This window comes from Pollicipes pollicipes, unplaced genomic scaffold, assembly GCF_011947565.3.
Source record: "Pollicipes pollicipes isolate AB1234 unplaced genomic scaffold, Ppol_2.1 Scaffold_2555;HRSCAF=2994_pilon_pilon_pilon, whole genome shotgun sequence".
In the NCBI taxonomy this organism is placed as follows: domain Eukaryota; kingdom Metazoa; phylum Arthropoda; class Thecostraca; order Pollicipedomorpha; family Pollicipedidae; genus Pollicipes; species Pollicipes pollicipes.
The window spans coordinates 497,053-569,141 of NW_023596136.1; the positions used below are offsets into that span (position 1 = coordinate 497,053).

The following is a 72,089-nucleotide window of genomic DNA, read 5'->3' on the forward strand; positions in this document are numbered from 1 at the left end:
GCCGTCTGGCTGGCGGCTCTGGCTGCGCGCCAGCCGCAGGGTAGCGGCGCGCCTCGCTCTCGGGCTCGGCCGAGCAGCGCGCGCCGGCCGGCTCGGCGCGCCGCCGCGGCTCGGAGGTGGGCAGCGGCGGCCGGCGGCCGCAGCCGGTGCCCGTCAGCCGCCAGCCGCTCTGGCTGGAGAGCGGCAGGTGCGCGCCGCGCTCCAGACTGCCGGCGCGGAAGGCGGCGCCGCGCGGCGTGTAGGACGAGTAGCTGGAGAGCGACATCCGCGACGAGACAGGCATGGCGGACCAGCAGCTGGTCAGGCGTGACAACGCGACGTCGCCGAGCTCACAGTTCATCCCGCAGCGCAGAGGTCAGCCTGAGAAGCAACCGACAGCCGTTTAGATGGCGCAGATCACGGTCAGATGCTGGCACTTGTCAGTCAGGTCACGCGGGTCGCACAGGGGTCATTTGGTCACAGCGGACACTGCCGGTTTCAGTAGCAACCACAGTATGAAGGAGACTGGGACAACCAGGCACGGGTGAAGATGATGTGGGAAACTGGTTTGGCAAAACTGGAGCAACGAGCATCTGTTTACCGTACAGTGGTAAAGCCTGCGCCGATACGAACACAGTTGAATGGGCGGCTACTGCGCCTGCCACGTGTGAATATTGCACACCCCGATGCCCCTGAGTCCGCGGGAACGTGCCAATCTTGAAGAGAACTGTCAGTGGGTGGTGGTGAAAGGTCACGTCGTTACGCCGCAGTTCAGCTGCGATGTCGCCGGGTCTGGCCGCGTTACCAGCCGGCTCGCGTGGCGCACGTTCAGTCACGTTCGACTGACCCCACCCCCATTCCCCCCCCCCCCCCTATCGGGAATTGTGCTTGCAGCGGATCGGGGTGGATGCAGGCCATAGTACAAGACGCTTCATTGAACAGCCCCTTTCTTACCCTTTTAAATGGCACCTAACCGTGGCCTATCCAGACGTTAGTGATCCCTGCCTACCTGCTGACTTTCAAGGACGCACCGGTCGTATCTGATCCACAGCATTAGTACCAGCTCGCCTGCGTGGCGGACATCGAACCGACCTCCGGCAAGCTCCAGCGCGATCATGGTTATAACGGGGGGGGGGGGGGGGGGCGGGGAGGCCCCCCGTAATGTCGCTAAAGCAGCTGAGTTCTCACGCCGTAAATGATCTTTAAAGGTTTATTCGTATCATGTCATCGTCTCATTCCAGGAGTAAGTAACGCTTTCCGTCGCCTACCACTCAGGCCAAACCTAGACAGCGTGCAGGACAGGGCCAGAGTTGTGCTGTCCCTGCCGCCACTGAGGTACCTGTAGGGAATGGATCGGTTTTTCTGATCCAATCTTCAGAACAAAGCTACGAAGGATACCCAGCCCCATTACCCCATTATCCCATTACATTACCCCCGAACAAAATGGCAAATTTGTGAGACCATCCCAAACTTATCTGATGAAAATATGTGAGGAGCACGGTTACGCCCACCTAATCCGGAATGCATTTTGAAGTTATGTGGTATATGTTGACATCATTTCCGGTCTGCTGGATGTCTGTGGAGTGCCTGGAACTTCTCATGGGCCCCTCACCGATCTGATGACCGACCTATCTTGATGTTTCTACGGTTGCGTGGGCGTCCAAACCGCCCTTTGGCCGTAACTGGGTCCACTCGACCCTGGGCTCGACCAATCGACCCGCTCGCGCCGCGAGGCATCAGTGCCATCTGAGCGGCGCGGCCGCGGAGCTTCTGCCCCTCACGGGCGATCGGCCGTTTACGGTGCCAGATCGCTCCGGAGTCCTTCGATTAACTCGAAGGCCGACGGTCTGAGAGCTCTCTCGTCGTCGGTCCCGTGGCGCTGTGACCGCGTCGAGGCCACTGGAGCACTGTCGGCTATTCCTTCTACCCACCCCCATTACACGCCGTGGTTAATATGACAGATCACCTGGCTATCCCATGTGACCGGCGGCCGCTGGCCGGGGCCCGGTCCTGCTCCAGTGCCGCCAGGGCAGGTCGCTCCGGCCGCCGGCTCCGGCAGCCGGCCCCCGCCCAGGGTCGCCGCCTCCGGCCGCGGCTATTTCGGCGCGGCGCCGTGGCCCTCCCCGCTCCCATCGGAAAACAAGCGTCGCGCGCCGCGCCCGCCGCCACTAGCCGGCAGCCGGCCGCTGGGGCCTGGGAGGCGTCCTCAGCGCGGCGACAGAACGAGCGCAAGCCGGTCCGGCTCCACCCCCCGGCCCGCACCCAGATCTGACGGCCGGCCACGGAACGGGACGGGACGAGACGGAACAGAACGGAGCGGAAACGACCCATTTGCAACTTCCCACCAGCCTGAACCAGGCGCGCCAGCCGGCGGCGACCGACCCGCCGCAGCCACCGCCCAGCGATCTCTCACATCCGCTCCGGACGTCGGCGACTGTTCAGCCCCGTCGGCGGCGGCGACGGTGACCAGTCACCGGCCGCCGCTCCCCTGCGCCGCCCACGGCGATCGGCGGACGGCGGGCTCCGAGCCCACTTGGCCGGCGGCCAGCGCCTAACGAACGAAGCTGGGGCGGCGACCGCACGGGCGCAGCCAGCCCACCATCTGAGGGCACTTCCCGGAAATGGTGAGAACTGTTTGGGCACATAGAAATACGATTTGTGTTCAGTTACGCGCATCGGGTTTTCACGAACCCGTTGACCTTTTTTCCTGTTTTGGCTTCGCCCTTGGCAACCGCCGCGCGGCCGGCGGTGCCGAGGTGGTCCAAGGTCAGGGGTGTGACTCAGAGCTCCGATCGGGTGACTGAGGCTGCTGCTGTCGACAGAAAGAAAGAGGAATAGGGAGATAGAGAAAGGAAGTGCAAGACGGAGAGAGGAGAGGGCTACCGGAAGGGGAAGAGGGAAACGAAAGGAAAGAGGGATGCTGATGAAGACAATGAGAGAGAAAATGGAAAACCACAGAGTGAAAGATGGAGACGGAGAAAGGAAGGAGCAAGGATGGTAAAAGCTGGCAGAAGAAAGGCTACACGACTGATAGAGAGAAAGACAGCATACCGAAAAATGAGGATTTAACGTCAAAATCGTAAGCAAAAGTTTGGGAAGAGAAGTCGACGATAATTGTGACAGTGAGGTCAATCTAACACGGAAAGAGTGATGGAGAGTACGGAGGCGTGCGAGACCAACAGCTGAATACGAGTGGTGAGTACGAGTGCGCCGCGCGGTCGGTCAGTATGCGGTCAATGTGTTGTGTGCCGGGCTGGGTTTTGCGCGGTCGTTCGGGCCAGCGCACCGATCGATGGCGGAGTGGGCCCCGTCGACCGGTCCCCCGGACCAGGGCACGAGCGGGCCGCGCCGCACGCACTCGGGTGACCCGCCTCCGTCCCGCCGAGCCCACCACACCGGCGTCTACACCGCCGCGAGCCGAACCCCCCCTCCTCCATACACACACCACCGATGCACGAGAGACACCGGCGGACTCGGTCCCCGGACCAGAGCACCGAGCGGCCGCGCCGCACGCACTCGGGTGACCCGCCTCCGTCCCGCCGAGCCGTCACACCGGCGTGTACACCCGCCGCGAGCCGAACCCCCCTCCTCCACACCACACACACCGATGCACGAGAGACACCGGCTGACCGGCGCCCGTCCCGCCGGAACGGGACGGGGCGCCGAGCCTCGACCGAGCGTCCTAATGGGATGACGCGTGGCCAGCCGCGGCGCCGCCTGCCAGGAGGCGGCGTGCTGGCCGGCCGCGGCGGCCCGTCAGGTCGCTAATCGACCGGCGACAGCGTCAGCCGGCTCAGCGCCGCGTCGGTGCCTCGACCTCCGACTAACGCCCGCCACACAGGCACACATGGCGCCTGTGACACGCGACGGCGCGTCCGTCGAAGGGCGGCGGTTGTCGCGGCCGGGCTTGGCTCCACATTCGGCTGGCCGTCCCGCGCCCGGCTGCGGTAGTCGGTTTTCGCGAGCGGTACAGACACGACTGGAGCCGACATACACTTTGTGACTGTTTGTGCGCTGTCACCACGTGAACAGCTGGCGAGGAAGACAATACAACCTGCATGGAACGGCAACATAACCTGTCACGCTTCGGCGTGTGCCGAGCCAGACGTGCGATCATTTACATTGCTACGTTACAAACCACGTTCCTTTGACTGAGCGGGGTACAACACACAAGCAACTCACAAGGGATCAGGTTCATCGCGGACGCGACGATCGTCTTGCTCCTTTCCATGCAAAGCTACAAGGTTGACGTTACTTTTTACATGGCTGGAGGCTCGCATCTAGCGCGAGGGATGTTTCAGGCACGCTGGGAGCCCGACACTGGTCTTATATCTACTGTTACGCCGAGCCATTACGAACGGCGTGAAGCAGCCCGTACCTTTAATCAAATAACACGTAATGGCCACGTATTTAAGTGAAGTGTCGGCTAATGGCAAAAGATTAATAACATTTCGATGCGTTCGTGCCACGTCCTCACACCGAAGATTTCTGTTATTTCATAACTTAGCGGCTACTTCTCATTCGTATGAGCATTTGTTCCCAGGCAGGGCGAGCAATGGAATCGCGTAAACTAAGCTCTCGTTTGAGGGCGGCCAGACGTTTGGTACACTTGGTCAGCCATTGGTGCTCTGTCACCCGTCTGGCTCCTACGATCGCTCACGCAGTATAGCCGTTTTCGGCCGCGATAGCACACCATGAACAGTGGTCTACTCCGCCCCACGCGCATCCATTACCTTTGCGATCAAGACGGCTCAGGTTGCAACGCGCTTTGCCCCTCGCGCTTATCCTTTGTCCCTCGCGCTTATCCTTTATCCCTTGTGCTTATCCTTTGTCCCTCGTGCTTATCCTTTCTGCAATCGACGTCTTGGACAAAATTTCCCTGAACTAGCGTAACTTGCGCAATGGCATGACGTCACAAGGAAGAATGCTTCGAATGGATCGCCCACCAAGATAATGAACGCCGCAGTGGAACGGATAACCTGCCAGGACGCAAGGAAGTTGCCTGGTAGTCGTTGCGTAAAGCCAGCCAATTACATACTTGCAAGGTTTGATGAGGCGACAGCACCGCGCTATGAAGTGCGTGGCGCTACAGCCAGCCAGTGGCCGAGCGGTCTCCAGCCAGACGGCTCATATTCCAGACCGTAAAGGCTCGACATAGACGGGGTCCCAGGCATGTGGGCCAAGAGCAACAAATAAAAGGTCACGGTTCCCAATAACACCGCCCGAGACGAGCTGACCCCGGGCGGCGCAGTCATCGCCGATGCATCTGACCGACGTCCAAAGCGTCGTTATGAGCCCGGGTTGATGATTATCGTCGCATGCAACTGTTGGGCGGTTGCAGTCGCAGTCTGTTACAATGGCCGTCGCTGTGGGACCAGCGCAGCCGTGCTATACAGAGCGGTTGAACCAGCCAGGGAGAATACTGAGTACTGCTCGCCGATGTAAAACACGGTTAAGTGGGGCGGCTGAAGGATGACTGTATCCAGGCGACGAACACAACTCATTGGCCAGAGATGATGGCAGAACACAGCCTATGACAAAAGTCGTCCGTTGACTAGACGCTATTTTTGCCTACACAATGGTTTTCACCATAAACCGCTCGCCAGGCGAGCCGGTTTGGCAATAACCAATTCTCACGATTTCAGGTACGTCTTGATTCCGAGCCTCCCCCCCGCGGGTTTGCCACCAGCTTCACATGAGGCTGCGAGTCGTGGCCCTGATCACGCAAACTGTCCAATAGCTGCTCAACAACACTGAACCCGCACGGTGACAGCTGTCATGGAGCAGCAATCACAGAAGCTGAGCAGATGTCTTTATGGACTGACAACTACTGGGCTGATAACTACCGGGACTCCTCATCCCACACAGCTGCCACGACAGGGGCAGACACCGTCTGCATCTTTGTTGTCCCTACATAAATTCAGACAAACGTTTGGATTCTCGTAGCCGACAACGTTGGATCCTCGTAGCCCTCAGTACCATTCAAAAAGGCACGCTCACTTCATTAGGACCGGCAGCTGCGCTCCGCAATCACCGCCCAAAGGTCCGTTCACCCTCCCGTTCCCTTACCACCCACCACACGCACCCCGGCTCTGGCTCTGGCTCTGGCTCTGGCTCTGGCTCCGGCTCCGGCTCCGGCTCCGGCTCCGGCTCCGGCTCCGGCTCCGGGTCTGGCCCTGCCGTAGTCGCCGCCTACCTGGTGTGTAACGGGACGCGCGTGGCCGCCAGTGGGTGCGGCGCCGCCTCCTCTCTGCACACCGCTCCGCCGTCGGCGCGAGTCCGCGGGGGCGACGGCCGGCGCGGCGTCGGCGGCGCGCGCCGCCGACGCCGACGTCACGCGGGCAGGAATGTGGGCCGTGACGTCACGCGCCGCGGCAGACCGCCGTGGCCGGCGCAGAGCGACACGATCGAGCTCATCGACGGAGACCATCGGCAGGGGACCATCGGGGGGAATCACTCAAGAGCACTATTGGGGAGGACCTTCCACGCGGTCTGCCGGGCCGGGGCCGGTCGCCGGAGACGGCAGACAGGGCGTAGACGGGGTGGAAAATCGATGGCGGTCGGGGAGCGACGAAGGCCGAGCGGGGTCGATGTTAGACGATCGGCAAACGGCGAGCGCAGATGGTGGGCAGCCCGTGTTGGTGGGCACCGCCGGAGGAGCCGCCGCCCGTGGGGGACGGCCAGGCCCAGTCGCCGAGCTGTCAGCCAGCGCAGCAGAGTACCGGCTCTCTCGCGGGGAGCGGCGGCCGTGCTCGGAGTAGTCTACATACACACCGTCCGAATCGACCACATCGATCTGTGGTAAATGCTAAGACGCATGCAAATTGTCCGTTTATCAGGGTTTCAATACCGAGCGTTTGCAAAAGTGAAAGAATTTACAGTAGCGTGGACAAACAAAGTAATACTGTCGCGCTTTGGAGCACACACACACACACACACACATATATATATATATATATATATATATATATATATATATGCGCGGAATCACACAACTAAAGGCAGAGCATACCCAAGCATACGACCTAGCGATTTTGAAACGAACGTCTCACGCCCGTGTTCCTGCAATGAATGGGGAGCTCGTGGCACAGGCGAGCCCGGCGCAGAGCAGGCCTGGCACAGGCATTATCCTTCCAAAGCTTGCCAGCACGGGTTTGCACACCGTTTGTTTTGCGTTATAAATTTAGCCACATGATTCATCTCGTCGACTGCCAGCCGGATCATCCGTTAGCTAAGTGTAGGTTGCTGCGACGTGTAAGACAGCTTGAAGCTGGTCTCCACTCGAGAGGGGGGGCCAGACAGCGGGGATTATGTCCCCCCCCCCCTACTTTCAGTCAAAGCCTGCTGAGCGGTCTTCGTTCTGCTGTGTAACCCCACACAGTTTCTGAGGTCAAATTTGCTCCTCCCCTGTCGAAAACACTCAATTTCTGCGGGCCAATGGCCATTCAGGCATTCACCAGTTGCGAGTCGCCCTCGCCCTTCCCTTAAACGCGATAATAAGGCACTCATGACCGATAATGACCGACAACTTTATGAACAGAGAGCGACCAATGTTCGAACCGGCGCCGCTCTTCCCGTGCTTCGAACATGCTGCTCTAGTATAGCAAATGGTGGCTTTATGCATTTTTAGCACTTGAAACAAATTTCACTCGGCACATCAGCGCAAGTCAGTCTCGCCAACTTGTTTCCAGCGAAGCCTCCTGAACTTTGACCATGACGTCACCTGTCCACCAGCCGAGCGCGCGTTTATGAGCAGTCTACCGAGACGCTCTGGACGTGAAGTCCACGGACCCCGCGGCGTGGGCACATCCCTGTTTACAGATTCATGAAAAACGAGCGTCTGGCAGGCAGCCGGTGGCCCAGTCCGCCGGGCGACGCCGCCAGCGTCAGAAATAGCCGGCGGCGGGGGCCGGGCGGGGTCAAGGCCAAGTCTGCAGGGCACGACCCGGCCCGGGCCGGAGGACAGCCGGGTGGTGGACGGCCGGTGGGGAGGGCCGGAGCGCGCGCCCCGTGTAACCGTTACGTCGCGGTGTTGCGCCAGCGTAAGGCCAGTTCACGAGTTGTCTTCGCGCAGTAGGTCGTGGAGCAACGACCACGTGATGTGGTCATCTGGTCGATCAGGTTTTGTTTTGGACGGGCAGTGGTGCCTGGCCGGGTGCGCGCCCGGCGCCCACCCACGCTGGGTACGTACGGGCATACTAATGCGGGACCGGAATCCCCACCAGCGGCAATGATGTGTCGATGAAGCAAGGACAGCAGTTGTAACAACGACATTGCTGCACCTTACCCGGCGATTCCATTCTCCATTTCCACTAAGGCTCTGGATTCGGGCTTCACTGAATCTGATGCGCACCACGCGACCGCCTGTAAAGCGAGACGAACGCAGGAGTCATGACACCTGGTCGATAGGACATGACCAGAGGTCCCGGTACAGCTGGAAACGGAGTGGTGACCGGCCGGCTGGCGGCCGCCGGTCTGCGGGAGGCCTGCCGCGCCGTGTCGCCGTCACGTCGGCCGGTGTCAGCTGCCAGCCCGGCTCCACCATCCAGATCCGGACTGCGCAGGCTGGCTGCCCGAGCAAGATGAGCCTCCGCGGCGCAGCCCAGGCCTGCCGAGGCGGCCAAATGAGGGGGCGGGTGGTGAGGGGGTGGACGGCCGGGCAGCTTGCGCCAGCAGCGGAGCTGCGCGATGGCGATGCATGCCAATGATCAGCGCCGCAAGTAGTAGCAGCCGCTCTGCGTGTGTCGAACCTGACGCCGACACACGTGCTGTAGCGTTCTGTATCCCCGTATCTGTCAGAATTTAGTTGAGGTATGCATCAGCAGGCCAAACGCTTGCAAACAGGAGTGCATGGCCCAGGGGCGGCTGTGGTACGGTATTATGCGGCCGTAAAACTCTCCGCTGTCCTGTCTGGCGAAAGTGCGGAGGCAAAATCGCCCGTTGAATTGAGACAACTTAAGTGGGGGGCCCAGAGTAAACAAAGCGGCTACGCTTGGCAGTTATTTTTGAACCCAGCTCATCCATGCAAAACTATTCGGAATAACAGTGATATAAAAATGGACTTCACTCGTGGCGGCTACCTGTTAAGGGGCACGGGATACGTGGCATTGGGTGAGGGCCCTCTTTTACAACTACCCAGCTCTAAGAAAATGGTCACTGACTTCTCGAGTTTGCATCGAAAAAACGAAGCGTGAATGCTGATAAAAACCATGTTCGGTATCCCCCCTGCCCCGTCACCATAGCTGGCATGACCATTCAAGGCCCACATGCCGTTGGTCCTAAAGAAACCTTTCCTCATACTCTTCATGCGTATTTTTCTCCAATTCGAGGGCTAGGCGTTGTCCTTATACTCCAGCGCACTCTTGCTCCCTGCATTTTCAATCAGTTTAAGAGTTGAAATGACACGCATCGGAAGGTAGGTAAGTGGCTGGGTTCCACCCTTTCCCGACCAAATTTATTCGCTAAGCCAATATTATTATTCACGAACACATAGCAATATTTGGATACAAATGGCTTAGAAACCGATTACTTATAAGGAAACGCATTAGGTAGTTTCTCACAGCTGACTCGCAAACTCACAAACCGACATTCAAAGCTGGTATCCGTAAAAGCGTAAAGAAAGAGAAAAAAGGAACATAATACGTACCGCGTTTGGTATTACCTACCAACAGAACCTAAGAGTTCAGCAATACGACAAGGCGCAGCATTTCTTAAATCACTAAACAACAATGCCTTTGACACCGAACTCAAATAATAAACAAATTGGGTAGACAATAATAGCGCAAGCAAAAGTGCAACATATCACATGTTCAAAAGAACCGCAGTCATGACGTCATTGGTCTACTTAAATTGGCCGCTATTCCAGTATATCGCAGCGTGAACACAAGTGGTTTGGATTAAGATGGCATATTGACAGTACATCCAGTGACCCTAGCCAGGACTCCGCCCAGGAGGGAGCCAAATCGAGTTCTGGGGTCTTTTCAGCCAAGTGGCTGTCCTCGTTCGTAAAGGAGCGCTTGCATTTGGATTTAGGGAAGTCTTTGAAGCTCGGTCGGGCCACAACTGTGATGCCTTGTGGGTTCGTTTTTTAATGTTTTGACGCTTTGGAAACAAGTCCCAAACTGAAAAAAAATATTGGGCCGTCGGTCCTAGGGGCCTCATCACATCGGGGGGCGGGGGGGGGGGCGTGGCCCTCACGCCCCCACACCTGGCCATGAATACGCTTTGAAATGTCGATTTTTCTCCATACAGCCATTGCTTTCTTGATAAGCTAGCTTAGCCAGTACCTACTTCCTCGCAAACTGAAGGTCGGTTATTATCAAACAGCTCCCAACTTTTTGAGAGCTTAGGCTGGCGCACTTGTGGGATAATTTGAGCATTGCCATGTTTCATGTCTTTTTTTGGTAGTGAAATACGATTGAAAATAAAGTGCGCAGAGGGACCAGATGATAGACATGTGTTATGGTGATTCACTGTTAAAATGCACCAAACGTCGCGAGTCGGATAGTCGTAACAAGACAGACATTTGTTTTGCAGCTGTGACAATAGCAGTGCAGTTTATTGCGATTGTTCTTAGAAGCGACCAAACGTTGTGTCCTGACGGCGCGTTGCCGGTGCCCTGATCCACCCGAATGAACAAGACGACAGGAGTGTCAATTTCTGCGAATTAGTGGGGGGGGGGGGGGGGGGGAGGGCGAACTAAAAGCCCCGACAATCTACCCTCCCCCTTTCTCACCAGGCTTAGCCCATTTGATTTAATTAAACGCAAGATATGTTTTTAATCTCTGTTCAATTTATAGAAGTCTCTAATTCAAGCAGCATAGAAGTCATACATGGTTGGATCCAGGGAGCAAGCACTAGACGCACGCGTCTTTTCTGATCGGCACGTAAACTCGCCCTTTTAGAGGCCTCCTTAGGGCTCCGATGGTGCTCTTCTTTGCCGGCCATGGGAGGTGGCACGCATTTTGGTTGTGAGAGACGGAGACGGACTTAGCCATGAAGGACTTACGCGATTCCCGTGTTCCAGAGATTTCACTTGAATCTCACAAGCCATCGAGTGTCTTTCGTGATGGGAGTGGTACGAGACACCACTGCGCAGAAAGTTCAAGGATAAAAGTCTTTGTGGTACGGTCATCTTTTAACCAATATTTTGTGGTATTCCAGTCAAAAACGCTGGCGGGCCAAGCCAACATTGGGGGCCCAACTCAACATGGAGGGGGGGGGGGGCAGGGCTCCCACAAACGAACACATATCGACATCCGTGCCTGACAACGATCATCGTGGACTTATCGCTTCTATTACTTACGATTGCTTCTTTCAGTTCGTAAAAGCCTTGCGATTTTGCGTCGTTTCCGAGACCAAAGCATTCGCCGCAGCTAACATACCGCAGCATGCACCCCAGCATTCCCCATCGCCTCCCCGTCCACAGGAAAACTCGCAGTGTCAATTGCCGAGTGGGATCGGCTTACCGTTCCCGTCAGCCATTATCCACACTTCAGACCGCACAAATCTGCGAGTAGCATTACGACGCGGCATGGAGATAGCCGATACATAAAGGCGTACGGATTAAAAACTTTCTCGGAGGAGTCATCGTTACTTGGAGAGAATCGGTACATACTACTAATTTATGCTTAGAGGGCAGATTAAAAATCAATGTACCTTTGGTTATTCAATAAGGGGCATGTGCACATACAAATATACAAGGCCATTGGTTCGCATGGTTGAATTATTATGTCCAGAGCAGGTGTCACGGGTTGTTTGGAGCCGGTGGTTACCCAGTGAGGTCATTCTGGTTCCGGTTCAGCCGTCGAAGTAACAACGATGAGGTTCGCTTAAGCAATTTCCTTGCATGATGAGCCCAAAGCGTGACGCTGCACTCTGAATAAATTGATGGTAGTGGGACATACACTTCCTTATGGTACGGGACCTATACTCGGACCGAATGTAGGACCGCCAGTCGCCATGCACCCTTAGTGATTCGTGCCGACCACGTTTCACTGTACCTATGGCGTGATAATGTGTTGAGTGCTAGATTAACTAAGGCGTCTGCTGACAAAGGAGAGCAATATGCTATTTCTGTGCCATCTAGCGACAGAAATCGAGCAAAATATGACTGTAGCGATAGTTATTGGCAGGAATCATAATTAACCAACTGCACGTCGCGATCGCTGGATGTTGTGAACATTGGAAGCTATGGCGTTAGACGAGGCAAACTTGGATGCCATGAACTCCGCCAATGGGCACCGAAGGTGTTCTTATTCATTAGGTGGTCTACGCCCCATTCTAAACCCGTCACAGAGCTGCAAAGTCACATAAGTTTGAAGTTTGAAGTCCTTCATTCGTATAATCATCCTTCACGGCCGATCTTTTGGAATAATGCGTATCATTGATACGTGGAACGCACAGTTAAGTGGATGAAATCCGGGAAGAAATCAGCTTTTGGATTCTGGTTAGTTCAATCAATCGGCTGAGACCCCCAACCGATCTTTAACAGTGATACTCCTGCCCACGGGTTTCATGCACATTTCTTCGACAAGATCTACGGAGAATAAAATAGAATTGTTCCCAGACGGAGCTGCTGTGCGGGCCGGTGGGCTGGCGGCAATGCGTTGGCTGGTCCGGCGCTGCACGGTCTCGGCTGGGCTGGCGTGATTGGACTGCTCCTGCCAGTCGTAACTCATCACCCACGCCATCATGGGGTGAGAGTGGGCTGCCGCTGATTTTCGCGTGGGGTTTGGAACGAGGCGAATGGGGTGCGATGGGTGGAATATCGTGCACGGAATCGGAAGACCGCCGCTCAAATCCCACTCAGTGCGTGAATTTTTCAACGACACCTACAAGTCCGGCCAGAAAAAGCATTTTTCGTCGCAATAGCAAATACATAAGTGATGAAAAATTTAAAAACTTTAACTGAAGGCGTCATGCCCCAGTCCAGATTGTTTGGGATGTGGCTAGCGCAGACCGCGGTGGCCCACCGCCCGCCGCCCAGCTACCGCCCGCGGTGGCTGAAAACGTCATCGGCTAGGGATCACCACCCTGATCACCCACCCGCTCCTCCTGCACAGTCAAACACAGCCCAGGTATCAGCACACGTGATCATTCGCTGAAGCCGAGAACACAGATAGCGAGTCGGGGTACGTTACTGGTTTCGTAAACGATTCCATCAACAATTCGTTGCTTACTGTGCTCCCTTTTGCTCTCCCTTGCAGTATCGTTTCAGATGTTATATTACTGTACAAAACAAGACGTAACGAAATAAGACAATAAGAAACAAGACGCAATGTACGCAGACTTCAAATGCATCTGCGCATTTCGTTCCTCTTATCTCTAACAAACACAATCAAACCTCGGCCCCATCGGCAAGCTATCTACAGATGTCGCCTTGAACACTAAAAAAATTAACAAAGATGTCGCCTCAATCGCCGCACCGCGCAACGCGCTAACAACTGCCTCATCCGAAAACCTGACGCCCAAAGCGTCTTTGCACGGAGTCAGCACGCGCTTTGACGAGCTCCCTGTAGAGTAGACCGAACGCCTTGGAGCAGGAGACGCTGGGAGCCGAGCGTGCAGGGGCCGACGCACGCCACCGGCGAGATGCCAGCGTTGAGCGAGTCCAGAAGCAGCACGCAGAGCGCACAGCCGCCGATCGCGCCACCGCACGACGAGAACTCGGGCAGTACGGTGAGCGACAAGTCACTCGGTTTAAGGCCTGCTGGCGGCGGCAGGGTGTGGGGCCACAGTCAGGCGTCGCCTGGCCCAGCTGCCGCCGGCTGAAGGGAATGGGCCGGCGGCGCTCGCGGGCGGCGGCCTCCGCTCGGCCGGACGCGGCTCCAGCGCACGTGGGCGGTGCGGCGGCGTCGGTGGCCGCCAGCCGGCCGCCACTCGCAGCTCTCCCCGCCATGGGCGATGCTGCAGGCGAAGCACGGCGCCGCCCCGGCAGCGGGCCTCGAGATGCAGCGGGCCGGCCCCCTGCAGCGCGACCATAGCCGGCATCGAGTCCTGTCGATAGGCGCGGCGCAGCGGGGCGCCACTCAGTGGGTCCCGGCCGCTCAGCTCGGCCCGCCAGGCGGCGCAGCGCTCGCCGCCGGCCGCCAGCCGCTGCCGCAGCCGGCTGCGCAGCACCAGCTGCATGGCCGGCGGGCGCAGCGCCGGGGCGGCACGGCTGCCGGCGCGCGGCCAGCAGCCAGCGCGAGGCGCGCAGCACCTGCACCAGCTGGCTCTGGCTCGACGGCTGGGGGCGGTGCCCAGCGCAGCAACCGACACAGAGTGCCGGTCGACCATCCCGGCACGTGCCCGAGGGTCCAACCCAGGCGTCGGCGCCGCCGCCCGCGCCTTTTTCCGAGCTGGTGATGTCACTCGTGAAGTGTTGATGTGGCTTTTCTGCAGCATCTGAGGTAGGTTCGACCGTCGATTCCAGCGAATTGGTGACGACCTCGGCGCTCATGACGGACTCCCGTGAATTATTGACGTGTGGCTCTGATTCGACTCGAGTGGTGATAATCTGCAGTTGGTGGGTGTGCGACACCCCGTGGGCCTTTACCAGAGCCCCATCAATACCTGCTCCATGGCAGGAGCGTACCAGAACACCTTCTTCGCGAGCCCCGCTCTCTTGTCGCCGATAGCTTTCACGAGCAGATCTGCGGTCTGAGCGAGGACGGCGACCTCGCCTTCGGCGGGCCCCGTGAGGACGAACAGCCGGGCCAAGTCTGCACCTGTCCTGAGGACGAGCGTCTCCCGGCGCTGCGTCAGTTTTTCTTCCTTCATCACCCGCTCCAGCAGCTGCGCGTCCGGGCAGAAGAGCTGCTCCTGCAGAAGCACCAGTCGGCGTACCCCGAGAGAGTCGAGATACCGCAACGCCGCGCGGTGCTGGTCGGCCAGCGCTGGTCTGGCGGCGGGGCAGCGGAGCTGTGCGGGCTGGATCGCCTCGGGGCCGGTGACCGGTGGGCTGTTTACGACATCACCTGTCGGCATCGACGTGCTGTCACAGGCCAGCTCCTTCATTACCTGTTGACACTGGCAACCTGTCACAGGCCAGCTCCTACATCACCCGTTGACGCTGGCAACCTGTCACCGGACAGCTCCTACATCACCCGTTGACACTAGCAACCTGCCACAGGCCAGCTCCTACATCACCCGTTGACGCTGGCAACCTGCCACAGGCCAGCTCCTACATCACCCGTTGACACTGGCAAACTGCCACAGGCCAGCTCCTACATCACCCGTTGACGCTGGCAACCTGTCACAGGCCAGCTCCTACATCACCCGTTGACACTGGCAAACTGCCACAGGCCAGCTCCTACATCACCCGTTGACGCTGGCAACCTGCCACAGGCCAGCTCCTACATCACCCGTTGACACTGGCAAACTGCCACAGGCCAGCTCCTACATCACCCGTTGACGCTGGCAACCTGTCACCGGACAGCTCCTACATCACCCGTTGACACTAGCAACCTGCCACAGGCTAGCTCCTACATCACCCGTTGACGCTGGCAACCTGTCACAGGCCAGCTCCTACATCACCCGTTGACACTGGCAACCTGTCACAGGCCAGCTCCTACATCACCCGTTGACACTGGCAACCTGTCACAGGCCAGCTCCTACATCACCCGTTGACACTGGCAACCTGTCACAGGCCAGCTCCTACATCACCCGTTGACGCTGGCAAACTGCCACAGGACAGCTCCTACATCACCCGTTGACGCTGGCAAACTGCCACAGGACAGCTCCTACATCACCCGTTGACGCTGGCAAACTGCCACAGGCCAGCTCCTACATCACCCGTTGACGCTGGCAAACTGCCACAGGACAGCTCCTACATCACCCGTTGACGCTGGCAACCTGCCACAGGACAGCTCCTACATCACCCGTTGACACTGGCAAACTGCCACAGGCCAGCTCCTACATCACCCGTTGACGCTGGCAACCTGCCACAGGACAGCTCCTACATCACCCGTTGACACTGGCAACCTGTCACAGGCCAGCTCCTACATCATCCGTTGACACTAGCAACCTGTCACAGAACAGCTCCTACATCACCTGTTGACACTGGTAGCCTGTCACACGACAGCTCCTACACTGCCTGTCGACACTGGCAACCTGTCACAGAACAACTCTTGCATCACCTGTCGACGCTGGCGAGCCGTCACAGAGCCATTGCATGACATTTACAGGATAGTTCGACATCGCCATCAGCACGATCTCACTTTCATGGGAAAATTTCAGCATCGCCTGGCAATGCTTTCACGGGACAATTTCAGCATCACCTGGCAATGCTTTGCCGGAAGGCATCTCGGACATACCCTGATAACGTTCACTCACAGGGCAACACGATGCTATCTGTCAACATCGATCCACATTACAAGACGGTTTCGACGTCGCTGCTCGGCACTGATACACTGTCACACGGCAGCGCCGACAGGAGCGGTCGCCGCTGGCGCCGTGGCAGCAGGGATGCTCCTGCCGTGAGCAGTGGTCCGACCTGACCTCAGGTCGCGCGCCGCACCTCCAAAGTCATGACATCAGCACAAGAAAGTCAAAGACGCACCAGTGATCGAAATTCTGACATCACGTGAGTTGTTAACTGCATTTGCGAGAAATATTATTCACGTCATAAGACGGTGGTAATAGCCTTATTCCTCGGAGAAAACCTGGAGAATGGAGAAAAAGATACGTTGATATTTCGGCAACATGCAGTTATTGAAACGAATAGCAGAATTGAATTCACTCCTAAGTTCTGACGCTTTGAAAGACAAGAGCTGTCCCAGCCGCTCTCGCAGAACAGCATATGTACACTGCTTGTCGTGAAGGTAGGAAGCCTGCAAAATGCAATTTTTACTAGTCGGAAGCCCCACCATGCTGTCTTCAAGTTCAGCTAGTTCCTATGTTACCTCCAAGCAACAGCAGCACCTGAACTGCGGTGGACCAATGCTAAAACAGTTGTGTGCAGCTGCGGGTTGCAGGAGCCGGGCGCTTCTGTGCTGGCGTAACGCTTCAGACTGGCTGCGAGGTCGGCCTACCTGCCGCTGGTGGGCTGTTGGATCCAGCCGATGCCGTCGACGCAGCCAGAAGGGCGAGGCTCACAGCAGTCCACATCGTCGCCAGCATAGCCGACATCACCGGCATCGTCAGGTCCGATCCTAGAGCGGAAGGACACGCCATAAACAACGACCTTTTGTTCATAATGAATTGCTTGGATCAGCCATGAGTGGGGCAGTGATTACAACATGCAATGCAAGTATGCAGCGCTGTCTCATGTGAGTGAACTGTGTAGCTGTAGCGTACATATGACATCGCTTTCAGCAGTGTTCACGCATAGTTAACTGACTTCTGGCTGCTGAAGTCGGACTGCGAGCAAATTGACGTCAGCAGGAACTGCACGACGTGATAACCGTCTGGGCCCTGCCGAGGGGCAAAACACCAAATTGAGGCTCGCTATCTGATGTTGCGAACAGTTAAGGATTAAGTCCTGGGTTCTTCGACCACCTCGACAAGCCCCCAGAAGTCCTAGCAGTCCTCACCCAAGCGGTGCTTGATTGTATTGCAGCGCTGTAAGGCAGCAAACCGCGACTGCACGTCATGATGCTTACCCATACCCTAAGTCGTACACTAAAAGTTATAGGACCATAGGAACATCAGTCACAGCAAGGAATGTGTAGATGTCTCGAGGCACTCGGTTGCTTCATGAAGCGCCGCAGTACTCGTTGATGGGAGTCCAAGGTTCAGTCTGAGCTTCAGAGCATGCGTCATTCTGTTCAGGTTCCGATGAACAGTGATCAAAAAGCTTCTGATTTAGCGAATATTATCGGTAACAACAACAGATACTTTTGCGAGGCAATTGGCAACAAAATTGCGAAAATATAGACGAATTCCAACTGACCAGGCCATATTACACCGGACTTGTCCGGCTAGACAAGAGTCAAGGCTTAGTATTGCTCTCTTCTTGATAACGCTTGCAGCGTGAACACGTGTAGAGCACATGTCGAGACGTTGACGTTTCGCTGTATGAGCAAGTTGAGCCACGAGATACTGCCAAGCACAGTAGCTTTAATCAGGATACTTTTAAGCAGGTGACAGTAATGTACTACAAGCTATACTTCACCAGTGCTGGCGTCACAGATCAGTGGTGACTCAGCGCTTTTCCAATGCCCTCAAATCAGTGTTTTCATAAATTGCTCAGCCAATATTCAATTCACATACTAAACAGTATAAAATACCAAACAACTCGATTTATTACTAGTCGCAAGAACCGTGGCTGGACTCAGAATCTCGCGACGAATGCGATCAATTTGCTACGCAGCGTTTTAAAGTGTCGTGCCTTTTGAGACAGATGAATTTCAATGCTTGCCACGCGGTACTGAATTGGGTTCAGTGCAGGGGCGGATCCAGGATTTCGTCAAGAGGGGCACGCAACATTGTGGGACGCCTAGAATTTGGGTACCTCCAAAAATATCCTTACATTCCAGCCACTAAATTTTAAAACAGGAAGTATATGTATATATATATATATATATATATATATATATATATATATATATATATATATATATATAGTAAATACGGGAGCCCATCTTGCCGTGTGCAACCCTGTAAAGCTAGGCGTGGTACGTATGCACATACATGGAGCTCACTCGTTTTTTCTGGGGCATGTTAGATCCTGTAAATTTGAGACTGAGCGTTTCGAAAAAAGAGGTAAAATAAACAAGCTGGCTGCTAATTACCATCACAACCAAGTACGGACTTGATTCCTAGCTTATTTACGGTTAGCCAGCTGGATGATGCAATATATAAAGGAGTACAAAATTTCGTAGCATTCAAAATATGTAAAGAGCATGACGCGCAAGTACATTAAGCGTCACAGACAAAACAATTATGAGGACATCAGAGCAAGCGAAGAGAACCCAGGACCAACATAGTGCGCCCCTTAACGATCGGTAGTGCGCCGGCAGGCTGACATACAAGATCTGTGCCATAGCACAGGAGCCTCTGAGCAATGGCTTAATACCCAAGACCATGAATGTATACCCCTGTGCGATTTAGAGTGACTGGGCAGGTTAACAGAAATAACCCTGATAGGAATGAAGAGTCCTCCGCAAAGGAGATCAAAGGAAAAGAGCCCCTAATCAAAGTTGAGGGCCCCTAAACATCGACTGTCTCGGTGCCTTGCTTTATATGAACTCCAGCAACAGCACAAGGCCCTCCGAGCATGTGGAACGAACCCAAGACTACTATGAAGGGCCCCTGAGCAACTGTGTGTAGCCTGACATATGGAACCTTGGAAAAAAGGGTATAGAGCCTGTCGGGCGAATGCGAAGAATCCGTGGAGGAAAACCTGATCGATCAAGAGTGCCCAGTCGTCGAAGCAGACTGTGTCCCAACAGCGGCGTTGGGCCCTACGAGAAAGTGCAAAGAGATCAAGGGCAACGTGGAGGGCTCCTTAACGATCAGATTGGCCCGGCATGTGAACATAGAGGGCCCGGCAGCAGCGTAAGGCCTCTGGACAGCATAATGAGCCCCAAAATGTATCCCAATCAACACCTTCTCAATCCGCGAGGAATTAACTTTGTCTGCTCATAAACTCTTTGCTTTCTTTTGCGACCGTTCATAGCCGTCTGTAGGCCCACAGAGGTTTTTTTTTAAACTGCGTCAGTTTCGCCGGTTATGAACCCGTTCAGAGCCTATGGGTCCCCTCGGCATGGTCCATGGGGGCATGGTCACGTTCCCCTCCCCCCCCCCCGTTCCCTCTCCGTATCCGCCACCGGCCCGAGCAGCTTAATGGGTGGGGCCCGCCAAAAACATAGGGCCATCATCCAAATAAGAAGTACCCAAGACACAACCTGAAGGCCCCCGGAATGATCGAGCGATCCAGAGGAGGTTGACATATAGGGCTCTTGTCAACAGCGTATGGCACTTTATTCAGGTAGGAAGCACTCAACACTCAATGTAAAGGGAGCCCAAACGCTCAAATGTACCCGAGGAGGTTATCAGATAGGCCCCTGACAAGAGCAAAGGGCCCCTATCCAAATAAGAAGCACCCAATGTCCAGTGCGGAGGGCCCCCTAAAGATGAAGTTGACACTAGCAGACAATCAGATGGCCGCCGACAGGAAGGTAGGGCCTTACATTGAAGCATCCAATGTGCAGGGCCCTAAACAGTCCAGTGGGACCGCGTAGGTTAGCAGATAGGGCCATGATCAGTGTGTAGGGCCCTCCACGCAAATAAAAAGTACACAAGACCGAATTTGGAGGGCCTCGAACGGCCGAGTGTACCCGAACAGGTTAACAGATAGGCCCCCGACAAGAGCGCAGGGTTCTAAACAAGTGACAGAGTATTGGAAGCGCCCTCGACCAATGTAGAGGACCCATGAGCATATCGCGAGTGTGTCGTTAGGTTAAACGATACCTACGCAAAGAGCCCCTAAGCACCCGAGAATACCCCGGGAGGTTAATATACGAGGGCTCGGCTATAGCGTACAGAGCCTTCCTGGCAAATAGAAAGAATCCGTGGAAGGCTCCTGACTGATGAGCGCCCCGCCACACAAGCAGTAAGGGCTCAGCAGCAGCGCACGTCCCCCCGAGCAAATTCAAAGAAATCAGGGGCAACGTAGAATGCTCCGTAACGATCGGAATGGCCCTGCAAGTGGGCATATAGGTCCCTCGGAAACGGCGTAATCAGGCTTATCAAATAACAACTTATCAATCACTGAATAATTTTTTGTCTACTCGTGGGTCCTTCACCTTCGCTTGCGACTGTTCTTGGTTGTTTTAAAGTCCAAAGACGTCCAAGTTTGTTGCGTTTTGTGTTTTAAAAAAGAAATGCACCTGTTTGGCCGGCTTTGGGCCTCTTCGGAGCCTGCGGGCCCCTCCGGGGTCCAAGGTGCAGCCACGGCCCCGTGCCCCCCCCCCTCCCTTCTGGATCCGCTCCTGGTTCAGGACAAGGCTGTAAACTGCTGTTGGTTGCTTTCATGTCGTAAGAAGCTGACTGGCTAGAGGAATGTAACTAATCGTTAGTTTTTGTAAAGCAGAAACATAAAAAACCATGCCGATCTGGGAGGATTGTTTGTAGCTGCTTGAGCTGCAGTTTTAGAGGTCAACGAAGGACGTTGGAGTGACGCGTGTCAAGGATTCATCTGGGGATTTCTGCCGAGAGGAGCAGCGAGCGGCTTTGAGGTAAGAGGCCGAGTATCGCTGGTGTGGGCCTCACACTGCCGGCTGTATCTCAGACATAGCGTATTGATCGGTGGGCAGGCGTGGTCTTCTTCTCAAAGGTAAGGTGAAAGGTGCCCGAAGAATATCGATGAAGGTGCTAGAGATGTTTAAAAATGGTGTTTGCATTAGGGGATACCAATATTGCATGGATTTCGCTCAAAGTTATCCGGATCACGTCAGGATGTGCGAGTTCTACGCCGGTAATGCTAATGCGAAAATAATGAGGGTTGCCAACGCTTCCAGCTGATTTTGCGGTGGCGTCACACAACCAACAGTTATATTGTATCAGGTGCTTGTATAACTTTGTTGTAGGGAAATGTAGGGCTACAGGGGTGCAACTTTGCAAAACACGGAGTGATGAGGGAGGGGGTGAGTGCAGGAAGAAAACCTGGTGGAACCTGCCTCAGAAATGATATTAAATAAAAGTTTTCTCACCAGATTCCACGCACTTTCTTTTCGGAGTTGAGAGCCGGGGTGTGGTTTCTAAAAAGTAGGCTTGGGGATGAGGCCTAGAAATTATGAATAATGCAAAATAATGAATAAAGATGAGAGCTATAAATAGAAAACTACCCCCCTATTTATGAGTCACAATACCACCCTAACTGAAAAGAAAACTGCACGCCTCAGGGCTAGCTGTGTTTAGTTTGCCTTAATCTGATAATTATGTTGGTTTGGTCTCGATCATTATTCAGTGTTTGATGGCCAACAAGTGATATATGTGAAAATGTGCAAATAAACTCCCGAAACGGAAATGTTTGATGGTTATGCCGCATTCAATTCCAATTGGCTTTGTCTGTGTGGTGCATCGCATTTAGAGTTGTACTGCAGCGGCTTCTGAAAGATTTGGCTCCAGGTGACAATTAAGATGGTTCCAAAGTTGGTCGGTGACAGAAAAGGCACCTTTTCACCCCTGCCGATGAGTACCGATGTTCGAATATTCGTACTCGTGTACTCATATACTCGGCGATTACTCGTATCAGAGGGAACATGGTACAGCACAACTACCTGTGCCCAGGCTAGCCGCCCAGCCTCTCACAATATCATGCACAGCCGTGCACGAGACGAATGTGTATCTCAAGCCCTGCATTTCAATTAGGAGAAACCTCGCTGAGATATAAAGGCAGATATTGTCAGCAGAGCAGCTCAAGACGCATCTGATGCGTGCCTGAACGCTAGAAAGTTATTAAACACGAACGTATTTCCACGCCGGGAGCGGTTCAGTTCAGCCTGGTTAGCGATCCATCAAGATAATTGGCCACGGACCGAAGATCTACCGGCACATGCTGGGATAACCGACAAGGCACATGCTAGGATAGCCGACGAGGCTTCATCCACTGTGTCCGGCGTCGTTCATGGGCTTGATGGAGCTGGCACGGCATGTGTTCGACCAGAAATAGCAAATGTAAGCCTCACCTGGGGAGCCGGGCACGGCCTGGCGAGATTTTTTTCTTCTGTTGACGGTGGGGCTTGACTGGACCAGACAAGTCTGTAGTATAAGTCAATTTAGGTGAGCGCTGCTCATCGAAATAAACCAATGCTACAGACACAAGCAAGCAAACAATACCGGGATGGGGATCTCTTTAAACGCTTACGCTTACCAAGGTAACTTATACAACTTGTTGTCCTCCAAATGTGTCAGGTCTAGAACGAACTCCTGATATCTCTGTCGACGCTTTAGTATTGGCTGAGTATTGTTCGCCCCCCCCCCCCCCCCCTCATAGTTCCATTTAACAAAACTGAGCTCAAAATGTGCGCATGAGCTTGCGGAGTATCAGTGCAGCCACGCATACCTGTACTGAAAGTGCGCACGTCTGCTATCTTACCGCCAGCCTGGTCCACAGCTCATAGTTTTACCAAGTTTTGACACTTGAATGTATTGATACAATTTGAATGAAAATTTGAAAATTTGAGTGAACGCCGGTTGGTAACACTAAATAGGCATTTTTGGGGCTTGTATGCCTGCCGTAGACTTATGTCCGGTAACGTAACGCACCAGTGGCCTGATTGTTATCCCACAACAGACTGCTGGCAAACTGTGGCACCGGCAGAAGTGCGGGACATGGAGCAAGTGACACCCCGCAGCGACCTCAGTTGGGAACAGATGAGCATCACCATCCAGTCGTCAGCAGCCGTCAGACTGCCTTTGCCATACATAGATGAGTGAATATGTCCGACAAGAGATACATTTACACACTTTGGAGAGACTACAAATACATGTGGTGGGCCATGTGCCAAGATGTGGAAGCACTTAATAAATCGTACATACATGTATGCATATCAATAAATCAATAAGCATTTATATGTATGTATCCCTATATATATATATATATATATATATATATATATATATATATATATATTGACACACACACACACACACACACACACACACACACACACACACACACACACACACACACACACACACATATATATATATATATATATATATATATATATATATATATATATATATATATATATATATATATATACCAATATACGCGATCGTAGACTGTATAAAATTCAAAATTATTTGGCCGGTTTGATCTGACCAAACCAAACGTAACCTGAACTCACCTTAGTTTAATATAAGTTTAATCAAAGATGACGTGCGGCCAAATTCCTGTGCGGGCAAATGAGAGCTGTTGTAAAACACCTCTTGCAGGGCTCTTGTATTCGAGTTCTCCTTTTTAGCTGTGTTTATGATCTGCCGCTCCATGGATCACATCAATGAAGTTAAGCGCGCTGTTACGCGGCAAATTAAAAACATAAGTATGAATACCGTTTGAGTCTGTCTGATCGGACACTTGGCTCCGGCCACGCGAGGGTCAGGTCAAGTTGGGCCACAGATGACGGGCTCGCGGAGCGTGGACAGGGAAGACCTTACAGAGGGGCATCAGCGTCGTATAACCACCACATAAAAAAATGCAAGATTGTCTTTCACGAGTCATCAAAGCCCACGGACCGGGCCAGAAAAGAAACCATGCTCGTTGGGACAATTTCTGAACTACTTGGATATGCTTATATCACAACATTTTGTGCATTTCACGCAGTGGAATATTGAAAAATCGTTGTAAGCATGTAAAACCATAGTACAGTTTTCATGCATTTTGTGCATTTCACGCAGTGGAATATTGAAAAATCGTTGTAAGCATGCAAAGCCATAGTACAGTTTTCATGCTGAAAACGACGCAATACACTAGAAGGCATTGGTTTCAAGAAGATATCAAGCAGCCATTGGAATAAATCATTAGCATTCTTGAGGTTACCAGCAGCGCTCATGGCCACCAGTGGCTCTAGGCCAGGAACACTGCTGGAAGCTTCGAGCATTTTTCGGAGCACATCTCAACGCGGTGACTCAGCTCCGAGCAGTCGGCATGAGCATCTGCCTGCGGTCGCCCCCACTGTCGCAGCGGCGTCTGCGGGTGCCCGGACAATCGTGTCCCACGTCCGTTACTGGTGCTGGCCGGGGACGACAGCGGCTCGCTTTGTAGGGCAATGTGGTGTCGTGAGCCGGAGGCGTGGCCGGCAGCGGCGCTGCGCACGAGAGCTGGCTGATGTAGGTGCGCACCGTCGGTCACGCAGGCCACGCAGAACGTGCCGCGTTCTTAGGTGGCGGAGGAAATATCATGTCTTGAGGTGAAAGCAATGCCGACATGACAACGAGAAATTGCTTTCCGGTGTTATCTTGGTTCGCCGGGTGCCAAACGTGGCTAAAGTAGCCTTTGCCTAAGAAAGGCTAAATGTTTGTGAAAATTTCAACTTATGGTTTAAATAACCGAATTTAGTTTAAAGAGACCAATCAAGAGACATAAAAAACGCAAAATGGTCGGAAATGAGCATATGGGGCATTATACCTCTAAGAGGTCATGGATTGGGTCACAGTGCATGGCCTCTATATGGGCCGGAAAAGAAGCAACAGATAGTGTCAACGCTGTAACATGGCATGCAATTCAGATGCGCGAAGCTTGAGAACTTGACTACACAAGGGATTTTTTCCCCCGACAAGGATGAAAGTACCAAGAAGAACTGCCGTTTAGCCACGCCAACATGCAGGGCCTGTCTGCTGGCTGATTGTAATGCTCAGTGCGTACACCGTTGGCGTCCATTCAAACACTTTTTCTTTACATTTCAAAGCGTTGGTGGATATGAGCTGCTACAGTGTTTGACAGCAGAAGGATCTACGTATGCGTGTTGATAACAGATGGAGGCGATTTGCAGTTACGGAGGGCCTGATGTGCCGTGGGATGTTCGTGGAGCTCATGCCCAGGTCCGGGGAGTGTGTCTCGGGTCAGGCAGCAGGCGTTTAGTGTTCGGTGTGTCCCAGGTTAGGCAGCAAGCGCTCAGTGTTCAGTGTTCCCGAGTTAGGCAGCAGACGCTCAGTGTCAGTGTGTTCCAGGTCAGGCAGCAGACGCTCGGTATCAGTGTGTTCCAGGTCAGGCAGCAGACGCTCAGTATCAGTGTGTTCCAGGTCGGCAGCAGACGCTCAGTATCGATGTGTTCTGGATCAGGCAGCAGACGCTCAGCGTCAGTGTGTTCCAGGTCAGACAGCAGGCGTTCAGTGTCAGTGTGTTCCGGGTCAGGCAGCAGTCACTCAGTGTCAATGTGTTCCGGGTCAGGCAGCAGACGCTTAGTATCAGTGTGTCCCGGGTCAGGCAGCAGTCGCTCAGTGTCAGTGTGTTCCGGGCTAGTCAGCAGGCGTTCAGTGTTCTGTGTTCCGGGCCAGGCGGAGGGCGCTCGGCCCGCAACTCTTGATCGAGGGACAGCAGGCGTCCGCAACAGGTGGAAGCAGTCTGGGGCACTAAACACGCCGGGAAAGCTCATCGGGTCTTCCATGGGAGAGGACGGATACCATAAGGTCAGTCTGAGCGCTGAGCCGACATCAGCCCCGCTCAGGGCCCGGCCGGCGAGTCTGGCCGGGCTGCGGCTGGGAGAGGATGAATACCATAAGGTCAGTCTGGGCGACATCAGCCCCGCTCAGGGCCCGGCCGGCGAGCCCGGCCGGGCCGCGGCTGGGAGAGGACGGATACCATGAGATCAGTCCGAACGTTGAGCCGACATCAGCCCCACTCAGGGTCCGCCGGCGAGCCTGGCCGGGCCGCGGCTGGGAGAGGCGGACAACAGGCCGTCTGGTGCGGCCGCGGCGGCGCCCCCGAGACGAGTGGGACCCGCTGCCGCCGCCGCCGCCACCGCAGCTTGCCGCGGCGGCGGCGGCGACGCGTTTGTGGCCGGCCGCCGCCGCGCCGGCCCCGGGAGACTCGGGGTGGGATGTGGCGACCGTGCCGAGCCGACGCGGGCGCCCCCGGGGCACGGCAGGGTCACAGCCCGGGAGAACACCCTTGCGGACTGCGCGATACACGGTACACGGGCAGTGGTTGGTCGGCCACTCGCCTCCCATGGTTACAATTAATTGCAAGTGAGTCTCGAAGCGGTTCGCAAACTTCTTGCAGAGGTGTGGAAGAATTGCATTTGAACGGGCGACCCGACCGGACCTGCGCAACACTGTTAGTAGTCCTACAACTCTGTAAACCATAGGCATATGGCGATGGCATTCTGACTTCAAGGAAGCCTGGTCTTTTAAATCCGTATAATCGCAGTCAGGCTGCCTCATTCCGCATTGTGTTGCACACGAAAGTTTTCCGTGCAGCATTGAAGAACAAATCCGTCCATTGATGGTAATCGCAATGAACTGCTGTTTTTCATGTATCAGCACGTCGGGTGAGATCGTTGCGTGTGGCATTACTTTAAAAACGTCACTGATTGGCCGTAAACGCTGCTGCTAATTACGCGCGAGGCCGCAGCCGACCGAGTTTGAACGCCAAGACGTCAGCCATGTTGTGTTTCAACGGTCAGGCTCGGCCCGGCCCGTTAAATCACGCTTTTGGTGGCCTCATGTCTTTTAAGTCACTGTTCGTACCGCCATGGTGTTTTCTGCGACCAGTGGCACAATTGTTGGCATGTTGTGCCGCAAAAGTGTAGCCGGGGGAGAGGTTTTGAGGCCATCCCCACCCGCCCGCACCCTCTGGAGGTGGTGGGGCTCGATGGGGCGCAGGGCCCGGCGCTTTTTGGCACGTTAAGGCTCCCACTTGGCTTTAAATACATCAAAAACGGACCTTCGACGTACCGAAATGGGATACCGAGCCTATAAAGGCGTCTGAATACAAAACAGGACTTCTACAGCGACCATGTGTGGCCCTTTGGCTGCCCTCCATCCCGATTTACCCCTCCGCCTCCCCCGGACGAAATCTTGACCTTGCCGCTTGACTTGACTTTGCATTTCCAACGCTCTGCAAGGCTGTAGCGTCATCACTATTTAATATCCCCATACGATGATCATGGGAACTATGCAATTCTAGAACCGTGGCAAAGGCGAAAGACGCGATTTGGGAGCAGTCCCAGAGCTCTGCAACCATTAGTCGTGACGACATAAGACTAACACGAGAGGAGAAAAAAGCGGGTAATCGTGCTGGCAAACGTGAGGGCAGATGGCACAGGCTTCCCTGGACAATCGTGCCTAAGCCATGGATCCAGCCTTTTTGGCGTTACTAAGGATTTGTGTCAGAGATCGGCAAGGGGGTATGGAGGCTTTGGCAAAAAGGTGTGGGACAAGGCTGAAAAAACTCTGAAAACCTTGTTTAATGCCCCTGCAGAACGCTAAAAAATTTGCAATGGGTAAAACACATGGCATGTTACTCATCTACTTAATTTGGCGTGTCGACCTCTAAGTCCTGTTGTCAACATTCATTTACACTCATATCGATAAATGTATTTAATGTGTTAAGGTTGGGGTATGAGGCTCAAGGTCACCACGCTCATGCACCCCTGAATCTCGGCGGCCAGAGCAGACAGGGACGTGAGTCCGCTGTGCAGTGTAGGCCAAGTATCATCCACATTTATCAAGCGATCTTGACACTGTCCGACCCACAGGTGCGCCGTATCGGTGCGGCAGTAATATGGCGGAACGGGCAGAAACACTCATGCTAAATGGGCTGAAATGGTGATCCTTTCTTTTACTCCTAGGACATCTTACATCAAGAAAGAGTGCGCAATGTAATTCATCTAATCTCGAGGCTGGCGCAGCCCTCACTAAGTGCCATGAACACTTAAAATAATCATGTACGTACCTGCGGCACAAAAGGCGCTCAAGATGTTGCGGCACGAGCGTGCAGGTAACAGCAGCTTACGTCAGCTGAGAAGAGGGAGTAAGGTGAAGGCCAGAGGCATACCGGGGAAGCGGACCCATTTGGGGCTGGATTGGATCAGGAAGGTTTGACATAAATCAGTACAATGCGTTTTTCGGCAACTAGACCGGGAAAAATGCATACCTGACGTGATCTAAGCCTTGGAAAAGACGAAGAACGTGCTTCTTTGATTGTGGTCAACACATTCCACCCTTCAGTCACGTTTCTATCGGAAAAGATCTGATTAAAGTATGTGGTATATTAACCCTCGCCCTGATTCACCTGATGGTTCGTTTTCCATAACACGTACTGATTAGGCGGGGGGGGGGGGGGGTCGATGCGACTCCCTGCCACTTCCAAGTCAAGAAAGACAAGGCTTGTGTATCTTTGAAAAGCGGATAAGTAGCGATTCTGAAACGTCAGACCAGCCAATGAAAACCAAATATTAGCGAATTGTTTTTTAGTGTCAATGATCAACAGACAAGCGTAATAAGAACGCTAGAACAAGTGCAGAGAAAGTTTCTTAAATACACCTAGGCCAAAGCCTTTAACAACACTGACATCTAAGATAATTCACAGGCCTCATGCACCAACATATACATACATATATATGCATGTATATAAATATATACACTCAGATATGCACACGCACATCTGTCGTTTCTTCCTTTTCACGACTTGCTTACGTATATGGGTGCATTTCAGGGGTACCGTAGACGAAATGGGTCCTCCTCACGGGGTAGGGGCCTCGTGGGTCATGTCATTGTTAAGGGGAGCGGCACGGAGAGGCAATGTACAGGCAATGTGTTTTAACAACATCTTTATGATGTATAGCTCTGTTAATGTAGCAATGCCGGTGCGACGCGGTAGATCGCCGTGCAGTGTTTGTGTTTTTTTTTCTCGAAAAACGCAGATGCCGTGGACCCATAAAAGAAACTACAAACACAAGAACATCTTTTTTGATGTCAAAACGCCCGCAATAGGTGCTTTACAAGCTTTGTTAAAATTTTGGTGTGTTTACACGACATGCCAGAGAGGTATCAGAAAACCTCAGGGAAGGCGAGGGTCGCATCGATCCCCCTCCCAATCCTGTCAGCGCGCTGGCTAACTTCCAGACGCGTCTTCACAAATTACATGGTACAACGGAGCCCTGCAACATGCATTCCTTTTGCATTCACATGCTTTGCATTCGCTTGTTCTGAGTTGCCATACCGTGACGAATTGTTTTTACCAGTCTGCCTGCAGCTTCGTTCGTCACTCGCACTTTGTGTTTTCAATGCAAAGGAGGTCAGCTCACGTCACTCCTTAACATCTCATCTAAAGAAGCCTGACTTTACCGTCGGACACACCTAACACTGCAGAACATTATGTGAAGGCAATGCCCATTCTCCCGAGTATGCCTAACTGTCAACAGTTGGACAAGGAAAGGCAAATCGACATATTTTTGTTTAATTTTTACGTCTATCGTGCAACTGGCACAGCGCCTTAAAGCCGTCAAACAATGAATATTCTGCTCGTCTGTTGTCGACACTGATGACATCAATGCTCAGCAGACCGACGATATCCGGAGATTATGGAACGCCTATGGTGAGAGTTTTGCTCCCGCTACAAACACTGGCGGAATCGATTTTCCCACCCTGACCCGGAAGCGTTGGACACAAGCCGCAATTGACTCGTGCTGAATGCTATGGCCGAGTGGTGCAGGGCTGTCGACTGGCGGCCGTCTGTCCGGCATGACAGCACCCGGACACCGCGGTATTGAGCCCTAACACGTGCTCGGTGGCCCGTTGAACATGACAAGCTTGGGCGGAAGAGGATTCAGCTTAGCCGCACCGGCATAAAAAGGAGCTGGCTGGAGATAGCCCATGCTGCGGTGGTTAACGCGCCTGCATCAACCACTGCACGTCTGGGAAGCCGGAGGTGCGGGGTCAATTCCCCGCGGTGTCCGCCATTCCTGCCAGGGTGAGAGGCAGGTGACGCCATATGGTCTCAGCAGCTGAGTGCGTCGTAAGGCCCCAATGACGACGACGAAGCTAGAGATACAAAATTAATATAATTGTTAGGACTATATGTGAACGCATTTGTGTGGAATTCTATTCCTGGGCTGTGGCCTTGGTACCACACAGGGTCGAACAAGGTCAAACTTAAAATAGGTATCAGAGGTGCCCTCATACCTTCTCATGCAACCAGCTTTAACCAAGCTGTACCTCCAGGCAAACGGCCAGTCAAGCGCATTTAAGATCACTGACCTTGCCTGACTCTTGAAAGGCTAAAATGACCAAAGTATCTGGAGAAAATTTTAGCACTTAGGTTTGAAACCAGCGTCAAGAACTACCAAGGTGGCGAATTCTTCAAAGCAATATATCCATCGAGGCCATTGTAGACCGGTGACCATCCCTGACCCTCATGAATTCAACGTAAGAAATATATAATTAATTGTCTTTGTAAGAAAGAAGCAGCATGAATTACTTAATCTGCAACGTAAAAATACTAAAGTTTATACTGTTCATTATGTACGTTTCAGTGCTTGTGATTACGAGTAATCAAAGTGAGCTTATGTGCGTGTGATTACGTGTAATCACACACACACGTGATCATAACCACAGTTTGAAATGTTAAGTGTTGACAAGATAGTCTATGTTCGCTCTACAACGTCATTTAAACGTTACATCCTGGTATATATAAGTCGATAGCCCAGTATAAAACTGTGAACTCATAAAATCACAGTTCTGGCATGTCACACACGCAGCCATGCGACGAGCGACTCATCACCTTAACTGCTTCCGGCCAGCATAATTTGCGCTTGCAAAAGAACAAACGTCAGGTATATGCACAACTTACGGACAACTTACGCCTAGTCCCCCTGCCCTAAGCAGGCTGAGCACGCTTCAGGGCGCCTGTGTGCGCCGCCGGCTGTCTCACCGGTGCGGGTCGCGGAGCGGGCCGCCGGGTCACCACGTGCCGGGGCAGAGCTGGCTCCACTGGCCCAGTCAGCGCGGCGCGCGCCGCCTTGTCCGGCGCCGGCGGTGCCGCGCTCGCCGGCGGCGGGTGCGGACGCCTCGCCACGCCCGCCGGCGCTGCACCGCTGGCCCACAAACGGCCACGCCTCAGCCGACGGCCGCGGGAACGGCAGCGCTGCACACGGCGCGGCGCTGCACCCGGCGCGGCGCTGCACCCGGCGCGGCGCTGCACCCGGCGCGGCGCTGCACCCGGCGCTGCACACGGCGCGGCGCTGCACACCGGCCGCGGCGCTGCCACCCGGCGCGGCGCTGCACCCGCGCGGCGCTTGCCGGCGCGGTGCTGCCGGCGCGACGCTGCACCCGGCGCGGGCGCTGCACCCGGCGCGGCGCTGCACCCGGCGCGACGCTGCACCCCGGCGCGGCGCTGCACCCGGCGCGGCGCTGCCGGCGCGGCGCTGCACACGGCGCGGCGCTGCACACGGCGCGGCGCTGCCGGCGCGGCGCTGCCGGCGCGGCGCTGCCGGCGCGACGCTGCACCCGGCGCGGCGCTGCACACGGCGTGGCGCTGCACCCGGCGCGGCGCTGCCGGCGCGACGCTGCACCCGGCGCGGTGCTGCACCCAGCGCGGCGCTGCCGGCGCGACGCTGGCGTCGGCCTGGGCCCCGGCTCGGGGCCGGTTCGCAGCTCTGCCGGATGATGCGGCGCGGACGGAACCGCCGGCCGCGTGGTAACAGCGGTGCGGGGTGGGGCTCGGTACATGGTGAAAGGGCGGTGGAGGCATGTACCGTCGCACAATAACACTGGAACACAAGGGGGCTGGGACACCGCGGGCTGAGGGAATGGCGCCACGGGACCGCCGACCGCGCGGCTGCGAGGCAGGCGGTGAGACTGGGTATACTGCAGGCTGAGCTGATGACGACACGGGACCAGGATCAGTCATGAGGCAGCGCAAGGGCCGCTGGCTTGCTGGACGTGAAATCTGCTTGTCAGCGAAGCGCCGGGCACTCGGCTGAGGGAGGCATGGGTGTGGCTGTGCTTTTAAGCTAGGCTTGCTAGTTCTCATTCCGATCACTTTAACGAGGGGATGTTGTCATTTGCCAATTCCATGGCGCGTGCGGTAGGGATGAGCAATAGCGTCAACATAGTTATCGGCCAGGGACGACGTCCGTGCGACAGCATCTTACGGTAAAAGGCTTCGCTATCCCGCACATTTGTCCGTAAGCGACAGCGATCAAGACATCGTTATCCGCCGCGAATGCCCGCAACGAATGGTTAATATCAAAAAGATGCAAGCGCAGTCGGACAGCCCAGATTACGACCAATGTATCGGTCGTTTCCGCGCCACCCTACCTTGTATAGTATGACAGTCACTTGCAGTGCGGTTTCATAACATGGTCCCCGAAACACATCTCAACTGTGGTGATGTCTCCGCGATTTAGGAAGTCACTCAGCTGACCCAAACCGCACAGAGTGCGGATGCAGGACAACAAAGAACGCGCTGGTGCCTACGGAAGCACTTATTGTTCTAAAGCTTGGAATTGCCCTGGCGAGAGCATTTCGTATCACTTCGGACATTGACGGTTCAAAGTCATCATCGCAGCTGGAAAGTAACCTACTGACCTGAAACCGAAAAACTGGGTGTACTTAAAAGGTTAAGACGCAATGATCAGAACACTGGCTTTGTCCCGATACTCGACATGTCTTAGTTGAAACAGCGAGTAGAGAGCGGCTGTCCTACCCCTCCTCCCCATCTGGCGAGGATGTAAAAATGCCCTCTTGGGGAAAGGCTAAAGTGAGAGGATGTGAGGGGAGCGTTGAGAAGTAAAACGTTGCCGCTCTCTTCCTGCTTGGTTTCAAATCTCTCGTTAATGTAAGCATGGCGAAGCAAACTGCGCTATCAGCGAATAGCGAATGAAACATTCAGCAAAAATTATGGCCGTAGACTTTCCAAATAATTATGACAGTGAACTTCAGTGGATCGTGTGGATCACATCACAGTGAAGTCACTACAGGTATTTCATGCTATAAGACTGACTGATGGGATTCAAGGGCAATGCCGTAGTGTTCGTTTATTGGACAACATGGGACTATTACCGGATAGGCTCAAGGACATGGGTTGTCTCGGCGTTTGGAAAATCAACACTAGTCGTAAAATTGAACCAAAACTGCATCTAAATCTGCATGCAATCAGGATATATGCATTTTGCACCAGTAATTTGTCCAGCCTATTCGGAAGTTGTGTGGTGATGAGATAGATGAAGCATACATATGCATGCATGTGTGCAGGTGGATGCAGTGCAGCGAGGTGAATATATGTGGCTGGGATGCAACCGCAACGCATGCGGACGCAGCAAAACGCTCAACACCAGGGAGGGAATGCATGCTTGCGTGGAACCTTACTTCACCTGACTCGCCTTCGGACTTGGATCTCCATCCGGTGTAGATTGTAAGCTATGTTGACATTAATCACGCGTCGTGTTGTGCGACGTATGAGCCGCGAATAGCGCCGTTTGATAGGGACCTTTGCATGCATGTTTTATAAAAATTTGGCAGGTACAACGGCTGTCATGTGATGCCTGCTACTTGGTCGAAGGCACTGGATGGATGCGCGAGTGGTTATGCAAGATACATACATGTATGCAATGTCGAGAGAAGGACGATGATCCGCTTGACCAGACCGTTCAAACCGACTAGTGGTGATTTCTGTAGGGGGATGCTTTGTTCATCATTTGTGACGTTTTGCTGTTGATAGTTCGGAGCAGCCTGTCCGAACAGCCCGACCGACACTTCACCTGTCCAGGGCGCAGCACGCTCACCGAGCAGCCCGACCGACACCTGACCTGTCCGGGGCGCAGCGCGCTCACCGAGCAACCCGAGCGACACCTCACCTGTCCAGGGCGCAGCGCGCTCACCGAGCAGCCACGGTTCGCAGCACCCCACGCTCCTGGCTTTCCCACGCTCCCATCCAGCAGTAAATGCTGCCAACACACGACTGTGCGGCTCGGCTGCACCCCGCTGTGGGCAGATTCCGCCGGCCCCTTCACGTGGGTCCGGCGGGCGGCAGGTCGACGGCGTCCGTGGAAATGAGCGACGCCCTGCCGGGCCGGGACGGGGAGGCAGACCGCCCCTCTCCCCGTGGCGTCCCCCACTGTACGGTATGCGAGTTGGTCACAACACTTGGCGCGGGAGGTAATGCAGATGCTCCCGTCCGGAAAACATTCACCGCCGGCCGTGCCTAGTGATGTGGATTTTTGATGTCATAATGCACAATCCTATATCCCAATTCAGATATGTGTGGTCGATTTGAGCACTATCGTGCTATGTAGCAAGGGCGGAGCACCCCCTGTCGGCAAGCAAGCGGGACAAGGGCGTGTTTTTGTCACCAAAAAACTGGATAGGCCCTTTACCCAAACCAAAGGCACTGTAACTACTCGTAAATTACCAAACTTCAGAGCAAGCGGGCCACCGTCACTGAGCGAGCGAGGAATCCATCAGGTTCAGAAGACCCATTCTAAATTAAAAGGCCCGGTTTCTGGATCATGGAACCACCTTTATTCGTAAGATAGCCCTTGCTCTAGATCAGGAGACCCCTTTGCTAGTTCGGGAGGTCCCCGTCACGAACTAGTAGGGCCGTTTTGGGTTAGAGCGCACCATCTTTTTCAGGAGGCCCTATTCTGGAACAGGAGGTCCCTTTCATGCATCAGATGGCCGCAGTTCCGTATCATGATCACCTGTTTTGGAATAGCGATGCCCCTGGGCTTGATTTGGAGTCTTTCTTTGTGCGTTGGAAGCATTCTGCTCTGGATTATGAGGCCCTATACGTACCAGGATGCTCTTTTCTTAAATAGGTGGCCCTGTTTTAGGACAGTGAAGTCCTTTACTGGACACCCAGAAGGTCCCCATTCTTAACTCTAAAATTGTGGACATCACTTGGATATAATGCTTTAAACGGTTTGGCAAAAGGTCACATGCTCTCCGTGCCGCTCCCCGTAACAATGGCATGACCCACGAGGCCCCTACCCCGTGAGGAGGACCCATTTTGTCCACGGTACCCCTGAAATGCACCCATATACGTAAACAAGTCGTGAAAAGGAAGAAACGACAGATGTGCGTGTGCATATCTACGTGTATATATATGTATATATATATATATGCATATACATGTATGTATATGTTGGTGCATGAGGTCAGTGAATAATCTTAGATGTCAGTGTTGTTAAAGGCTTTGGCGTAGGTGTATCTAAGAAGCTTTTTCTGCTCTTGCTCTAGCGTTCTTATTACGCTTGTCTGTTGATAATTGACACTAAAAAACAATTCGCTAATATTTGGTTTTCATTGGCTGGTCTGACGTTTCAGAATCGTTACTTATCCGCTTTTCAAAGATACACATATACAACGTGCAAGCGATTGTAGCCACGGTTCCTGCATCTACGGTATAACCAAACTCAGTTCAATCACCAAATTGTACAGACGTTTTGTTGGTCGACTTTTTTGGGGCCACAAAAATTCAAGCGGCAAAACACGTGCCGAATTGTAAGATATGTCATCTACTGATGATATCATTCGTCCCTAAATCAGATGAAGGGTGACTGAGGGGTTCGTTTGTTTGTCCAGTTCCAGTGGCCATGTTTTGATCGTGACAGCATCAAGAACAGAGAGCTTTTTTTTGTTTGATGATGGTGTTATGATACCGGTGCTCTTGGTGAGGTCCCCTCGGGCGATGTTTCGGCCGTGTTCTTTTATCACGTGCTCTTTTGGAGCACCGTCAACCAAGCATATCGTCAACCGCCTTGGAAGTGTGGTGGTACTGACACAAACGTAGTTTGATCACTTTAGAAGTATGCAGTCTCTTGTCACAACGAAACTGGTAAAGTACGTTGGTTCGTTCCAAGGGGTCAGATTTGGCCGTGAAGCTGTTTCTCGTGATGAGTTAAGTAGCCCTTCTGTTTTTGTACCCGGCAGTGAGCGTCATCCTGCTGTCTGGCTGACTGGCTTGACGTTGTCAGATAATATTTCCTTCAGTGTACGCTCTTCTGTCTTGTCACTATCGGACTTTTGATTCTGACAGAACAGTTTGATTTCATTTGGTTGATGTTTGATGGCGCCAGTTTTTATCTGGCGTAAAGCTGCTGGTATATATCGTGGCATAAAGCTGCTGGTCTCATGGTCGATGACACTGTTAGAGTAGCCATTATATACACGGACGTGTTAGATGCGCCGCTGTTCACTGTGTAGTTGCATCCAATTAGACCAGAGCTTGCAGATTCTTCGGAGTTATGACCACACTACGCTGATCTTGTACAGGTCCGGGCACTCGCTTGTGGCACTAAAGCATTGTCCAGCATCTGTTGGCTTTACGCATCTCTCCGTCCCGCTCTTTACGTGCGATGTGCCGACGAAATTGTCGTACAGTCGGCGACAAAAGCCAACTGACCAAACGAAAAAATGTAATGGAACGAGCTTCAGTTCTCCGATTCACCTACAAACTAAGCGACACTAACAGCATTCCATTTTTAGACATGAACATCACTGCCGATCAACGACGATTCGTGACGACAGTGCACAAAAAGCCAATTAATGCTGGATGATACCTCAGCTTTACAAGCAAGCGTCCCGACCGGTACAACATCAGTGAAGTGTGCTCCTAAACGGACTTGAAGCCCTGCTCTGACCGGACGCAACTACACAGTCAACTGCAGCGCATCAAATAAGTTCCTATGATCAATACGCTAACGCGCCATCGGCAATGAGATTAACAGCTTTATGTCACGATATCAGGCGAAAACTGACGCCGTCAAAAGTCAAACAAAGCAAATCTAACTGTTCTATCAGAATTAAATGTCTCATGGCTGTAAGGCAGACGAGTGTATCCTGAAGAAAAAAGTGTTTGATATTTAAATGTATATATCTATATATATATATATATATATATATATATATATATATATATGTATATATATATATGTATATATATATATGCATAATTCAGTGTTGTTGAAATTATTGGCGTAGGTGTATTTCATAAGCCTTTTCTGTACTTGCTCTGGTTTTCTTATTACGGTTGACTGTTCTCGCTGATGTTTCATATCCATTGTTTGCCCTGACGTTTCGTAATCACTACTTTCCATTTTCAAAGGCATGCACATGCAACATACAACTGACAAATATATAATTACATGGTACAGTTAGGTCAAACCAGTTGGCTATATCAATTAGCCATAATCAAGTTCAGTTGATCGTCAAGTTGTAGAGCTTTGTCACGTGGTTGACAGTTTTGGGAGGATAAGAATTCAAGTTGCAATACACGTGCTAAAAAGTAAGATATACCACATATACTGATGGTAATAATCATTTCTCAATAAGCTTAAGGTTGGCTGAGGAGTTGTTTGGTTTGTTCAGTTTCGGTCACGATATTTTGATCGTGACAGCCTCCAAGAACATAAAGCTTCCTCCTGTTTGATGATGTTATTAGGCTGGTGTTTCTTGGTGAGGTCGTCCCGGGTGATGTTTTTTTTTTTCCCATCCCATGAAGTGTTCTGCAGCGCCGACCGCCAATATATGTATATATATATATATATATATATATATATATATATATATATATATATATATTTATATATATATATATGTGTATGTATATATATATATGTATATATATATATGTCTATATATATATATTACTGTCGCTGAACAGTTATGCAAGTTTGTCGGCTTGAATCCCTAGCTCCGCCCCGTAGATGACAGCTATAGCGCTTTCCACAAATAATCAGATGCCCGTTTGTTATGCCCAGTTTTGAGCGATGCCTCCTTGCGCCCATGCTGCCCATAGCCGTGGCGCCGAGCACACGGAAGGTATCACAAGCATGTTTTGGGGTCTGTTTTTGTCTGGGCAACACGCAGCGGCGATTCTGACGGACACGTCGCTGTGGTTCCCTTTCACGAACTAAGCGGCAGTCCTGCCAACGCTGTGACGCTTGCACATTGTTCGAGCAAAAAGGAAAACATCGTGCTTGCATGCAAATGTGCCTTAAGTATTCACGCTGAGCATGTTCTTGTACGCTGAATATCTCACCTGCCCACGCGTCAGTCGCTGCAACGACTTAAGAATCAATGGCATGTTATTGAGTCAGTTTTGTACAGCTTGAGAACTACGACGTAACTGGTGTAGTGTTTATGGCCTTGTCCAATTATGGTATGCTTGCATGCTGCATGCGTTCAGGCAGGTGTTGAGAATATACTATTCTTATTTGGCTTTAGTCTTAATGTATTGATATCCCTCAGATTTAGACTCGGCAGAGCGTAATGAAAAATGTCAACAGCTATCATTAATTGTCAATACATTTTGCGAATGTGGAGGCAAACAGAAAATAAATGGGAAAAGAAAAGAGTAGCTGCATGGGAAAAATAACGGCGGAGCAACCGACAGTAATTTCAGCAAATCGATGGCTGTTTGAATGCATGCATGTTAGAGGCAGTGCTTTTTGCTTTTTTCCTGAATAAGCGCGGATAACGCAGTTTTTCTTCCGATGTGGCATATTATGATGCCTGATTCTATTGATCGCAGCTGTTAACGCATATCTTTCCATTTTGGTAAGGCGTCTGAAAATGTGTTACATTAAGGGAGTCTTCCCAGCTTCCAAGCCACTATATCCATTTTGAGAACGCGACTCCGTATGGGGTTTATTGATTATGTTGTCAAAGCGCCCTATATCCCAAACTGCCAACCAAAGACACTTCTCTGGTTGGCAGAATACTTAATATATCTTTGCAAGACGCCGTGTCTATTTCAGATATTCGTATCTTTTGTCTTGGAATTTAGAGCCGAGCCCTGATCTAAGTCCCGTTGTATGTCGCCGCCTGTCTGTCACTCGTCAGGTGCCCGTTGGGAAAAGAAAACATGGTCTTATAAACGAGCATTCGCTAACGACAGGTAGCAAAAACATCAGGCTTTTACACTTTTTCATTATCAAGGCCATATTTTATGCAATCATATTTTCTTCTCTCATAGTTATATAGTTTATGGTGCTCATTTCGAATTTATTGATAGCAGACACCGCGTCCCACATCTTCCATGAACTTCTCAGAGATCATGATGTCATTGACTTAAAATGACCCAGGTCAGCATTTTGTTTTAAGGAACATACTGCCTGGCGCACTCTTTGTCGCTTATTCAAATGCAAAACTCAGAGCAGTCGTACATAAGTCCGGTCCCCATGGCCTTCAAGAGGTCAATCAAGGTCACTGACCTTAGATGAGCATGTGATCTTTTGCTTAGAAACAGCTATTTAGGTTCTGAGAGCACTTTGGAGACCAGCCTGGAATTTGACCCCGTTTGACCTTATTCGACCCAATTGTCATGACCCAGGATCATTAAAGTTTGACCTAAGTGAGTTCACATGCAGGCCAACACACCCTGTAAATCTGATGTCTCCACCTCTCTCAGTTCTCGAGATCTTAGGGCGGGGGGGGGGGGTCAAACTGACCATCACCTGAGCGAAGAGCATCCAGCTGGCCACTCGTGCGCCTGTTTTATAGGCGCGGCCAACTGTGGGGTCAAGTTGACCGCCTTGAAATTTTTGAAGCAATAGTTTCCAAACAGTGCGGTGTAGCCGAGCGAAACTTTGCATGGCTGTAGGAAACTGGGTATCAGATATTTTGGAATGTATAGTTGAATTTACCCTGTAACTTCACTGACCTAACGCAGGTCAGAGTCGGGCCATGGCTGTCAACGAAGGCAATTTCTGGGGATTCGTTCAATTCGATGCGACCACGGAGTGTTGGACGACGCGGTGCATCTCTGAGATAATCTCGCGGGCAATAACACAGTTGAATTTCGGACTACAGTCTATTCCGCCGTCGTAGGGTCAGGTATGAATGTCAGACTGAGGTATAGACCAAGTTGATTTTTTGTTTACTTTTTCGGATTGTATGGGCTAGTTTCTGGGGCTCATTTCGCATTTATTAATAACAGAGACCGCAACAGACGTTTTCCATGGGCTTCTCAAAGGTCAGAACAGGTCCCTGACCTTCAATGGCACAGGCCATGATTTTGACTTCTTCTTGCTTACAATAGGTACTTAGGTTCAAGATGGGATTATGAGGAGGCCCGGGGTATTATGGGCACTTAGGTTGAGTTTGACCTTTTTTGACCTTATTTGACTCAGAGGTCATGAGCTAGGAAACTCATATTCTGATACAAGTGACTTCACATACAGACAAACCCACTTTGTGAATTTGGCGCCTCTAGATCTTTTAGTTTTTGATATCTCAGCAGATCAAATTGACCCCAAACGAAGTATATGAACGCTTTCCTATATCCGGACCGGATTGCTAAAACATGTAAGCGTGGCATCCTCCGCAATGCAGTCGCTACTTAAATGGTCGGATATTTCTAAAGGATGGATGCAATTTGATATTGCAATGCTGCAATCAAGTCATCGGCACACCGCTATTTCGACACTGCAGGCGTGGCATCAGAAAGTGCAGTGCGTAGGGGTCGAATAATTAAATTTTCCTTCGAACATGCCGGCTTTTCTGTGTGAGTTTCTTTATGTTTTCTATGTTTTTCTCATCACAACTTTTGTGGTAAGCCGGATCAAACCTTAAGGCCAGGGGCAACATTTGGTGTACAGCGACAAGGTCCCCTTAAGCAGATACAAAGCTCCACAGTTTTTTGATGCCATGTTCGAAGCAGGAAATGGGCGTCCTTCTGTTAGCTAACCGAACGAACGTGCTAAAGATTTCCCCGGAGATCACGCTTCCGCGACATTGTATCTGCCGACGTTCAGTTGCACCTGTCCACGTCGCATCAACTATTTCAACGTCACCCACCAGCATAGGAATCTCTCCCGTAAAGCAGACTGGTGAGAGCTTTAGAAACCGGTGAAACCAGGACTGATCCGTCTTCCACATGGCCAGTTGCATTGGAATTGCGCTCATTGTGGTGCCCAAAAACCTAATCGCTCTATATCTGAATTCCAAATAATTATTCCACCCGGCGCCCATTTTGGGTCAAGTCCCAACAGATGCGTATACAAGTAATCTCCAGCGAGCCAGAATGTTGTTCCGGAGAAGAAAGAGAAAATCGGACATCTTTAGTACGCGACATGCCAATGCTGGTTGGTTGGCTGTCGGGCAACGCGTCACAAGAGGAGCGTGCCAGGCGTGTGCACGTGCCGCGAGAGCTGAGGCGGCCAGCCCAGCCGAGGCTGGCCGCTCCTCCCACCGACCAGATCTAGGCCCTGATCCTTCGGGCGGCGGCGATCAAGCCCCACACAAATAAAGAAGATCGGCTGCGCCCTGCAGGCTGCCGTGACCGAATCAATGCACTTTCGAGCCGGCCCAGAGCGCGTGACCGACAGTCCGGATCAGTGGCCGCAGGCTGAGGCCGCCTGGCGCGCCGATATTGAGGAACAGACATCACCAGACCGTGCTGCGCGGACGGGCTGTGGCTGTCGGCCTCAGCCGACGTATGCGGTCAGACGAGGCGTCACATCGTTCCGGGTCTGATTAAGAGCAGCTCCCTGTTGGAGTAGTTTGCTGAGGCACTACAGCAGTCCTGCGGAGTTCCGGGTCTGATCAGAGCAGCTCCCTGTTAGAGCAGTTTGCTGAGACGCTGCAGCAGTCCTGCGGAGTTCCAGGTCTGATCAGAGCAACTCCTTGTTGAAGTGTTTTACTCAGATACTACAAAAGCCCTGCGGAGTTCCGGCAGCAGACATGATGCGCCTTAAGTTGGCAGGAGAGGCTAATCTTCAGCAGCTTCAGAAGATATTTATGTTCTCTGATGATAAAATTGGATGCCGATGAAACTTACAGATGCTTATTAAAGCCCACTACTTACATAACGTTTCCATGGTCGAGGGTTGCCAGTCAATGTAACAGAGATGCTATAGCTCAATGCCAGCATTCGATGCGCCGGTGTGCGGTACACTGCGACCATTTTGCAATCTTGCGAGATGCAGCAGGCCCACAATTCTTCATTTTTGGTCTTAAAGACGGGGGGGGGGAGGGGGTTACCGTCTCACTAGGAGCTTTCTGGAATAGCTTCTGGACCATTTTAAGCGCGGTGCTAAATTTTGCGTAGCTGAGGTTAAATCTGTTTAGCTCATGTTGTCAACACACGCCTGGCCGGGGAATTGGTTTCCCCTACTACTAACGGCACAGGGTAACGAGTTTTAAGCAAAGGGTAAAAATGAGCGCTTGCAGAAAGTAACAAACTTGTTAGTTTCTGCTCATTTATCAATGTGGTGTTTATTGCACAAAGTTGAAGCTTTCATCCATCAAGATCAGTAACCCAGGAAAGGTCAAAGAGGTCAAGTTCTAAAAATTATTGACCACACATAACTTTTTTGTGGATCTTTTACCATTGTTCAGTATTGTTGGAGTAAAAAACATGCTAGTACCTACAGTTAACTTATTTCAAATTTGTCGGAGAATGCTAGTCACTGACATGCAGTCAGGTCAAGTTTGGCTATGTTATCGTAAGTAATGGAAGTTTTTACGCATTGTTGCATAGGCTTGGTGTTGTATATGACGAATAGAGTAATAACTTACATGTACAACAATTATATGACCAAGAAGCGCATGACCTTAGCCCAGGCTATGACCTATCGTCAGGCTAACACCATTCGCAGTAATCATATTTTCTCTCAGACGTCACAAATCTGGTTAGCACCTTCGGTGAATCCCATGTGAAACAACGATTCGAGTAAAACTCGCAAATTTTATAAAGCAAGGAAAACCTGACGCTCCCGTTCGTTTCCATTTCATCCATTTGCTTTAAAAAACAGACCTACAATGACTCATCAACCCGAAGACTGATTACATTCAGCATAAGAACTCATAATGCCATAACTTACAACACATTTGTAATCGAGTCACTTCATGCGATTTTCAAGATCGTTTGCCGGTTGCAGTGAGTAGAACGTTAGAGCATTGACTTCGCAGTCTCTGAACGCCAGTAGTGCGGCGCGGGGTACCCTGAAAGACGACCGCATCGTGTGAGCGCATAGCTGGGACCGTCTGCCTCTTCGCCGCGAGAGATCAGAGCCCGCTGGGAGGTGTTACATCGCAGTAAATTCTTTCGTAACAGATTCGCCCGCACAGCTGGGTGGAGACCAATCGAAGAAGTCCCAAAAAACGCGCCGCTTCTTTGCTATCCCCAGATCGTGCGTTCCGTTTCACCCCGGCTGGCGCCACCTGCAGCGGGGGTTTCTCCTGTGGCCTGTTTACGTGAGGGCGTCGCGGCTCTTGTCCACCCCTCTCTCTGGCCACCAGGCGCACGGCGGCCGGCGACGTTTTTACGGCTGACGCCTGTATGCAAGTGAGCTGCTGTTTGTCCGACACCAGGTTCTCGCGGACCCCATTAGCGTCGTTAGCGGACGGCGCCGGGCTCGGGCTACAGGTGTTTGTCGGGTCCGCGGCCTCCTGCCCTGGTATGTCGGTACTGGGTGCTAATCGTGCGATGGGGCGTGATTTCACCCTACCACCTTGTCCATGGAAGTGGAAGTCTTTGTTCACTTCTACGCCAGATTCAAAGGTGACTTAGAGGTTTTTTCGAAGCTTGTTGTAGCATTGAAGTGCCAAGTGAGTTTAGTTTTTTGGGGATCCAAACATCCAGTGAAGCCTGGGAGCATTGCTGGCTGTATAATGGTCTGCTGAACCATTTTCAAATTGCATAAGTTAGTATCATTCTTAATGTTCCGGACTACCCCAACATTATGTAGTGCACGCCGCTAAACGGATAATTCTAATTTTCATTGAAACGCCATGACTTAAATCGAGTCGCACTCGACTTGTAGATGCACACAAATGCTGAAGCGTGCCACATTTAGTCAGTTATTTGCCTTTACAGCAGCAAGAACCTTGTGAGCAGGCAACATTACAACTCATTTGTTGGCTTGCGTACATTTACATGGCAATTAAAGGAGAGTCTACAGGCCAGCGACTCTTCTTTGAACTGGGTGGAAATTGTGAACCCGAACTGTTCTGTTTGGCCTGTCCCACCGTCACGCTCTTCATTACATTACATTTTTGACGACACTGGTTAGAGCCTCACGCCATTCACGTCATTCAATTGACACTAAATTATATGGCCTAAGTAAAGGAGCTGCTTGATCTGGTGACGTCTGACCAAACTTTTTCGCAAGACGGGCATCCCCTCTTTTTAAGATCTTGTTCATCTTTAATTTTGCACGCCTAACACCTCAATACATACATCAAACACAGACACTCGCAAACGTTTTAGATACGATTTCACAGCACATCTGTGTGTTTGTATAATCAGTTTGAAGCAGCATTGCAACGTGAAAAATGTACCCTTCCACCTTCAATTGACATCTAATTTGCTGACAACCTTCCAACCGCAAAACAATCTGCAAAACCCTGGTGGAAAGCGCCGCAGCACTGATGGTCGAGCACGCTTCAGATAGGGCCAAGAGCAATCGTGTCGGCAGAAGCAAGGCTCTGAGTGCAGTGGTCAGTCAAACTCGCTCCACCGCAGACTATGGATCGTGTCAACAGACGTATGGATCTGAGCGCAGTGGTCAGTCAAACTCGCTCCACCGCAGACTATGGATCGTGTCAACAGACGTATGGATCTGAGTACAGTGGTCAGTCAAACTCGCTCCACCGCAGATTATGGATCGTGTCAACAGACGTATGGATCTGAGTGCAGTGGTCAGTCAAACGCGCTCCACCGCAGACTATGGATCGTGTCAACAGACGTATGGATCTGAGTGCAGTGGTCAGTCAAACTCGCTCCACCGCAGATTGTGGATCGTGTCAACAGACGTATGGATCTGAGTGCAGTGGTCAGTCAAACGCGCTCCACTGCAGACTGTGGATAGTGTCAACAGACGTATGGGCCTGAGTGCAGTAGTCGGTCAAGCGCACCCCATCGCAGACTATGGATTTGGTCGCATTGAATGTCGTGTATACTTGCTGTCAAATCAGTCAAAAGGTCGGATCAAATCAGGGTGAAGACGGGAAATCAACTGCACAGTGGGATGTTTGTACCGTCCACAAATCACTAAACGATCTCAACATTGCCCGACACATAGGAGTGCAGGATGCTAATCGGCCGGGGAGCGACCACCACCAGCTTTTTTGAAACCGACCTGAGGTCCAATACGCCTGACCTAAGCTGAGAACGATTCAGGCATTAAGGCTACACACGCGTAAAGCCAAATCCACTGTGGCCAGTATCCACTCTCGAAATATGCGCGATGTACGCATTCTGTCGATATATAAATTGATGCCACGCCTTGGTTATAATAACGAAAAACGTGGGTAATAACCACTTCACCGATTTCGTTGTCTGGAACTGCGAGGCGCGGACACACTCAGCCATCTGGCTTGCAAGCGATAGGATTTATGAATTAGTTCGCAAACGCCAAATCATTGAGCTTTTGCTCGTTTAACTCTTGTGATTGACTGACTTTCCAATCCACTTCTCAGGCTCATTAACTGAAATGAATATTTACCACGAATGACCGTGTTCTGGCTTCGTGAGTTTCAGAACCAATGCCCTTCGAGACTAGCCCAAAGCTAACTTAAGCTTTGCTGTGCTCTACGTCAGCGTTTAGGAAGGAGCTCCTGCTTTTTACTTGAACAGATCATGATCATTTTTCCTACTTTTTCAAAACAGTCAGGTTTTACAAGTTCACGAATTAGCACCGGGGTGCAATCCTGCACTGACCTAGCATTCGCCACGAACACGGTTTCAGTGAGCTTTGGTACATACTGACCTTGCCTCTCAGATCACGAGCACCCGTGACACTCGCGCGCACGACGCCTCAGGCGCCACCCGGGAACCCGCGCTCCTGCGGCGTTCGGCGCGTGCCGTCGCAGCATCCGCGCGTGTTTGGTCGAGCGCAGCGTAACGCTCGTTGGCTAGGTGACGGCATTTGTCCGTTTGGAGTGTGAATGATCAATTTGGCAGGGAGGTTTTATCAAATTACACCTTCATGTTTTCGCTGAGATGCGATGGTGGCAGAAGTGCGAGGCGCTCCATCGCGGAGAGTCATCGGCATGCTGGACGCGCCCACGAAGGACGGAGTAAAAGGACAGGTCCCAAAATGACCACCTGGTCTGACCTCCCGGTGCAGTGGGGTAATGGATTACAGAGAGGCCAGCAAATGTGTTATTTGAGCTTCATAAAGGTCAGAGGATGTCACTGACCTAGAATGGCACGACCAACCTTTTGCTCTTAGGAACACACCGGCTAGCGTAATCTTTAAGACTCATCAAAATCAAATCAATTTCGCAAGTTTTGTGTCACCTCAACCTTCTGATGGTTGAAAAAGGTGACTGACCTAAACTGAGCGCCTTTGGCATTGTGCTTGGTGAAGGTATTTAGGTTTAAGGCGATTTCTCAAGATCTAAGGGAACTTCGGACACCGATCTGGAGTTTGACCTTGTTAGACGTGTTTTGACACGAAAATCAAGACCTAGACACGTCACAATTTTACACAATTAAGCACACATCAAGGCCTACACATCCTGCGAATGCAGTGTCTCGAGCTCTCTTAGATTTTTTAGAACGATCTCAGAGGGTCAAATTGAGCTGCTTCCAACCGGGCGCCGTCGTATTCAGCCGGTAATCCGGGCGCGATTGGGACTGACGTGCTTTCTATCCATTTGATTGCTATACCTCCTCCCCCCCCCCCCTCCCTTGCCCGGATGCGGCTCACTCTACGTCCTTTTCCCAGCTTAAGGTCATGCTCGACCTTTGCTAGCGCACACTCCCATCCCAGACCAGCAGCTTGTTATAACTTCTTTGGGCTTGCCTGAACGGGGCATAAGGGCCAAAGGACTTTTCCAATCCCGAGTACCGTCCCATGCCCGTACTGTCCTATGTCCCACCCAATCTCTCTAGCAGTCAACTGACAAAGTTTTTAGATATTTTTTTCAGACCGTATTGGCATGGCGCAAGCATATAACCCCGCATCAATATTGATGCGAGATTTTAATGCTGGTAATAACTATCTAACTGAAGCTCACTCTACTAAACACAGTGATATCTTTCTGTCTGAAGTCAGTCTATAACACACAGTATAATCACTCAATCTGACACAATTCATTGATCAGCCAACACGCATTACACAAGACACAGCCAACTTACGAGACTTAATACTGACATCGAACACAAACATCATTGCAGGCAATACCCCCCCCCCCCCCCCTTCACTAATAGATCACATTCCTACCTTGGTCACTAAACGGATTGCATCGTCACCCCTAAAGGCGTCAGCCAAACAAGTATGGGACTACACAAACATGGATGCAGACAGACTCTCACAACTTCTGGTAAGCACAGACTGGGACAGAGCACTTGATCTTGACATAGACACAGCGACAAATAACTTCACGCAGGCCATGCCCGCAGCAGCTGCTGAAGCCATCCCAACAAAGATAACCCGGATGACAAACTGTGACAAATCCTTGGTCAATACTGCACTAAAGAGAGAGATTAGGAGAAGAGACAGACTTTTCAGATTTGTTCGGAGGTATATGACTGATGACCACTGGGACCGCTGGCGACAACAAAGAAATGTTACCCCATTCATGTACAGACGACTTAAGAACAACCACTTGCGGCATCAAGTAAACAACCTCTTGCATGCAGAGCAAAACCCACACAAGTACCATCGGATTCCTAAACAAGTGATAGGACGGACACGAGCTGAGACAATGCCACCGCTCGTAGGACCTGATTTAACCCCCACTGACAAAAGACTTAGATAAAGCTAACCTACTAGGTGACTTTTTTGCCAGACAATCACAACTCGCAACTGACGACCTACCTGTCCCGAGACCGCTTGCAGATCCCCCACCCACGTTAGATAGCAAACCATTACAGAGGATGAAGTACTGAGCGCACTCAACACTCTCGATCCAAACAAATCATGCGGTTCTGACAATCTCCCAGCAAAAATATTAGAAATGACTGCCATATTGATAAAGACTCCACTCACTAAACTATTCAACATGCCACTAAGCCAAGGTATTTTTCCTTCCACCTGGAAAGAAGCAAAAGTTCATCCCATGTTCAAAAAACGAAGGGTCAAGCTCGGATCCTGCTAACTACAAACCAATCAGTTTACTTCCTTGTGTGTCAAAAATTCTTGAAAGAATTTCTTTAATAATATTTACCAACACCTGACTGAGAATAGGCTGCTCTCTGAGAAACGAAGTGGATACCGTCCAAAACATAGCACACAAATTGAGCTGGTATACTTAATTAACAATCTTTAGGCAGCTTTGGACGGAGGCAATGACTTTACAGCCATTTACTTGGACATTAGTAAATATTTTGACAAGATATGGCATGAGGGCCTCCTAATAAAGTGCAAGAACTATTGTGGTTTGTCAGGAACTCTCCTAAATTGGTTGGAATCGTATCTCTCAGGCTGTAAGCAGGTAGTTAATGTAGGCAACAGCTTCAGCACGCCTAGGACCATACATGCTGGGTGCCCGCAGAGGTCTGTTCTGGGACTTCCCCCTGCGCTCATATATCTTAACGACCTAGCCGACAAGACTGATAATGACATATTGTTCTTTGCCGACGATACTACGCTACACACAGCTCACTCACACGACCCGGTTACCGTACAAGCGGCACTCCAACACGACTTGCATACCGTTCAAGAGTTCGGCAAAGACTGGCTTATCACCTTCAATGCCCCGAAAACAATCTAACAAACATTCACCGACAGAAACACACATACTCCACCGTAGGTGGCATTTGATGGCCAACGAATTCCTTCCGTTACAAGCCACAAACACCTTGGCCAGACAATATCTACTGATTTGCACTTTCATCAGCACGTTAATGACACCATCTCCAAAATCAGTAGAGCCCTTGGACCTCTCTACCCACTATCGTGACTTCCGCCTCGGCATATCCTCAGCGACATATATACGACTTACATTCTTCCGTTGTTTGATTATTGTGACGTAGTATACGACGGACTTTTGACCACCAGCGACTCCCTTAGACTTGACCGATTACGGTACAGAGCAGCAAGACTAATCACCGGTGCACTGTACAGAACACACTCTCGCTCACTGTTGGACGATCTGGGATGGAACACTCTCAAATCACGAAGAAACATGCACAAACTGACACTGTTCCATACCCTTATACCCAACCAACATCTACTGCCAACAAACGTCACTGCACTTCTACCTGACACACGAGCACTTGCAACAGGACGCCCACTACGCAATGCAATGACACTCACATTACCACCGAACAGAACCTCAACATACCAAAAATCCTATATTCCATCAACTACGGGAAGATGGAACCAGCTCCCGCTTGAGGCGTCATCTCTCCAGTCTTCTCGTTCTTCAAACGAGAAATATACCAACTCTGCGGTGTGGCCGCGCCTCCGGTATATCACAGCTTTGGATCCAGGCATGGCAACATCCAAAATACTAGGCTGAGATTGGGAATGCCAGACCTGAATGCCCACCTGTTCGAAATTCAAAATCCAACTACACCTAGTCCCTCTTGCTTATGTGGCTATTCATATGAAGACCCTAAACACTTTGTACTGAATTGTCCTCGCTATCATGAAAACCGAATTTCAATGCTACGTAAAACAGATCGTATCATTCCAAACTTTTCTGAGCTCACTCACAACGAACAAATAAGTATCTATCTCAGAGGTAACGGTTTACAGGATCGCAATGGGCAGCACATATCAGAAATTTTGCGAACATTTATTTTTCAGACCAAACGATTCGCCTAAAAACTGCCAGAGGGCGCGAGCAGCAGACGGGCCGCTGGGTGGCGTTGCCGGGCCGGGCGTCCGCCGCCGGCCCGAGACGGCTATATGTGTAGACTGGAGTGGCGGCGGGCGCCTGGCCCGTGTCGGCTTACGGATCGGGCGGGTGGGCGGTGTGTCGTGGGTTCCCTGGCGGCGATGACCATATCTTGTTATTGTTAGGAGAGGCGCTCAGGTTTAAGCGTTCCGCTTATGCGCCAACACACTGTTCATGTTATGTACTGCTTAATGTCCATAATCGAAGATCAACATAAAACTAAATCAAATCAAAACCGTATGGCATGGCATGGTGTAGATCAGTCATGGCCGTGATGCCGGCTGAATTGGTTGGTATGATTGGTTTACCTCATAATGGGCGGGGACAGTGACGTGCATTAGGACGTGAACCTATTCATTGTACCGTTCCACGGATTGTCACTGACTTTGCATGATTGCCAGCAAAGGAGGTTTTCCAATTCCAGTCGACAGTTTTGTGGCCGTAAGCTTCTATACTTAGAAACAGCCCGCAGTGCAACAACCAACGTTGTTCTATTTTCGTGCGTGCCGGCGATGAGTGTCATATCCGTTTGTGTGTTGCAGTCAAACTGGATGCAAGATTACTGGTACGCCACATTATAGGCGCAGGAACCAGGGGTCCGTTGGCGCCGAGGCACCACCACCTTCCGGCAACCCTGGGCATTAACTCCATGGCGGCGCATGGAACGAATCGACTGCAAAATTGCCTTCGGTACCCCACTTACTGCGACGTTCCGTCGCCTATACCGGCAACATGTTGGCGCAGGCCTTGTGTTTGTCTGGCCGGCGCACAATTAATTGGGCCCAATGTAATAATCTGGAAGCGTTGCTTTTTACCCCGCGCAAATGGTAGTCAATCCGACGTAATCTGTCATTAGTATGGATAGACGCTGGCCAGCACAGCTAACCCGTGGACTTTTATTTTTTCGAAAGATGTAGTCCCCAACAGGCCCAGGCGTGGTCTCCAGTCTACCAGCCTATCTTCCAACTCACTGTAATTTCGGTCACGGCAGATGAATTGCGGTTCAGAAGTTTGAGGCGGACCCCAGGACCAGGTAGTCTGCATGATTGATGCCAGCGTCTAGAGCTGCGACCGCTAGTATTGCTAGTTGTTGGGATGAATCCCTTCACCTGTCGGCTAACTTGCACTCTTGAAATGTTTTCAAGGCGACAATCATCAACAACGCTTCGCACACACCGTAGAGGTGAATGTCAGTTTACATGTGATATCCGTCCAGTTTCTCTCCAGACCAACACCACTGTCGCGCTGATCTGAACCCTGGCTTGTCCCGTGCTCGGTAATGTCAAACAAAGGCGAACTTCTCTCACGACAAACCCATGAGTCTAGACGGCACATACAGTTCTCACGGAATACAGCGACGACCTGTCTGACGGTCTGGATGTTCCGGTCCGACAATCTGCGCTTGGAGAGCGGACGTGCCTCAGCTGAGCTTCAACTTTTCTTGAATGAGCCCGTCTAAGGCTATTCAAGTTTACTCGCACGCATATAGATGAATGCCACCTAGTGCATTTCAACTCTGGTTTCAGCGTCAGACTATTGCAGTCGGACGCAGGCGCAAGTTCAAATGACAACTGGGGGAATCACATCTCCTTGAACCGATAAACCACAGCATGGCGATCTTTTACATCCTACGTACATCACGCAGCCATAAGCCCATCAGTAGAGCCGGGGCTTCGTTTACACTGCAGCGCCGTGTAAGCAACCCACGCGCGCACATACACGCCAGGGCCGTGTCACCGGACCTCTCACGGGCCAAACCATCGCACAAGCCCGCCGCACACACCGATTCCTGACGCTTGGCAGATCACACCTCTACGTGACAATCGCGTACTTGTATCAAATTTAAAGCTGATCGAAGGAATCTCTGCGTCTTGCGTTGCGTTGAGATGCAGTGCCTATATGTTAACGCGCGCGTGGCTGTTGTTTCCAAGTTTTGAATGTCTCGGGAAGACGCACGTTTGAATGCCACAATCTAATATTTGGTGGCTGGGTGGAGCTATCAACATAAAGACAACCGGCTAGCAGAGAGCCACAATGGCCTATCAAGGTTGACCTACCTCAGCTTCCGTACACATCCTCGAAACTTACCTTACCACCTGACCTGCATGAATATAGTTATGAGATCTTTAGCCCAATAGGAATTGTCCGAACGTTTTTGGAATGCTGATATAGAGGAACTTCCTACAACTTCGTTTGACAGCCCATTTCATTGCTTTACTCCTCTTTGACTAAATGACACCCGCCTCTTCCGAGTTCTGCTCCTACCTTCTGCTATATGAAACTGGCTTCCTCCATGTTTCGGCCTGATTTCCAGTGCTCCATGTAGTTATACGTGGTCTCTCCCTTTTATAATCTTGAATACCTCTATCAGATCCCCCATAATCATACGATATATCAGTGAAAACAAATACAAGGCCCTAAGCCTATCCTTACAGTCCAAGTCGCCAATCCCAGATAGCGTCCTGGCTGCTTTTCGCCGTACTTTCCAACCTATCTATATATTTTTAGGAGCATGGGGACCAAGCCTGTACACTATGTTCTAGGTGAGGTCTGACATAAGCTAACTACAGCTTTTTAGCATTCCCATTCTTGTAATGGATATTCCTGGTAATAAGTCCCAGCATCGGAAATGCCTTGCTCCTGGCAGGATCACATTGTTTTCTCATTTTTTAAAATCCTTAGGAATTATAACCCGTAAGTCCTTTTCTTCTCCGATCTGGCTTACTCCCAGTCTCCAGTTTTATAGCTTTTGCCCCCGCTGCCAAAACTACTGAATCGCATCACCTCACCCTTATCATAATTGAATAACATCTGCTACAGAGAAGCCCAGTTTTCTAATTTCTCTAAATCAAGTTGAAGTTGGTTTGCTTGGTCGGTATTTTTCGACACCCCTGCAAATTTCATATCGTCAGCGAATTTTGGCGCCTCACACCCTGATAAATTTCACGGGTGCGATTAAGCCCTTCTTATTTGCTCGCCACTGGAAAGGACTTGTAATTGTTCCCAAAGGCATCTGAAGGTGAGTCTGGTGACAACTTGACGGACTTTCTCTTCCCGGGCGCTCGGGTATATTTTTTTCCAAGTCGCTGAAGACTTTTGCTAACGAAATATCTCAGGATAAACTTGGAAGTTCTAGATAAAATTCACCAGCAATGCTACCAAATTGCTACCGGCCTTGTGTGAATGATGCTACTAAATGCGAGACCATGCTGTATGCACAAACCGTATACCTTATATAACCGTTTTTTCGACGTCAGGAAAAGCACAAATGTCACACAGGGAAAAATTTTGGAAAGCAACAGAAATTATGCAACGAAGTTTTTTGGACCAAAACGGGACTAAAAAGGGCCCTGCACGCTGATCAGATGCCCACTGAGTCGATGAGGGCCTAAAAGATAAGGTATGGTAAGGATAAGACGGTAAGCATAAGGTCGGTCAGGCATCACCAATAACACATAATCGTCCCCGTGTCGGCATGAGCCTGAGGGCCCATTCCCCAAGCACGGGAAGGCAGGAGCCAGCGATTTACATTGGTTGAGGCCTCGGCGTCCGTCAGGGACCCACAGCATGTAACAGGGGGTACTGTATCGGCAAGGGGCCGCTAGTCAGCCGGAGGCCGGGCGCCTACCGGGGCCGGCGATCAAGGGCCCAACTAGAAGGCTTAAGGGTAGTCGGCCAGCAGAGATGGGCCCTGGAATGACAGAGCACGTTTTGCGCCGATCGGGGATCACCTTTGTCGATAAGGGCCTAAAAGATAAGACCTATATGACCGTCAGGCACCCCCAGTACCGCACAGTCAAGTGCTCGGTTGGAGAACATAAGGATCCGTAGGACGGGCTGTGCATTTCGTACAGAATCTCAGACCGTAGGGCCGTGGCCTGAAATATCAGTCAGAGATCCCCCTGCAGCGTTTGAGGAGCACTTGAGACAATGCGGGTGTCTCAGTCGGTTAGAGGCCACTAATACCGAGCGGTTGGCTTTATCAGTATGGGGTAGAGATCGCCCTGCAGCGTGTGAGGAGCACTTAAGATAATGTAGGTGTCTCAGTCGGCTACAGACCACTAATGCCGAACAGCTGGCTCTCTATCAGTATGAGGTCTGAGCCGGGGGGGGAGGGGGGGGGGGGGGGGTGGACATTTCCAAAATAGGAGCAAGGCCGGAGTCACGATTTGCATTGGTCTGCATCCCTGAAACGGTTGGAATCCCCGTGTCGGTCAGCGGCCCACAGTGCCTAATAGGGGGTCAGGTGTCGGCTAATAGCCCGAGTCGGTCACGGGCTTTGCTTGAGGAGGTGCTAAGAGGGGCCTACGGGCCCCTCGGGACCAATGATCAAGAGCCCGCTTGGAACGCCTATTGTTCTCTTAATTGGAGATCACGGGCCCGAAGATCCCATGTAGGATGCCCACCCACCCGTAAGACCGTGACCTCAAATGGCGTTCAGAGAGCTCTTGGCATCGACTGGGAACCCCTGGGACAGTGTGGACCTCTGTTTCGGCCAGACCACCGACACAGCGCAGTCGGCACCTGTCCGTCGCAGCCCTGGTGGTCCATTTTACAAGCGCGAGCAGGGTCAAGTCCACGATTTGCATTAGTTGGGGTCACTGAAACCATGAGGGTGTAGGTCACGGGGCCTAGGGTGCCTAGCAGGGGGTTCTGTGTCGGCAAGTGACCTTAGTCGCCACGACCCATGTTCGCGCGGATCCGGAGAGGGGCCCGAAGAGCCCGATTGGAAACGGACGCGGTACCCATTGGTAGTGCCGTGACCCGAAATATCAGTCCGAGGGCTTTTATTAGGTGGGAACGAGACCAGGGCCCGTGATTTACAATGCTTGGGGTCCCGACACAACGGGGAGTTCCTGCGTCTGTCAGGGGCCACGGTGCCTAACATGTGTCCTGTGACGGCAATTGGCCCCGAGTCGGCCAGGAGCAGTGTTTAAGGGGGCCTGAAGAGCGTCCGAGGGGTCTCTCGAGACCACACATTAAGGGCTCGATTGGAAAGCAGGCAGGCTGTAGGCCATTCGCCGTGGGTCTGTGATCTCAAATGTCAGTTAGAATTATTCTTGTTCCGATTGGGAACACCCAAGAAAGAGTGTTCCTCTATTTCGGCCGAAATCGCCAACACCAGATAGTCGGCTTCGTGTCGGTCTAAGCTCTTGGGCCTATTTCCCAAGCAGGATAAGGCCGGGCCAGAGATTTGCATTGCTCTGGGCCCCTGCAACAATGCGGGGCTCCTGTATCAGTCAGGGGCCCAGTGCGTAACGGGGCGACCGTGTAAACCAGGGACCTCGAGTTGGTCACGGGAACATTTGCTCAACAGGGACAGGGACGGGACCCCAAATGCCAGAGGAGCTCTTGCGTTCGTCGGGGCCCTCCAGCAATAAGATGAAACACGCCAACTTTTGACGAGTGTTCACATTGAGGCAATGGAAGAGCTCTGTGCCAGTCCTGACCTCCAGAACCGAACGGTGGGTCCTCAAACGCAATTCCAGCGTGGGCCCGTGGGGCCGAATTGAAGTTTATGGTCCAATTTTTGAAGTACCTACGGTGATCATAAATATATCTGCGCAGGTCAGGACTTCGGTGCCAGGAAGGGGACCAACAGAACATGATATATCCCTCTAAGGTCCTCTGGGTCACCAGGTTATCCCGCCCACGTCGCTAGAATGGCAGCTGGAAGGTAACCCGCGGTGGAACGGAATAATTCTTCAGACCTTGGCCGGGAACAGCATGTGCCTCCTATTATTCTACTTAGGGGATCATTGCCCTTAAAGAAATAGGGGGACTCATAAGTGTTAAGTAGAGTGAATTGAAATGAGACAAAAACGAACAAAGTCATTTCATATTTGCATAAGAACGTGCATTATCTAGCAGCATGGATAGTTTAAAACCGAACTCGTACCTTTCAAAGATTAGACCGGACTTATCTTTTTCAACTTTGAGGTTGCCGTCTGGGCAGATAAACAGTCGCAGTAGCACGAAAAATAGAGCTCTAACTTTACTTCTCCAATTTCACCACCACATTCTAGTACAAGACCAATCCGTTATTACCCTCGATCTAAAAACCGCGCCAGAAAAACCAACGACAGAACTACCTGATTAGAGTATGATCTGATGTCCTAAAGCGTTCAAAGATACTCCTTTCAGATGTGTTATTTTATTACATTATGACGAAGCTTCTGAGTTCTATCGGTTTTCAACAGCCCGTTGGACCATTGTAAAATGGAGAGCGCTGTAAGCTTATTTCATGGAATAGTCCAACACATACTCTCTTCGCCTTATTGGTTACAGTATTTGTGTGTTCTTTATCTGGCGGTAGCTTTTGGCTTTTATTCCAGTTCCAGAAGGAAAAAAGAACATCATAGAAAAATATATCAACAAATGGGCCACATCCAGTGATGTCTTTTGGGGGTCTTTCACCACCAGGGGACTTTCCTTAACTCGGTGCTCACCGCTCCCTCGCCAAGACCCTAGCTGCGCGCCTGCTATGGAGGTACCTTACATTTGTTCTGAAGCTCCGCTTTCCACAGCCCTGCTCTGGGGCTCCACTTTCCGCAGCCCTGCTCTGGGGCTCCGTTTTCCGCAGCCCTGCTCTGGGGCTCCGCTTTCCGCAGCCCTGCTCTGGGGCTCCGTTTTCCGCAGCCCTGCTCTGGGGCTCCGCTTTCCGCAGCCCTGCTCTGGGGCTCCGTTTTCCGCAGTTCTGCTCTGGGGCTCCGTTTTCCGAAGCTCTGCTCCGGGGCTCCGTTTCCCGCAGCTCTGCTCTGGGGCTCCACTTTCCGCAGCCCCGCTCTAGGGCTCCGCTTTCCACAGCCCTGCTCTGGAGCTCCACTTTCCGCAGCTCTGCTCTGGGCTCCGTTTTCCGCAGCTCTGCTCTGGGGCTCCGCTTTCCACAGCCGTCTCTTCACTGGCTGCATGGCGGTACAGGGTAGCCACCGGGTTCGTGGCACATGAAAATGGCATTCAACGTGTTTGATAGAGATCGGCATCTGGAGCTGAAATAATGCAGAGGGATCAGAAAACATGCGCAGTCCGACAATCGCTCCACCCGCCACCACCTTGAATCTGCCACCGTCGCCAAGGCCCCAGTACCGCAGCCCGCCCTGGAGGACTGGGCGTGATGCCACCAAATACTCATAGAACTCTAGGCAAAAAGTCTCTAGCGACTTGGAAACACACATGCACCGGGCGCTCATTGGCTTTCACGATAGGAGTGATATTGGCGCAGCTGCGACAGCTTGAGATTTCTACGTGTCTAGTATATGTTGATCGTATTATTGTATTTAGTACCTAGAATAACGCAGGGGTTGTCGCGACCCGTGGTGTGCGGTGTGGAGGCGGTAAATAGGTGCATGAATTACTGTTGTGCGAAATAGCTGTTGCCAAAGGTCAATGAACAGTCAAACTGGGGGACTGCATTTCCTCCTCCATGGTTTTGTACCTTTCTGTTAAATTCCCTCCCTCTAAGACTGTAAAGTTGAGAGCAACCATTGTGCCGAGTGGCATGAAACAAGCAAATGCAGCCGTTGTAGCTCTTATCCAAGAACCTGTATATCCACAGTCCACAGCCCTTGCCTGTATATCCCACCAACTTCTTGTATTTCTCTCAGGACAGGTGTCTGGTTTGATGTCTATCTTCTCATTATGTTAGTAAGTTGGTGAGTTATGGGGTGATGTTTACATTTATGCTTTGAGCTGAATTGCCATATAAAAAGCAAGTTACCTTTTGGGACTATTTGCAGATGCTGCAGCCTTTTAATATCAATGACACAGCAATGTGCATATGCTGACCCCATCAGTTCCCCGCAGGTAGACAGTGTAATTGAATAGATAGTGTGCTGTACAGTCTCTTGCAAAATGGTAATAGATTCAGATCAGCAATGGTGACCATTTCTCAGGCCAGATGTGCCAAATGGGAGTGTAAAATGCTATTATTTAGGATACAAAATGTAATCTCAAGGGGAGATTAAAGAAGGGATCAGTTCAAACTTAATGATTATGTCTAAGAAATAAACATTTCCATGAAAAATAAAGCATGGTATTATTACCCAGCCACTTTTTGGTGTGGGGCTCAATCTAAAGGCATATTCATATGCATTCAGTACTTATGATTTTGTCAGCTGATATTTGAGATTAACATTGCCTTAGCTATTTTTTCAGCAAAAAGAAACATGAGGTCATTTCATCTCATCATCTGCTATGATAGCAAATTACTATCCATGACATTACTGATGTCATCATGGGACCAACACAACTGGCAGGCATCTGAAGAGACCAGAGACCAAGTTTGCTGTTGCTGTGTTATCTGAAAAAGCCATCAGGTGCTCCTTCATGTCCCTGGCCAGGCTCAGTTCAGAACTCTGCTCAGTCATACTGTGTCCATCCCTTTGGGTAAACCCAGGTGTTAAAAGTCTGTGTGCAGTCTTGTAAGGCATAGAAATAATTTCAGTAATTTGCAAAGCTACAGCTTTGCTGTGATAATTAAATTGGGTATCAATGTTTGTTAGATCACAATGTTACTGGTAAACTCATCTTGCTCAAACAAGTTGCATTCAGATCCCCTAAAAATGTTGTGGCATAGGTGTGGCATATTTTTCACTTGTTTGAAATGCTCAGATTTGCTGTAATCAGTCAGTACAATTGATATGATAGAAGATAACTTTCTGGTTGGTATGGATTGCCAATATCAAAATTTGTCCTCTGGCTCAAGTAAAATTCACACTTGATTGATCTCCATTGTTGTGATGTTCTTGTTTTGTTCCAGTTTTGCTCGTAGTCTTAAAGAGGCACATGCAACATGGCCAGCAACAATGTTCGAAAAAGGAGGGTAAGTTTTAGAATTGTTTTTCTCATAGAACAGCATTGTAAATATTTGTTTTTTGTGAAGACTGTCTTCATGGCACTTGACTGAATAACTTTGTTTTGAGGTGCAGTTGGTTGTGATGTCATCCAGTGCCCTTCTTGCACAATTTCAGAGAGAATGAGGCACCGCCCATTAGCTTTTAACACGCAAGCACTGTGTTATGGTTGCCTTGTGTTGACTGGGTGCACCCATGGTCAATTGTCAGTTGGCCATCTTTCACAAACCTAGCAAATGATGGAGCCAGTCTGGGATACAAACCCACATAGTCTGCCATCTTAGTGATCAGGCATCCAGCACTCAAAACAACTGAGCATTGAGAGCAGCATGACTTGTGGCCATCTTGTGACTGCTATTGTTGCGTTTCAGAACGGAGGTCCCTCGTCGCCAGGGCGCGCGGTCGTGAGCGGCCGTCCCTCTTCGGCTCTAAACATGGTGAAGAATCTGACAATCTTTTTGACGGTGGTACTGCTGTTCGTCCTAGTCTCATGTAAGCCAAGCAGAGTTGATTGACAATGTATCTGTACCTGTTTTGGAATCATTGACTAATAGTACAATGTAAAGGGTTTGTATAAACAAGCAGGCAGTATGTGACCAATGTGAGATGGTCCACATTCCTGCACTTTGTAGCTGAAATCATGCTACGGCCGTCCATGTCCGTAACACTGACATTCGACCTGTGTGGTGACATATGGAAGCGTGGTAGGCGAAATTGTGTTATGCCCGGATGTGGGTTCTCAGGTAGTGCCTCCCACTTCAGCGTACAGGAAAGACTGGTTTGATGATAGTATTCCTGTATGGAGTGGGTTTCAGCATCACGCCCAACATATGTCGGTGTTGGATATACCTGCCCCATGTCTGTGCCTAGCGTCGTGCAGCAACGTGCTGTCGTGGCGGGGGGGGGGGGGGGGCGTAACCCGCTCTCGTGTCCGTTCTCTGTGTTGCATAACTTGTTGTGTAACCTGCCGCCCCTGCGAACGTTGCCACCTGCTTCGGTACTCGACATACTGCCCAGGCGAATAAATCCCTGCCTCTTGTCCATATCTATTGTTACATAACAACACAGTGACGTGGCGAAAACAGCCCTGTACCATGTACGTGTACATTCTATTACAACATGCGGCCGCGGCAGCTATAGTCCCGCTTCGCCGTCCCCAGTGTCATACAACAACACGCTGCCTTGGCGGATGAGCCACGGCACGAACATGCTGGACGCGCTGGCCACGCAGCTGGGCATGCAGGAGGAGGTGCACGCCGTGGTCATAGACGCTGGCAGCACTGGCACGCGCGTTCTTGCCTTCACCTTCCACAAGAGCAAGATCGGTGAGGGCTCTCGCTCGGCACACTTGATATTTGTGTTGTAAGCTCGGGTTTGTCGACGGGTAGCGACTTGTCATTTGGCATGTCAGAATACTTGACACAGTCCTCTAACGGCGGGCTTTCGTTTCTTCTACTTTGTTCCGTAGCGGACATTTCATGATGGCCGTTGTGATGTCTTCTCCAGTGTCGGTGTTTTGTCCTTACGGCGCTGGTTTTGCCCATTCCGTATGCGATGCATGTGTAATGAGTGGATGTTAACTGTACGCTGAGTCCTCTGTCACCTGCCCCGGTAGACGGTAGCCTGAAGCTGGACAAGGAGATGTTCAAAGAGCTGAAGCCTGGCCTGTCTTCCTACGTCAAAGACCCAGAGGCGGTGAGTGCGAGACGCTCGGCTACCGACTCAGACATCCAGGTAGCTCGGTACGCCGGTGAACCGCAGGTGGCGATTAGTGGGTTCTACTGATGGCTAGCGGATTGTGTGAGCGGCTCGCTCCTGATAGGCTGTTCTCTCACAAAAACATCTCATAAAGAGCCACATCTTTTAAGTTTTGCCTCGAACTCTATGATGTTGCTTCGCTCGCCTCTGAAATTGATTTATCTTCGTTCGCGAAGCTGAGCGTGTCGAGCGGCCAGTGTTATAATTAGCAGAGCGCCTGCCTGTCGTACGATGGCTGTGACCGGCCACTTGTTAGGCTCCTACCAGCGCTGCTCCGGTCGTGCGCTGAGCCGGCGGGCACGGCCACCGCAGCGATAGCGCGGCAGGGGACGCCGTGGCGGCTGCGAGCCTCGTGGCGCGCCGCTCTGGCACAGGCGCGCCGCACGTCACCACGGCACGCGCGGGCAGGATGCCGCAGTTGGCGTCCTGTCACCGTCACGCGTGGCAGACGAACAGCGGTCGAGTGGGCCCCGACCATTGATCGTCGCGGGCGGCAGGGTCTAGTTCAGTGGCGCGGGATGTTGACGTGACGTTAGAGCGCTGTCCAGCCATGCCGCGGTCACCTTGATGTGCGTAATTGTTGTGTTTCGGCGCTTGCTGTCATTATTTGTGTAAAGCGCTGACGCACTGACGCAGATGCCTGTCCTGTTACGCCATCGCCGTTGATTTAATATCGTATTGTATTAGATGGAAGGGCGTATTTCCGTTTCCCCTAATTCCTGCCGAGTCCGGGCACACGTGTCTGTCAGTTTTGCTCTGTTACCCATGCCAGGTGCCCGGCTTGGCCGACACGGGATCGGTGATCAGTGGAGTGCGGCCGGCTCCGCCCGAGTTCCCCGCGTCCCGCCCACAGCGTCCGTCCGGCCCGCGCCCGGCCTGACGCGGTCCACACCGCTCCTCTCCTTGCGCGCGGCAGGCGGGCGCTCCCCTGCGCGAGCTGCTGGCGGCGGCGCGCCAGTTCGTGCCTGCGGCGGACGTGGCGCACACGCCGCTGATCCTGCGCGCCACGGCCGGCCTGCGACTGCTGCCGGAGCAGCGCGCCGAGGCCCTGCTGCAGACGGCGCGCGCCGAGGCCGCGCGCAGCGGCTTCCTGGTGCGGCCCGACGCCGTGGCCATCATGTCCGGTACCGACGAGGGGCTCTTCTCGTGGTTCACCGTCAACTTTCTGCTCGGTACGCGGTGCGCGGCTAGCTCGGCCGGCTGTCACGTGTCGTCAGAGGCGCTGATTGGTCACGTCGTGGATGGCTTGAGACTCGTCGCGTCCGTGTCGACTAAACCCTTGGTCGGCAGCCATGTCAGTATGGTCCGTGACAGTGTTGCAGTGCAAGACTGTTGAGTTCGCCGGCGACTGGTAGCGGCGAACCCTCCGCTGCCGCCGTCGCCCTGTTGTCTCCATCTGTCCCGACCTCTCTGAGACCGGGTGGGCGGTGACTTGGCCGGCTCTGTGGCCGTGTGACCTACCCACCGGTATTGTCTGACCTGACCTCGCCACCGTCTGACCTGACCTTGCCACCGTCTGACCTGCCATCGCCACCGCGTGACCCGACCTGCTCGCCGCCCGATCTGACCGACTCGCTGTCTGGCCTTAGCCGCCGTCTGACCTGACCTACCCGGCGTCTGCCCTGACCTCCCCAGACCGGCTGGGTGGTGACCCGGGCCGGTCCGTGGCCGTGTTCGACCTGGGCGGCGGCTCGACCCAGGTGACGTTCGCGCCGGCCGAGGCGGGCACAGTGCAGCACGCGCCGGCCGGCTCCATTGTCGACGTCTCGGCCATGAAGGCTGACGTCGGCGTCTACACTCAGAGGTCAGTGACCCCGAGCTGCGCCGGCGCCGCCGCCGTGCCGGGGCGCAATAGCCTGTGCGTCTAACACCGGACGAGCGCGGCGCCTCGTGCGCCAGAGCGACCTCGGCCATCGCCGGCGTGCCTTGTAACCGAGTGCCATTAACTCCCGCCGTTGAGCTGAGACGTGTGAGCTGTGCGGTGGCGAGCCGCTTGCGGCGGCGGCGCGTGTTTGCCTGTGTCACGGAGAAAGCGCACACGACTGACGCCCTCCTCTGCCCTTTTTAGTCCGTCGTCGGGTCAGACGATCCTCTACAGTCGCAGGTAAACGGGCTCGCCGCTCCGGCCCGTTGTCCGTAGCTGGGAGCGTCGGTAGCGGGGTAGTACTAGCATTGTAGCGGCGGCTCCTCTGCACGTGCTGGTCCGCTCCGCGACCCGTGGCCGGCGGTCCCGTCCTTCGCTTCGGTGTCGTGATCCCGCCTCCGCCCGTGCCGTCTCTTCGTCGGTGGATGTGACGTTGCCTCACGCCCCCCCCCCCGTCCCGTCCCGTTCAGCGGTGCTCGTACAGTGGTTCTCCCTCCCCCCCCCTTTCCCCACCCGCCGAACCGTCTCACGTCCGGCCCCAGTCGTTCTTCTGTCTGCTTCTGCTTTTTGTGATCGCCCCTGGACTAAGCAGCCGCGTGGCACGTCCCGGGCTGCGTATATTCATCAGCTGCCCATCGCGAACAATGTGGAACGGCGTGGCGGTGGCCGTTTACTCGGGGTAATCTGTTGACGTAATAATCTCGGGGTAATCTGTCGCTCCAACCTCGCCCAGCGGGAGTTTTTCATCGCCGCATTGCAAGAGGCCCCAGAGCGCTCGCCCCCCCCCCCCCCCTCCCTAAGAGCTCTAGGAGCAAGCAAGCTAGGCTTATGCTAAAAACGGCGTTGGAAAGCTCCCGTCAGACTTCTTTCCGATAGTTTGTGCGGCTGAACAATATTGATTCTGGCCTTGGAAGTTTAAATCAGGTCAAAGTGGTTAAATCAGCATCTTATAGACCCTTCCTGTTATCTCAAATGCTAACCACATCACGGCAATGAAGAAGACCGTGTTGAATAGTCTTGGATAGCTGTTCAATAAGCTCTGGTGAGTATCGATACATTTGACCTGTGATATGCTGTGTCAGGTCAAATCGGCGAAATGAGATTATTTCAATAGTTCTCCCGGCTATATCGAAACCAAACAAGCCATACCAGTGAGAACACCGTTAGGAAGACCTAAAGCCGTAAGATAGCTGCCACTAAGGCTTAAATCGTGAAAATTTCAAATAGCCAAATTTGGCGACACATGTTCAGGGTGGACCTGGCTGGCTTGACCTGGCCTGGATGAGCTGACTCGACAAACAGACAGTCCCCCGACAGAGCCGTCTGTGCTGGAGAGCGGCGGCGTCCGGGCGTGTGTGCCGGACTGGACCGGGCCGTGTCCCCCGACAGAGCCGTCTGTGCTGGAGAGCGGCGGCCTCCGGGCGTGTGTGCCGGACTGGACCGGGCCGTGTCCCCCGACAGAGCCGTCTGTACTGGAGAGCGGCGGCCTCCGGGCGTGTGTGCCGGACTGGACCGGGCCGTGTCCCCCGACAGAGCCGTCTGTACTGGAGAGCGGCGGCCTCCGGGCGTGTGTGCCGGACTGGACCGGGCCGTGTCCCCCGACAGAGCTGTCGGTGCTGGAGGGCGGCGGCCCGGCGCCAGTCCACCGGGCATGTTCGGCGTCGGGGCAGCGAACACCGACGACGTAATGGCCTCATCGGGCAGTCGGCCGCCCGACGGGACAATTCTGTAGCGCGGACCGAGATGCGTCCGCTCCCAGCTTTGCGCTAAGCGTTCGGTAGCACAGGCCTGGCACACATCGGCCGCCTGGGGCGAGACGAGCCGCCTGAGTGGCACCGACGCCGAGAACGGTGTGAGCAGCGCAGCAGCTGCGACTGCACCAGTGGTGCAGCTGCGCTGGGAACCGGGCCCGTGCGGTGATCAGCTGCGACCGCACCAGTGGTGCAGCTGCGCTGGGAACCGGGTCCATGGCTGATCAGCTGCGACCGCACCAGTGGTGCGACTGCGCAGGAAACTGGATCCGTGGGGTGATAAGCTGCGACCGCACCAGTGGTGCAGCTGCGGTCGCAGCTCATCACCCCACGGATCCAGTTCCCTGCGCAGTCGCACCACAGTGCAGTGCAGCTGCGGATGGGACCGGGTCCGTGCGGTGATCAGCCGCGTTTACTTCACGGATAGCGGACAGTTGAATCTCGAGCGGGCCATGATGCTCCCTACCACTCTACCTTGGTTGGGACGAGGTCTGTCTTGGTGGATGTAAGTCCGTTCCTGTCAGAATCTCTGCTCTAACACCCCCTCTCGTTTGTTGTTTTTTTTATTTTGATTCCTTGTTTTAAGGGGGCAGGGCGCGGGGGCGAACTGGCGCCGTAAAGCCCCAAGGACATCAACGTCTAAAAATGCATTGTCTCTGCGTAACAAGGGCGAAGTGGCCATTGGGGCTTAAAGGTTCTCAGAGCCGTGCTGTTAAGAAGTCCTCATGGCCGTGCCGTTCAGAGATCCTCAGAGCCGTGCTGTAAGAGGCCCTCAGAGCCGTGCTGTAAGAGCTCCTCAGAGCCGTGCTGTTGAGAGGCCTCAAAATCCCCGCAGCGTAGCTCATGCCGAGTTGTTGCTTGCATTCCATTAACGTGAGCCCGTTGCAGCTTTGGGCCAAGCTGCGTCAGCGTGGCGGGGGGGAGGGGGTGGGGTGGGCGCGGTGCGTTGCGCGTGCCCGGAGGGTGAGCCCATCAGAGCCTGCCTGGTAAGAGATATCGGGAGGCGTATGCGTGCAGGGAGGTCGGGTATGACCATATGCTTCGTTTGGGTCGCCTGGAGCAAGAGTACGTCGGATTATAACATCCAGTATTGCTTGGGTTGAATGAATCTGCCAAACAATCCCTGTACTCTGATTGTGTTATAGAATGAACAGGAAATTCGATCCCGAAAAACACGCGTTTAACCTTAACACACCTCGAACACATGAATTGTTGCTATTTTTGCGCTGTGTCTTTGGCCTTAATACTAAGCACGAAAACGCTACCATCAATAAAGTATGGCCGTGTGGTGCTTCCCTGGTACTGATAAACCAATTTGGCCAGTGTTTGATCAGTTCTTTGTTGAATTGTCACGAAGGGCAAATTCCGTGGGAAAAGAAAAGCTCGTCAAAGGAAAGAAATGAACCAAAACAGCACGCTGGGAATTACCAAACATTTAGCCTGAAGCTGTTTTTGTAAGTTTTCTATCGCTAACGCGGAGGCGAGGGGCGTGGCCAGTTTATGTAAGCGGGAGCACAGGGTTGACAAAATAATCCTTAAGGTTGAAGGCCCCCACAAGAAATTACCTGATGTGGCCTGCTTGATTTCGAAGAGGTACGATTTTTCTGGCGGTATTTCATTGTTGCAGTAATTTTATTGGAACAGAAGCCGGAAGCGGCCGGGAAATGCAATTCTGTTTTTTTTTTTTTAGGTAAAAAAGCTGAGGAAAGCAGGCATTAACTGACTACATGGAATAAACGACCGGCGCTATTCGTTTGAAATGTTTCAGGGTGTTTGTTCTGAAATAATAGCAGTGAGAGGCTATGTCAGAATTTTTCTAGGGTCTGCGGAGGTAGTGGGCATCTTGAACGTAGGTTGTAGATCGAGATGCATTTTTGCCGATAATTTTCAATGGTCTTTCAAAGAGAATTTTGTCACTTTCTGATCAAAGTCCCTGCGGTGGAATCGGACCACCATCTCGCGATCCTGAGACAGACGCCCTAGTATTCTCCCGGCCGCGTTTCAAGGGATGGTGGGCCCACGAAGCAGAGGAACGGACCCTCGTCGAACATTCCTAGCCGGCGAAGCAGCCCTCCCTTACCAGACTCCTCGGTAATATGGGCTCTATACAACCATACAGATGGTACATCGTTATCATGGCCAGACTGCCCAACGGCCGAGGTAGACCGCGGTCAGATTGCCCACAGAGCTGGCCCGTCGGCCCGGCAGTGTGGCGGGCGGACGCGCGGCCTGGCGTGGCGTGACGGGCATGCTCGGCCGGAGCCGGTCGGGCGATGTCGCCTCCCCCTCCGCTCCCGTCGGAAACCGGGCCTTCGCGGGCACCCTCCCCCCCCCCCCGTCCCACGCTCGGAACAACACCGCCGCCGGCGACGGCCGCAAAAACAGCTGGGCGGCGGCGGCGGCGCAGCCCCGGGTGGAACACCGCCGGGTCGACCCGGGCTCCGGGAGCGGGCCCGCCGGACAATGGGCGGCGGCCGGCTGTTTTTAGACGGACTGCCGCCGCCGCCGCACACGCCAGGGGCGGGGCGCCGGTCCACTCGTCACGTGCCGGACGGCCAGGTCGCCGCCGGCATCGCCATGTACCGGCGCGCACGTGCCGCTCACGGCGCAGACATGGGCAGAGGCATCTCCGGACCGGCTACTGGTGTGTGGGTGCCACCCGGCACCGCGCGTCGTTGCGGTACAGGAGACCCGTCGCCGCCGGCGCCGCTGGCCCAGAACGGTCGGCCAGGGCGGGTCCGGCGCCCGGCACACTAACCCTCGACGCGGAGTTAGTGTGCCGCAGACCGGGCCCGTGTCCAGCGGGTGGCCGGCTGGGCCACCAGAGCGTCCTGACCTGACCCCAAAAGCAACATCCACTCCGGTCTGCGGCGTTGCGGACGCGCCGTAATCAGTATGAGCGCAGCTTGCAAGTGGCCCTGACAGGCTGGTTTGGCATGCAGTCGTCATGTTGCTTGGGCTTCTTGGGAACTTGTCTTGGTAGTCTACGTCCTCGTATAGCCGAGTAATCATACTGCAAACGGATAGTTTGAAGAATACAGTCATGGCTTTACTTTTATGGTTCAATAGATCGTATTGGTGCATGAAGTAGCTCGGAATAGAATTGCCATAACTGCTGAGACGGTGTGCAAAAATGCGGCTTCTCTGAGCACGGGCATGTTCTCCACGACGTAAATAAAGTACATGTGGAATGAGGTGAGCATCTTGTACGCCTGATCGCATTTTATACAACGCTGCTCGATGCATATTTATTGTATAGTTGTTCACTTTATTATTATTTGGTAAGATTAATGACAGTTATCACCATTGTTCCTTCCGAGCATTTTGTGTTATATTACAGTATTATTTATTCAAAAGCAGGTCATTTTTGACGTCAACTGCTATCGGGGGACACCATTAACCTTGCCAGTCTCAGTGGTGTCACATGTAAGTGCAACACAACGCTTGAGTTTCATCAGACTCTGGGAGTCTGCCGTGCTGTGATGCGACATCAAGCCGTCACAATGTGACCTGCTGGCGGGCTCTGGGCGCGGGTTCCAGGCGACGCGTCATCGTGTAACGTGTGATGTTTTGAGATCGCAAAGACGTGCGTGCGTGCGTGCGTGCGTGCGTGCGTGGGTGTGTGCGTGCGTGCGTGTGTGTGTGTGTGTGTGTGTGTGTGTGTGTGTGTGTGTGTGTGTGTGTGTGTGTGTGTGTGTGTGTGTGTGTGTGTGTGTGTGTGTGTGTGTGTGTGTGTGTGTGTGCGTGCGTGCGTGCGTGCGTGCGTGCGTGCGTGCGTGCGTGCGTGCGTGCGTGCGTGCGCGCGCGCGCGGGCGTGTGCGTGCGCGCGTGACGGCAGTGTGTCACACTGTGACGCGTCGACAGTTACCTGGGCGTGGGCCTGATGGCGGCGCGGCACAGCCTGCTGACGGCCGGCCTGCCCAGGGAGCAGCGCTCCGTCGTCAGCGACTGCGTCAACCCCATCGTCGCCACCACGTGGAGCTACGCCGGCAAGACGTACAACATCAGGTAATGTGGGCGGCAACACGCACATCAGGTGATGTGGGTGGCAACACGTACAACATCAGGTGATGTGGGCGTCAACACGTACATCAGGTGATGTGGGTGGCAAAACGTACAACATCATGTGATGTGGGCGGCAACACGCACATCAGGTGATGTGGGCGGCAACACGTACAACATCAGGTGATGTGGGAGGCAACACGTACAACATCAGGTGATGTGGGCGGCATCACGACCAACATCAGGTGATGTGGGCGGCACGGGATGCCGACCACTCGGCGCCTGCTTTAGCCGGCGACGACACCCCGCGCACTCTTATCTCGCCTGAGGATGTGTGGCTCGTTCGGGGCGAGCGTCTCAGCGTGCCAGAGCGTGATCAAATCCGGAGGTGGTCGTGTAGCTGGCGGGTGGTCAGCGTCGGTGCCACACTGGCTCAGCCTGTCGAGGTGAGACGCCGTCGCTGGCGAGCTTAACGTCACCGCCATCATCGCTGGCGAACCTAACGCCGCCGCCATCATCGCTGGCGAGGTTGACGTCGCCGCCATCATCACGTCCACCGGAGATGGCCCTATCGCCGCCCGGCGACGGCCGTCAGCGGGCCTTCAGCGCTGTCGCAGACGGGGCGGACCACCCTCCCCTCCCGGCTCGCCGTGTGTCCCGCTGTGAGTGGCGGCGGCCGGCCGTCAGCAGATTTAGACGTGCCGGCCCCTCCCCGGCTTGCTGTGTGTGTCCCGCCGTCGGCGGATGGCGCGCCTCAACAAATGGGTGTGGCGCGGCGCCAGGCGCCACCGGCCGGCCGGCCGCGTACGAACGGTCGGCTGAGGCCGGAGCTGGGCCGGAGAGCCTCGGCAGTCTCCTCCTCGCTCTGCTCAGCGGTGGTCCGCTCCGGGCGGAAGGTAGCCGTTGCAGTCGCCGGGAGTAGCCTGATCCCGGGGATACATGACTCAGCAGGTTCTAAAGGCTAGGGCCAGATAATGATGGATACGTCTCGCTAAGTGCACACTAATTACCAGGCCATAAATCATTCAGTGTTGGTTTACCCTGTGCTGTCCGTGATCTTTCGCTCATCGCGCCTGTCTGGGGTAAAGACACCCCTCCCACGTGGTCTTATTGACGGATGGGATATTCTGAAAAGATAATTACCGACTGGTCATTCTCACCCAGGGTGCGTTGAATTGAATGTCACCGGACCCATGGCGCCACGGGTTGCCTCAGCTCGTCTGAAATGCTTACAATCACAAAAAGTGCCAACGGCTCAAGAGCCATGTATTATTTGTTCTGGTGTACTTAAATGTTTTCATCCGGTAGCAAAGGGGACGGGAACCCGGACAATCCGGTACCAGGGTTACAGACATGGGGCGAAGCCGAGCTTGGGTTCGGCGTCAGCATCGACTTTGCGAAGCCGCGGTTCTCTCCCAATGTCTTCGTGTTGGACTCCGGCATTAAGCCATTTTCCGTGGCTGGATCCGGCTTCGGCTTCGTGTCCTTTTACATGGTTGGCTTTGGCTTCGGCTTTGGCTCAGTGTCATTCTTCAGACTTTGTTCGGCATCGGCTTCTGCTTGACTTTTTCAGGATGACTCCAGGTTCAGCTTCGTGCGATCTTAATCTTCTGGCATCGGCTTTTTCACTGTCATTTTCCACTGGGATATATGTTATGGCCAGCCGGCGTGCTGCCACTTCAACAGATAACACTTGTTCAAGGCCGCAAAGAGGGCATAATCTGAGCTTGTCTAGTATGACGGCCTCTGACTGGCGCACTGTCAGACTACTCAATGGCATTCAAGCCATTCAAACAGGACATCTCTCAACAATTTGCTGCGTGCAGGATCGTAAGCTCCTGTCCAAGCATCCAGTGATGACGCCAATTATGAGGACGGCAGGGATGGCAGAGGGACACTGGGTTCAGTTTCCATCCGTTGTTCAGGCCTGCTGTCTAGGTTGCAGTCCTCCTGCCCAGACAGGCATCTGTTTTGTATGTTTTTCTTCCTGCCAGTGATTCATTAAAATTATATAGTTATGGCGCCGCGGGCGCCAAACCCTCCATCACAAGCACCGGCAACTGTCACAGTACCGCCTCTGGTACAGACATTCATCTATCATCTTAAGTGAAGGCGCTGGGTGTGTTCCTCGACCACCACCTCACCTGGGAGCCCCACATCTCCTCTCTCGCTCGGCGCTGTGATGCAGTCCTCGTGTCGCTGTTCAAAATTCTACACCACTTCACTCCTTAGGTCCTGGAGCTCCTTGTCGAAATTCACGTCTTACTCACCACCTGTCCATCTGGGATGGAGCGGCTGAGCTCACCTAGACAGGATGCGAAGGGTGATGCATTTTGCAACCAAGCTTGTGAGTGGTGTCCGCCGCAGCGATCACATTTCACCAGTTCTGGAAGTACTCGGCTGGTGTAGCGTCGCGCACCTTGTGCACCACCGGAACTACCTGAATGTGTACAGGGCACTGGACGTCCCCGAATCCGCCAGTACATTGTGTGCTCTATTCGTGACGCGCGCCGAGCCTTCCCAACGTTACACTCGGCTTATGTTGGGCGGTGTCGGCTCGCTACATCTGCCGCGCGTCCGAACGGCCACCCAGCGGCATTTGTCGTGCCGCGCCGCAGCTGCGTAACCGGCTGCCTGCGGCGGCCGTCCGCGCCCCCTCGCGTGGACATTCCTGACTGGTTTAAATCGGCGTCTCATTCACAGCAGCTGCTCTCACCTGTGCGTATATGTGTATCTCTGAGTACTGTGTCTGTGGTTTTCTTGGACGAATAGGTGCAGAGCAACCACCGCGTGGATGTGCCTGTATACAGTAAACGCGGATAGATGTCAAAACACGTCGCCACCGCCACCCGGATCGGGTAGGTTCCCTCTTCACGAGAAGGACAAATGAAGGGGAAGGGGGTGAGGCGATCACATTAACTGAAACTGTCACGAGGTGACTGCCACTGATGGGTTCGCCCTTTATGACTGAAGTCATTGTTGTGTGATGGTGTTACTACGTATGTGTGGATGCGTGAATCTCGTTATTGGACTGTTGGCCGATACTGGACTACACAGTCGGGTCTGGTGCGTCTGACGCGCCGGGCCCGTCTGGTGGGGGTTGAGGCCTGACCTCCTTTGTGGCCCCACCAGGACCGGACCCGGCCATGCCGACACGGAGCGTCAGCATGGCCGAGCCCTAGGCCAAAGCGGTCCGGCTCACCGGAGCATGCCCTCGATATACGTCAGACGCCTGTGCAGTAACCCCTCGTCCCGCCGCCCGCAGCGGGGTGGAGACGAAGAAAAATTACAAGTTTGTGAAGGGCATCAGCGGCCTGCTCGACAAGACGGAGCCGATCGTGGACTTTGTCCAGTGCTACCAGTCAGCTGTGCGCTTCCTGAGCGGCCAGGTGCACGCGCCCGAGGAGCTCCGCAACAGAGAGGTACGTCACAGCTTGTGGAGCTCCGCAACAGCGAGGTACGTCACAGCTTGTGGAGCTCCGCAACAGCGAGGTACGTCACAGCTCGTAGAACTCTGGTAGAGAGGTACGTCGCAGCTCTTAGAGCTCCGTGGCAGAGGCACGTCACAGCTCCTAGAGCTCTGGTACAGAGCGGTACGTCCTAAGTCGTAAAGCTCTGGTACAGAGACGTGCGTCACAGCTCGTAGAGCCGAGCAACACAAAGGTACGCCGCAGCTCGTAGAGCTCTGTTACAGAGAGGCACGTC

The 72,089-nt window shown here is 52.7% G+C and overlaps 1 long non-coding RNA gene across 2 annotated transcripts; it reads right to left on the reverse strand.

The window, feature by feature from the left end:
- Positions 1 to 14,536: 14,536 nt before the first annotated feature.
- LOC119103066 (uncharacterized) lies at positions 14,537 to 31,349 on the reverse strand. Of its 2 annotated transcripts, none has more exons than XR_005094734.1 (3): positions 31,289 to 31,349; positions 16,995 to 17,114; positions 14,537 to 14,939 (listed from the first exon to the last, which is right to left on the reverse strand). It is a non-coding gene; the product is annotated as an uncharacterized LOC119103066 (long non-coding RNA). The 2 variants fall into 2 exon arrangements; XR_005094735.1 differs by having other exon boundaries at positions 31,219 to 31,337.
- Between the last annotated feature and the right edge of the window lie 40,740 nt (positions 31,350 to 72,089).